The sequence below is a fragment of the Phalacrocorax aristotelis genome, chromosome 3 (genome assembly GCF_949628215.1).
Source record: "Phalacrocorax aristotelis chromosome 3, bGulAri2.1, whole genome shotgun sequence".
Classification (NCBI taxonomy): domain Eukaryota; kingdom Metazoa; phylum Chordata; class Aves; order Suliformes; family Phalacrocoracidae; genus Phalacrocorax; species Phalacrocorax aristotelis.
Window position 1 is genome coordinate 37637166 of NC_134278.1, and position 72089 is coordinate 37709254.

Consider the following 72089-nt stretch of genomic DNA (forward strand, 5'->3'; position numbering starts at 1 on the left):
CCCCACTTTCAGTAAGAATCAACTTTAATTTTAGCCTGAGAGAAAAAGGTAGTCCAGTGGTCCCCAAGAAAGCATGTCTCTGTTATGCTGTTTTCCAACAATTTACAATGAATCAACAGTATTTGGATACGTTTTATTTCTGTTCTAGTTATTTTTCCCAGATGCCTGCGTTTGATGATGGCAGAGCACTTTCAGAAGTAAAGGTGCGATGCACAGAATATTAAAGATCAACAGTTACATAGCTGTACATAGAAACTCAATGATTTTTAATTCACTGAAAATAGAAATGAGACCTCTTTCATCATTCCAAGCTGACAACCAAAATAAGTATTCTTGTAAGGATGTAAAAGAATTGAAAAACTCTGTTTGCTTCTCAAGTTCTTTATTGCTACAAAGCGAAGTTTCTTCCATGTAGGCCCCTTAAGTAAATGCCAGAATGGTTTTTTTTTGGTAGGATTTTTTCTCATTCATTTACTGTCTCAAATTACCTCTTACAAACAGGATTGACAAGAATGGAGATTGAATTTTGCTTTAATTCTCAAGGTCTTCATGCAATACTTGCATTAATTTGTGGCAGAACCTATAGAAAATAAATATTGCTAAGAGTTGGAACTAAGAAGTTGGACCCACTGCTTGCCACACAAAATACTGGCAAATAAATCATGGAGTCTGTCTTCAAATGACTGTGACGTCCTTCAGACAGAGTGGTTTCTTCTGACTGGCTCTGTAGAAAAGAACTACAAAAATGATGGCCAATACAGAAAGGTTAGAAAACCAGCTTTCATCACTGGGAGATGCAAGAGAATTTGAACTATGAGTCAAAACGCTGTCTTTTGGTTTAGTCTTTCAAAGTCTGGGGAAACAAGGATGAGTATATTAATGCTAGAGTATTGTCTGTAGGTTACTGCTTCCATTAGCACTTGCAGGGCCCTGTGAAGTCAGCTGTCCTTTAAGGCCAAGAAGAAATGGTAGGTAGCATCATTGCATAGAGTAAGTGACCACCAAGGAAACAAAGAGATACTTAGAGGCAAGGGATATGGGAGAAGAGACACTGAGCAGGACGAAGTTGATGCTGTGCCAGCCCAGGCAGCAGAGGTGTCGAGCCAAGGTCCTGGTGCACAAGGGGGAGCTGCAGCTGGACTCACCCAGCCTTGCTGGGGCTCTGCAATACCTCGGTGGTGGTCACATTTGCTTCAGGCTATTCTCGCCCTGCTCAGGCCCTGGGACTGCCAGTAACCAATGCAGAAGACTCAAAAGTGTCTCTGTTCCAGCACTCAACCAGTCTGGCTTTTGGATAAAGTCTGAAGTCTTTAAAGATATGGACAGCTTAGTAATCTACTTTACATAGGTTTTCAGTTGTATATGATTTAGCAAAAGATAAACATAATATAACGAACATAAGTTTATTTTCTTACCTTGTTACTGTGCGGGAAAGGAATAGGTATTTAGGATCATGTTTTGCGGTCTTGTAGTCTTATGGTCTTCTGGAAGTGTCAAATTGTGTACTACAATGCCTTTGTCTTTGCTGCTGGTTCAATGATCTCTGATGTGCTTCACTTTACAAATTAAAGTCTTTGTTGTGTCTATTTTTGTATGAAAATAATTTATTCCAGGGCGTTGTTTCTGAACTTTTAAGTTACAAAGTAATAACAACAATCCCAGCATAGTCTCTAGGAACAAATTGAGAAATCATTATTATTGATACTTCTTGGCTTCATGGTGAGGTTGTACAGCTTTTCAAAGGGAGCTGGTTCTGGCACTGACTGTTGTTTAAAGAAGTGAAAAGTTACTCTTCAGGGAGATTGTTGGTGTGACTTGCCTCGTTTTCTGCAGATACAAACCTGACTTGTTTTACAGATATTTTCTTTCTGAATACTGGCTTTGGAATGTCAATATATTACAAAATGACCTAATTTTTAAAAGAGACTTAATGAGTAGTAGTCCATTTGAAAATGTTTTTACTATTTATGTGTTAAGACCTGCCATATGTGAAACTACAGTTATAGATAAAGCGCAAGGCTGCATTACAAACCTGACATGAATCTTTCACTGGCCCTACACCCTTCTTACTTCTCAAAGCTAGCTTCACAAGATGCACATTAAGGTGCTTTAAAGAGGTGTGATGGGACACTATATAGGGAAGAGCAAAATCTCAAGCTATTAATTCTACATGGTGGTTGTCGCCGACATCCATCTGGAGGTGGATGGAGATATTACATCTCTAACTGTGGACTACCAATTATGTAACATGTTGTTGAACAACCATATTCACATGAAAAAGGGGATATATTCACAGTCAGGAACAAAACACAGTCACTACAGTACTTTCATGGGGAGTGTGCTGTAGTGTTTGGGTGTTGATGAACACTTACTAGTTAATAAATGGGTGACAAATGAATATGCATGCCCCATCCTGCAGTCATATGGCAGTCATTGTAACAAGCCTTCATGGAGCCTGCTCTGGGCATGGCTGCTAAATATGAAATCAGAATGGCCCTTTGATGGTTTTCTGGTTTCAGAATTACTCTGGTCACCTGAAGAGCACAAAAATGCGTGAAAAATGTCCCAGAAATTACTTTCTGAATTACCTTGTTTAGTGGGATTCCCCTTCTGTAGCTGAAGAAAGTGTTATGAAAAGGAAACACTCATGCAGCCTAAGACATTCAGTGTCAGTGAAAAACCCAAAGGCTAAATGGACAAGTCAAAAATTGTACTGCTTGCTGGGACACAGGATAGATATAGTGCTGATATAACTGCATCAAATAGCATTGGCTAGGGAAGTTCATTTTGGATAATGCTTATACTCCTGCTGGTACATACGTTGAAGTGCTTGTTTAAGGAACTATATGGTAAGTTTGGCTAAGGCCTTTCTCTTGGTGTTGTTAAGTGTGCAGTGAAACCTGCTGTGAAAATGGTCGATTAGAAGTTTTTCTTTTATGTGTATGTGCTTTACAACATTCATAAACATTTGCGTACTAGCTTTATGTCCCTTGAAAATGTACATGGAAAACTGTAGTGAGCTTTTCCTTATTAGCCATAGCCTTAGATCTGAAAGCCTGTTCAAACACCTATTCCCAGAAGACTGCAGGCCCCCCTTTTGTGTTAGGCAGATAGTGAAGGTAGGGTGTCAACCTCAAAAACAACATAGTCCTTGGTCTGTCTGTGGAGCACAAACTGCCCATTACCAAGCCTATGTTCCCAAAATCACATAGGAAGGAAGTGTCCAAGTCTAACCAGTTGCATCCTATCCCTTATTTCATAAACCATCAGAGCAATGCCAGACATGTACTGTGAACAGTGCTAATCCTCGCTCTGCAGGTGGGCTGTAGGAAATGAATCACTCTCAAATATGGAAAGACTAAATGTCAGTTACAGTCATAAGAAGCTGAAGAGGAAGCTGAGTGTGGGCTGCTGAATTTATTTGTATGATGTTGTGAAAATGAAAAGCAAGAACAAAGGTAAACCTTCCATGGTGCTGTGCATCGTATCTGTGAACACACTGTTGTGTTGGGTGGTGATGTGAGCGTTCAGCCTCTGTTTGGACAAAGATAAAGCATTTGCCATGCTTTACAGGTTGGGACCGGAGCAAAATCTCCACTTTCCTGACACTAACAGAGAAGCACTAAAGAAATTAAATTAACACAAGTCTGTGCCACTGCTCAGCACACAGTGGTGTGCCTAGGTGACAGTGGTGGGAAGGGTGATCAGGAGCAGTGAGAAGGCTGGGAGTCAAGAAGGATAGATGAAGAGCTGCAAATATGCCAGCTTCTCCTTTGCACCTGCTCAGCACCAGAGCACGGCCCTGTGGGGAGCTCACCCAACCCTCTGAAAAGGCAAACAAGCCTTTCCCCATACAAATATTTCTTACTCCAATCTATCCTGAGGCAGTGAGCACATTTTTTTTGTGACTGAAAACATTATCTTTCCTATGTAAACAAAAGAATAGCAAATCGTGGGAAAAAAATCTCTTTAAAATAACAAAACTGAGATTCCTGCTCTGAGCAGTCTGAATCATCTGCCTTAGGGGGCGACATAAAAAATGCTTCTGAGAGGGAAAAATGAGATCAAAACACAAAAATTATGCTAGCTAAATATTTATATTTTTGTTAAGCTTTCTTACATTTCATGTTTAATTATCTATAAGAAAAAGGCCCTACCTTGCCAGATCTTCCATGTTACAGTGATTAAACTGAGTTCAAATATATTTTTGTATTTGTAATTGCAATTTAAGTGAGGCACCGCTGGAAGACACTCATTCAGTTTAGAATCTGCTTAACTGTTTTGCCTGACACATTCTACTTCAGCCTAACAATTATCCTTTTTTATCTTATTGTACTCTTCCACCATAGAATTCTCTTTTTTTATATAGCTACCATGACTTTTAGCATAGTCATAAGCTGGATATTCCTGTGCAAAGCACTGTATAGATCTCATTTGAGCCATTGGAAGTGATTGCATCATTATAAATTGCCTTTTGTGAACCGAATGACTGCTTCATTTGAGCTTTTCCACCTCTGTCTGCTTCAAGCCTCAGTCCAGTGTCGGTCTTGCCTTGTTGTTTCTCTTTTCTGCCTCACCCATCAGGAACCCCAAGCACTGCTAATACTCAACCACAGTGCTATGCATAGACACCTAAGCAAGCTGCCATGCTAGAAGCATCCAGGTTGTGACAACACAAGCTCAGCATGGACTAATTCAGCTTTTAGAGTAACAGTAGTTAGTTCACACTCATCTCCATGCTGCTGCCTCTGCTCTTCTTTGACACTGAGACAGCTTTTTCAAAGCAATCTCAGTACCTCCATACTGCTTTACAATATGCAATCCAGACTTATCCTTATCGTAACTTGTTAGCTGAAATGTCTTAGAGAATGGTTTATAAAAAACAGGCAAGATTTTCTGTTCTTGCTGAACCTTTTTTTTTTACTATCTAGACTGACCGTTCAAAACAGGTAACCAGGTATGATTTCAGGTCTGAATGTATTTAGATTCACATCCTGGTCTTGTCTGTTCAAGCAGAAAAGGTCCAGGCTTTGAGTTCACATTTGGATCCAGAGTTCAGGTCCAGGATAAGTCTGTATGGGGTTGTAGACTTTGATGGGCCTGTGGACTTCATCCCCACTGTGCATGCAAAATAGATTTTCACTTATTTTTAAGTCTATTGGGTGTCTTAATGCTGTTTTGTGTTACAGAACATTAGAGCAAAATAAATTACAGGAACATAATAAAAGTGATGAGAAGTTTCTCAGGCTTCTGAGCCTGGGAACATGAGAGGTGGCAACAGTTAAATGTCTCTGCTCATTATGTATTTTTTCCTTGTCTGCTGGTGGGGAATTTAGTATGGAAAAACTTAATTCTTTGGAAACCAATTCTAATAAAATGTAAATGGTTTGTAACACAGCTTCAAAGTGAATAGAAGTTAAACGAATGATAACCGGCTATGTAAGACATATGTGTGGGGTCAGCATTGTCAAAATAATACCCAGACCGCTGCTGAAACTTTAACAGCACAATGCAAGGAAGGATGATAACAAAGACTGTGTGGCACAGACTGAGGGAGGCACATTTCCTTAGGGCAGAATTTATCTCCCCTAACTTAAGTGACTAAAAGATGGATGTCTGAGTCTAAGCAGGCCATGTGAGTCACTACTGAATTAATGGAGAGAAACAGGCACTTCCTGGTAGTGATTCAGCTAATCCTAAACTCAAGGTTTTAGATGTTATGATGACTTAGCCTCTGGAACTGCCTGTGTTTTTCCCTTGAGCACGGGGGACGATTTAGCTGTGTAATCTTTAGGCAGTAAAAGTGACGAAGGTGAGTTGAACGAGATAGATACTGTTATGAAGAAAGAACATTTAATAGTGTGTTATCTGGAGCTTCTCTGGTAATTGTTGCAGGGTTCTACTTAAACAGAGCTTAATGATTTTGAGAACATCCCTGCAGTACATGAGAAAGTGTGCTACAAAAGGCTACTTTATTACTGTTTCTAAAATGTGTATTACTGCAGTGAAAATTTGCAGCAGAAATATTCCTGCCCCATTGAAACCAAAGCTCTCACTGATTTCAGAGCACCTAGCATTTCAGTTGCTGTTCTAGTCTGAAGCTGTAGCTACTAGGCCACATTAAAAAACTTTCCCTGTAACATGGAAGTTGCATGCATGCAAATGGATCAAATTAACAACTAGCATAAATGGAAAAAAAAAAATCTGTGTGGTCAGTAAAGCTTGTGGAGCTTTATGAGGGCTTCAGGGTATTTACACATTTGATGTCCTTTGGTTTAAATGCATAAAGGCGTTGCATAAGGTCTCTGGCTTCACAAACCTAAGTCTTTTGACTTTCAGTGAAAGTCAAACATCTAGGTGCTTTTGGAAATAGCTCATGTATCCTTATTTTAGGTGGTCAATTACATCTAAAATGATAAATTTCAAATGCTCGGATCCAAGAAGAGATTACAGATATCCGCTTTGGATATGGCCACCAGCAAGAATGAGACAGAAAATGGGCACAGGATGTGACTCTCTGGGTTCTGTTGTTTGTAACCACCTGGTTCTCCCTTCCTCCAACCTGACATACAGCACAGCGCACCCCCTCATGTTATGATTAGCTGTAAAGATCCTGGTGGTATAAATCAGGGCTTCATCTGACTCGGTGCAAGGCTGATACTTCTATGGCATGCTTCAGGCACTTGGCAATAGCATTCTGGGGGAGGAGAAGAGACCAAAATCACAGCTGGGTTTTTTTTTTTTCCCATTCTCTTTATTTAAAGTTTTTCAAACCTTGAACAGAAATTAGCCTAGGAAAGGCCAGATCTGGAGTATAGTAATATTTCTGTAAACTCTTTAGATAAAAAAAATACTTCAATCTTTATTAAAAAAAATCATGGCAACAGAGAGCTGAACAAGGATGGAAGTTCCTCTGATAGCTCTTTGATTACTCCGCACAGCAATAGACCTCTTCTGTTCATTTCTATCTGGGAAACCTTGTGTCTAATATAGAAAAGAGATTCATCTTAGGCAATTTAAGAAAACATCTCAGTGATTTTTCATTATCACATGGAGAATTCATAACTTCTTCCTGAGTCATTTCAATGTAATTGCCTAGACATGATGAATCATCATCACCACATGTCAGCTGTATTCTGCATAGGCTAAAACTGTAGCCAGTTTTACTCTGTACAGGTATTTTTTCTTCCCCAGGAAATATGTAGTCTTACTACTCCAAAATAAAAAGTATCGAAGCTGTTATACACAGTTATCTTTTATCACCTCTTACGTTTTTGGAAAATGTTAACACTGGCACCTTTTCATTGAGGAAGTAATTTCATACTAACAAGCTTTGCTTGCTTCAACAGCTGTCTTTCATATATCAATTAGTCTCAGAGATGATGTAAGCAAGTGTGGTTACAAAGGTATTTCTTTTATCTTTTGTTCTTTGCAACAAATCAATCATCATTAAATTATGTCTTATTTCAGAAGTCAGTTTATTTTCCTGAATACTTACTGATAAAAGAAATATGATTTTAGGTAGCCTTTAATACAGTTGCTGGAAATAGGAATACGGTTGGTAGGAATATAGGAATGTTGTCAGGGTGTGCAGAGATGTGATGAGGAAGGCCAAGGCCCACTTGGAACTAAATCTGGCAAGGGATGTCAAGGATAATAAGAAGCGCTTCTTTAAATACATCAGCAGTAAAAGGAAGACTGGGGATACAGTGGGCCCACTGCTGAACAAGGAAGGGGCCCTGGCAATGCAGGATGCAGAGAAGGTAGAGTTACTGAATACCTTCTTTGCTTTGGTCTTTACTGCTAAGGCTGGCCCTCAGGCATCCCAGCCCCCAGGAGAGAGGAAAAAATTCTGGAGAAAGGAAGACTTGAGAAGGACTGGGTCAGAGATCACCTAGGCAAACAGGATCCTCGCAAATTGATGAGGCCTAATGGGATACACCCACAAGTGCTGAGGGAGCTGGCAGATGTTCTTGTTGAGCCACTCTCCATCATCTTTAGAAGGTCGTGGAGGACAGGAGAGGTCCTCAAGGACTGGAGGATAGCCAGTGCCACTCCAGTCTTCAAGAAGGGCAAGAAGGAGGACCCAGGAAACTATAGGCCAATCAGCCCCACCTCCACCCCCTGAAAGGTAATGGAGCCATTCATTCTGGAGGTCATCTTCAGGCATGCAGAGGACGAGGGTTATCAGAAATAGTCAACATGGATACACCGAGGGAAGATCTGCTTGACCAACCTGATAGCATTCTATGATGGCATGACTGGCTGGGTTGACGAAGGGAGAGCAGTGGATGTTGCCTATCTTGACTTCAGTAAGGCTTTTGACACTGACTCCCATAGCATCCTCACAGGCAAGCTAAGGAAGTGTGGGCTGTATGAGTGGACAGTGAGGTGGACAGAGAACTGGCTCAACAACAGAACTCAGAAGATTGTGATAAATGGAGCAGAGTCTGGATGGAAGCCTTGTCACTGGTGGTGTTCCCCAGGGGTCTGTGCTGAGTCCAGTCCTGTTCAACATATTCATCAGTGACATGGATAATGTGATAAATTGTCCTCTCAGCAAGTTCGCTGATGATACCAAGCTGGGAGGAGTGGCTGATACACCAGAAGGCCGTGCTGCCACCCAGCAAGACCTGGACAGGCTGGAGAACTGGGCTGAGGGGAACCTCATGAAATTCAACAAGAGCAAGTGCAAGGTCCTGCACCTGGGGAGAAACAACCCCATGCACCGGTACATGCTGGGGGTTGACCTGCTGGAAAGCAGCTCTGTTGAGAAGGACCTGGGAGTGCTGGTGGACAGCAAGTTGACCACGAGCCAGCAATGTGCCCTTGTGACCAAGAAGGCCAGTGGTATCCTGGGCTGCATTAAAAGGAGTGTGGCCAGCAGGTCGAGAGAGATTATCCTCTCCCTCTACTCTGCCTTAGTGAGACCACATTTGGAGTACTGTGTCCAGTTTTGGGCTCCCCAGTTTAAGAAGGACAGGGAACTGCTCAAGCAAGTCCAGCAGAGAGCTACTGGGATGATCAGGGGGCTGGAGCATCTCTTTTATGAGGAAAGGCTGAGACACCTGGGTTTGCTTAGCCTCGACAAGAGAAGACTGAGGGGGAATTTCATCAATACCTATAAATATCTAGAGGGAGGATGTTCAGTGGTGGCCAGTGACAGGACAAGGGGCAATGGGCACAAATTGGAACACAGGAAGTTCTACCGCCATATAAGAGAAAGCTTCCTTCCTGTGAGGGTGACAGAGCAGTGGAACAGGATGCCCAGAGAGGTTGTGGAGTCTCCTGTGGAACCCACCCAGACATGGTCCTGTGCCACTGCTGTAGGTGTACCTGCTCAAGCAGGGGTTTGACCTCTCCAGAGGTCCCTTCCAACCCCTACCAGTCTGTGATTCTGTGATTCTGTGAAATACTGATCTTGTGGTGTGATGTGGGGCACTTACAGAAGCTTTAAATACTGATCTCATAGGGTCCTTGTTGCAACACAGAAGGCCAGTGAGCTGTGCTAATTTACACCACCTGAAGATGTTGACAGTGTACACACTATTATTTAATCCTGAGTAATATTATAATAATCTTTAATTTAGGGTTTCTGTTTTCAAACCATGAAGGAGACTCTTCTACGATGGGTAATATTGCTCTGTGATTGACCAGGACCCACAGAGTAACACTGACGGGTCCAAGTACCCAGGGCCTTACTTTAGCCATCCTTTGAATGGTACAAAGAGTCTGGGTGAGTTTTGTAGCCTGGGCTGCTTGCTCTCCAGCTACACACAGGAGCCCAGGACCTAATCCCCCCTGCCAAACCTCATATCCCTTCATCTTTCTGGCAGAAACATCTGAAAGAGGAAGCAAGTGGAAAGGGTTATGTAGGAGACAATTAGACCATTTTCAAGTCTGAGATCCACCTTCAAGTCTCAGGTTAATTTTATTTAGAAAAATAAAACAAATACAGATTTAGAAAAACCTGGTAATTTGAAATTGCAGGTTTGTAAAATAAAGGAGATTTTTCCAGTCATCATTAACTGAGAAAGACTTCTTTTATAAAAGATGTCATTGCTTACTTAATGCATTTTTGATAACATTTCTGATTCATCTTTTCTTGCAACATATCCTGATAACGTATCACACTCGCAGAGAGATTAATCTAACTGGCAAACAAGTACAGCATTCAGTCTTCCTGTTGGCCATCATTTTTCCTGGGGAGAATAATCTTAATCAAACAATTCTGCCTTGGTAACACAGCAGTTTTTAGCTCTCATTCCCAGCTTACACTTTTCAAGACGAATATGTATTCTATAAAGTCAGAGATCACATATTTATATTTTATTGTTGGAAATATTTCAGCTGAACAGAGCTGACCAGTAGCAAAGGTCTTTCTCTCCTCACTACTGGAAAGTTTAGATGCCTCCATTTCTCAGAAGAATGCTACAGCTTTTTGGTGTTGCTTACAGTGTTAAAATAGGTTCCAATATTTTTTAATCTGTTGTATTTTTGAATCTTTTGGAGTTTCCAAAATAGTCGTATTTGTCAGATCTCTCTCCCTGAGTCTACCTGTTGGTGTAGTCTGCAACATATTTACAGTCTCTAAGACGTTTTGGTTTTGTTGCAATACATCATGAATGCTCAAAGTTGTCTTATTTGTTGGAGATGGATGGAGATTTGATAGATAAGAACTGAGAAGGTAGGAATCTCATAGAGTTTTTTTCCTTTCTTCATCTAGAGGTTGTAAAAGGCAATATGCTTTTACTCCTTTAACAAAGGAAAATAGCACAGTTGTACCTAACTCATCCTTTCAGTCCCTAGTGATGTCAGTGTGATGCATATCTGTTAATGTGGTCCCCATGGGTCTTTGGTTTCTCATGCATTCGCATCCTTATATTCAGCATTGCAATAGAGGAGGCTGCCTAGGAAAAGAAATGCAGTTCCAGCGGTTATGGGGGTAGAAGAACACACACTACCTCAGATTACTTTTCTATCTTCTGGTGGCCAGTATCCACATTTTCAAAGGAACATTGATCAAAAGGCTGTAATGGAATAATCAGCTTCTAATTTAGTTTCTGTCTTGTTTCAGTTATAGTTGACGGGGAAAATCTGTGGGAGGATTCAAGTATCAATGGCAACTGTAGGGAGCATATTTCTAAGACATAAGCTTTGAAAAGCCCTGATGAAATGCTACCTAGGTATTAATGCATGTGAGATAGAGATATATCAGAGTGACCAGTGTTCAAATTATTCAGGCATTTGAACAGCTTTGGATAAGCTTTTTAATGTGCCTAAGTGCAGATAAAGTTAAGCTGACCTCAGCCCTAAGCCATTTTGAATTTCAGAGAAATACCACCTCTTTTTGCCTGTTTTCTGTAGTGAAACATAAAAGCCTGAACCATTTCAAATGACTTCTGGATTTTTTGTGCTTTATTTCTTACCATTATGAAGTATTCTTTTTCATATAAGTGTACAGCCTTTCTAAATGACAGCTTTGAAGCCTGTGGCCCTGCAGCCGAAATCTAAAACTAGCCTGGAACTAACTGCAGGAAATACATGCTAGAAAACAATCCACTTCTGGCCAAAGAGCAGATCAGATAATTTAACAACTTTTCAACTCTGAGTTCTGTTATTCTCTAATGATTCACTGTCTCTGTTGTCAGATTCCTCTGCCGTGTTTTTGCTTTCTCCTGTCTTATGTTGGACAGAGAAATGAGTAAAGAAAATGGATGTTTGCTTTGTATCATCTTCTATGGTACTTACAGTTTTCACAAGATGACTGTCAGTCTTGAATAAGATATGACATTTCCAGCTGATAGACAAATACCTTTTCAAAACTCAGTGTTGTTTTTTTTATTCTAGTGACTTTCAGAGAATTTCAAGATCTACTCTTTTACTGTACAATAACTTCTTCCTGTAAATGGAAAGAGAATACAGGAAAATGGCTGGAAATTTTTGGGGAATACAGCTTTTAAGTCAATGTACAAGCCCAAGTGCATCCTCTGTCACCCCCAAAATATACTGTCCTTGAAATGTTCATTCAGCAATTTCCTCCACATCTGGAATTTGCAAAGCCACAGAGTTGATTGGTAATATTCTATTTCATATTTTATTCACAAACTTAGAAGCAGATGTGTCAGGTTATTTCTTCACCAGTGGAATAAACAGAGAAGATATACCAAAATATATTTTAATCATAAATTCAACCTTTGTATTCACCACTTCTGTATTTTGTTCTCTCTGCTTTACTACTCAAAAAAGTGAACAGAGGGGTAGCATAAAGGAACAGCTTTGGAAATCCTGTCTTCAAGAAATCAACATCGCAGAGTTCCTGTTCTCAAAGCATTAGGCATAAAATTCAAGGGAGGTCACAGTAGATTGTTATTAGACCTGTCATCCTCTTTCAGTGCTTTCACACTTTTCACGCACTGTCATAAAAGGCACAGTAGTATTCTGTATTCTAGGATTAAATTTTTAGGATGCCACAATTAGAAACTGATCCTTGAAAACATATTTTTCCAATTTGTTTTGTAGTATTTAGCTTTAATTCTCTTTGTTTGATCATGTATTTCTTAATTTCCATGACAGGTCCTTACAAAGGCCTTAGCCACTTATTCAGCAAATTGCAATAATCTACTATTTTAATACCAAGTATTTTAAGAACATGCTGGAAGAATTCTAGCAAATTAGAAAAGTAAATTTATTTCCAGTACAGCTAGTGCTCCTCAATCGCTGCCCTCTCTCCTTGAAAGAAATAGGACTCCCACCTAAGACTAGCAAGAACAAATGCTTGATCTTTATTCATGTATAGTAACCCTATTTCTATGCATGTGTAATATCCGTAGAAGACAAGATCCAAAGAAGAAGATACATGTTGCTGGTAATGACATTTTAGATGTCTGGTGTTAGGAGCAGAATCCAGAATCCTATACAAAATATCTGGCCACCATACGAAGCTCACGGTCAAACTTAGGTACTTATGAACAGGCAGTTATGTAAGCAGCTTCAACCCATTTCCAACTTTCTAAAACTGTCTTGTTGGAAACTACTGCCAGGAGTGTATCAGGTGTAGAGGCTCCTCCATCTACTCTGGACACATAGCCCAACAGTCCTGCATGAAAACACAGATCTGTGGTGGTTCTGGTATTGGATGATACCTGGTCCTTTTGTATAATAGGCTGCTGATGAGAATAAGCAGTGGCAGACAGATGCAAACTCATGTTTCTCATGAATGTATCCATATCACCAGTCTGGTCTATGAGATGAGCATGTCTGTTGTCACCTTTGTCCAAGTTGTTCAATGTAAACAACAGAAGATAAGATTTACCTGCTGAAAGGGCATGGTTGGCCAGCCTAATAGTGAAGTTACTTGGAAGGGAAGGAAAAGATTTTGATTCCTAATTTCTGGACCTTTTTTTATATGATGACATTAAAGACTGCTGGAAATCAGATGTCAGTTTTGTGCTCATCTCTGTAATACGTGAGCGTAAGGATACTGATTTGGGGAGTGGGATTCTGAATGGTTTGAAAGTTCTGGAAATCTGAAAATCTAGCCCAAATGCCATGGTAGCCTGTAGAGGGTGGAAGCACTTGTAAGGGGAGATACTAAAGGATTTAGTTTTATATTAGGTGCTTACTGCTTTTACTGAATCTACTCCAGTGCCCCTGTTGGCTCCAGCCCACAGATATTACCAAAGCAAAGACTGGAGTAGGTCCTGCTAAATTACTTTTCAATTTACACTTATTTGTGAGACAATATTGGACACAAATATTTACACAAAAAATAATAATATGGTTAATAGTTTATTTCGGCTACCTTACTGGTCTTTTCCTGTTCCTATTGCATTGTACATTCAGTGATGTAACTTCAGCTTTGTTATAGAAAACATGAACCAGAGATTTCTAAGTAAATATTATAGAAATTTAATAAGAGCAATGTGTCAAAAGTATCATTCTGCAAGATGGCAAACTTTGCAATGTTCATATTTTCATACAACTTTTTATTTTATTAGTGGTTTACAGATTTTTTAAAAGTACCAGCATATGTTCATTATTCTCTATAAGTTTATAAAACTCAAAAAGCCATATGTTTTTCTACAGAAAGTTGGCAGAACCCTATGCTGTGTATACTCAGGCCAAAAAAAAGGGGCTACTGTTACTCACTGTCCTATTTCTTTTTCTGTGTAATAATGCTGTTTCTGACAGAGAAAATGTGAAATAATGATCAACTAGAATAGCCTGTGCCCACTCTTGTTTTTTATACAAAGCTAATATACCTAGCAGAAACACAAAGTGCCTGCACCATGGACTTGGCAAAAAGATGAATATGCTCCCAAAACATGACATTGTAATCAACTGTAAATAAGTATAATAAATCTATCCTCTGAATTCATACAGACCTTTCTGGTGTGCTAAAAAGTAACAAGATATTGAAATAGGGGTGTGGATGGGAGATGAAAAGATTGCCTCGCAGAAAAATAAAGCATACAAATATGCTGAGAAGATTTTTTCAAAAATCATTCCCAGAAATTAAGAGGGATTGTGAAATGTGGCTGCATCTGAGCAAACATGACTCAATCCAGTACTTTGTTCATTTCTTACTTTTCCTTGGTTCTTTGAAAATATTCCAGGCTATTGATGTAAAAGAGATATTTGTCAAAGTCAAATCTCCCTCTAAAGCTCCAGCTCAGTAAAGTATCTGGTAATGCTCAGTCTGTCTCAATAACCAACCAGCTGGAACCCAGCAGGCTGGCTGTATTAGCAGTCTATGATGACATTATTGCTTATTTTAGTAATTTAGCATGATAAAGTAAGATGCCTCCACTGAATTTTCAAATACATAGAAAGTGGCTTATTAAATGGAAAGTTTCGCTGAACTATAACTATGGAAAGTAGAGTTCGTACCCCAGAATCGCAGAGGTTGTGTCAACTCTGGAGAAGCAGCGATGTATAGGCAGGTCTGGATGCAGCTACAGGGTTTCCTTGAAGCAAAACAGCAGTGTACAACTCACATTTTCAGGTATGGAAAACCTATATTAGATGTACACCCTCTTGCAGCTGGTATTCTGTAATCCCTGCTTCTCTGGGTGTTTGATCCCCTTATTTCTGTGAGTTCTTTCATCATTGCCAGTACCTCTGCTGGTGTAAACTTTGCTTCTATATTTTTCAGGGTAGGAAGTATTTCTTTGTCATGTATGGGCACTGCCTTGCTAAATAGAGCCAAGATATTTAAAGATTGTTACAGCACAAATAATAGATAATAATGACAACAGAAATGTTTACAAAACATGTTTTATTTACCTGGCCATTATTCTTCCATTTTAGGCAGGTAGAAGCTCCTCGAGGTGAGGATGCCCTGAGTTTTGTATCATGCTGAATACTGGAGCTGGCAGAACATCTCTTCTAAATTTCAGAGAAATAACCAGCAAATTTCAGAACTGAATTGTGTTTTGGATCAAAATAGAACTTCACAAATCATTTCACAGACTGGAAAACCTAGCCCTGACACTGTTTGCAGACTCATAGTAACAGGAGTTAGTTTCACCTCACCTAAGGCTAGATGTGTACAATGCAAATGTCTACATCTGAGCTATTCATGGAAGACTCTTTATGCTCAGCGGGGAGAAAGCAGGCATTCCAGTCTGTGACTCATCTGACCTACTTTAGCTGTTTACTTCCAGATAGGATGATTCATTCCCCAGAAGCATCCATCTCTTCCCCATGCCTATACATCAAACCTGGGTGACCATCCCAACACAGATGTCTCAGCAGTGATACTGTAGATGTCTAACATTAGATGAGGTTGCTGTCATTCATTTTATCTCAAATGAGAGATGAACTCTGCACGCAGATATCTTTTGAAAAACCTTCCTTAAAAATTCACATTTCCTTACCACAGGCAATGTTGGTTAAAGTTTCAGGTAGGTGGCAGCACTGTGCATGCTGTGCCAGGCAGAAAAGTCAAGAGAGCCCCTACACAGCCTCATCCACATCCCTGGGGGTAGTATCTATTACAGGGCAGCAGGGGAACTGCCAGGCAACCCCCACCCATGAATGCAAACTGGTAGTGCCACCACATCCCCTTCCAGGCTCCAGGGACTGTGTGCTTTCCCTAGAGCATCTGGTCTTCAAAAGAGAGTACATGGAGCCTGTTTCAGCAGTTTGAAGCCAAAATGATAGCATAGACTTAAAGGGTCTTCACTCACAGTATAGTGGGATATCTGAGCTATGCATGCAAAGTACTACCTGGTAAGAGTTTTGAAAACGAACTAGTTAGTTACAACTTTCTGAATACTATGTTTGTATCGCATGTATTCTTTGCTTTTGGCTTCATAACTGAGGCAAAGTTAAAACTACTTAAGCTGCCTTATCTCTGCATTTTCATACTTGCAAAAGCCTAGGGAAGTTTGAAAGGGTAACCTTAACCTTGAATTTCCTGGCTGCCTAACATTTGGGCTTCCTCAGAACTGCCACAACACTCTCTTAAAAGTTTTCCCTTAGGCTGCTTACAATCTTCACTTCCTCACTTATCCATGTGCTTGCCTGGAAATTTACAAACAGTTTTTTTACTGTCAATGTTTCTGTCTCTGGAGTAGAGGGCAGCTTTCAGGCAATCTGTAAACCCAAAATTCTGGGTTCTCCCTAGTGAGTTAAACATTGCAGTATTCAGGCTAGGGTGTTTTACCATGGTAGCCAAAAGCACCTTTAAAAGATTGAAAAACAGCCTTTATTGGTATGGCACCAAATCACTCTTCCTGTAACATAGCAACCCAGCCTCCAGTCACTTGTATAGTTAAGTGCAGTGTTTTATCTACGCTGGGCTGGGTTTGTTGGGTCCCTGGTGGAGAGATCGCCTGACTGATACTGGCAAGTACTTCACTTCATCTGTTAGATACTGTACCATGTCTACAAATAAAGAACCTGACGGTGAGGTGATGCTGAGATCACTTGTGATGGCCAGACCTGGATCAGGGCAGGACATGTTTTGAAAAGTCTCATACGGATCCAAAAAGCTGGAAATGAATGAGAAATTGGAGGACATATCTGACTATAAGGACCCAAATCCCAATTTTAAAAACCTTTGTTACTCACAAAAGGCAATGCAATGAATGCCTCTTGGAAACACTTGCTCCTTAAGCTCCTGGCCAGACTTGACCCAGCATGTTTACTGTCCATGTGCTATAAGTTCCCCCTGAACCTTCTCATATCAGCACCCCAATCTTTCCATTATCAACTGTAACATGGAGACATGGATTAACTTTTCTTTAGGTGAGGGGGAAATTGAATGACACAAGTTAAAGAACATTCATGGTTCTTCTGATATTGAGATTAGTCCTTTGTGGGGTTTCCTTAGTGATGAGGCTGTAGCTGCTGTGAATCCGAGATCATGATATCATGCTTCCCCTCTGTCTGTCAGCAGCTCAGATGCAACTGCCCGAGAGCATCAGCACGTGGGAACATGAGTCATCTTTGTCTTCAGCACAATATCAAGCACAGTGGCATCCAGGCCCTATGCAGTTACTAGAAAGTAAGGATTAAAAAATAAATTAATACATCAAATAGAGGTAAAAGACTTCAGAAAGCTGCTTGTTTCCAAAAAGTGACAAAAATTAGTGCATTGGTGTTCCATGGATAACAGCACAGACCTGAGTTCTAAGGGGGAAGAATTTACAAAACATATTTCAGCTAATTTTTCTAAGATTTAGTCTACATTCATGTCCTACCCAGCTATTGAAAAGAACTTGTCATCTGTGAGTGACAGTTGTAATAATGTTTTTTTTGGTGCGTATCTTTTCTTAGCTTTCCTCGTGTCTACTTTATAAACGCTTCATTACATGGACTTTATTCTAGGTCTTGTGCTGTTTCATGGATATTATTGGCTCATAAATAAGTTGGCTCAGGAAAAGCTATGCTAAAATAACTCATCATTTGAATCTCAGTACAGTAATATATTTAAGCACATACTCAACTTGAAATGAGGCAGCGCAGTATTTGGATGCTAGAGTATTTGAAAGGAGCTTGCTGCTCACAGTGCTGAAGGAAAGGAAAAGGTCATTGTTCTCTCACTGTAGTCAGGCAGTCATACTAAAATGTGGATTTAAAAAGGCCCTTGCAGAATGAAATGCTACTAACATTTCACCACATAGAAGGGGTGTTCGGGGAAAATAAATTTTTAAAACAGCAACCAAATCAATCAACGTAAACTTATTCCTTTTCAGAAGGGCTATGAGTGTGTGGGAACTCAGTAGGAGACATGGAATTTTACTGGCTTGAATTTGGACCTGACTTGCAATATTGGGTTATAAGGGCAACTTATGTCACATCATAGCATGACAAGTACAAAATTCAAACCAAAATAAAGCCATGATTAGAGAAAGGAAAACAGATTAAGTTTAGATTTGTAAGGTACTTAAGTACCCAGACTCTCAGAGCACCCATTCAGCAGTAGCTGCACTCTGGAAGATCCCAGAATCTGCTTTAGTATCCCAACCTTGGAGCTGTCTTGGTGTCTAAGCTTCTCCTACTGGGCACAGAAGGAGACAGCCAAAGCACAGTGCCTAAACCTCTGTTGATGTTACAGACATTACGCGTACAGCTACCTTGCTTTTGTATCCTCGAATCATATTCAGCAGGTCAAGTCTTGCACAAAGCTGCTCTATGAATAGCTATCAACCTCCTGCTTTTTAAGATCATTAAACTATGTTGCTACTAACAGCTTATTTCAAGGGTACACCAGTAGTCTCTAGACATATCTCCTTACTTGATTTTCTTGTGACTGCCATCACAACCCGAGAATATACTAGTAATCATGGAGTTATGTTAACTCATGACAGCAATAGCAGCATTTTTCCAGGAAAAAAATTATCTAAACATGACCACATTGAATGAAAGATTTTTTTTTTTCCCTGTAGAAACTTACCCTCTGGCCATTCCCAGCCAACATTTTCTCTTGGGTTTCTACTGTTGGCCCAGAGCCTGCTGAAAAGAGCCAAAAGATATTTTAGATGGAGAGAAAATAGAGTAAGTCTACATTTATATGTAAATCGGTTATTGATATTTACTTGTTACAGTAAACAAAAAGCATTTGTTTTAAATAGGAAAGAATGAAAAAGACAAAATAACCAACCCACAATGTTCTCTCATTACTGATGATGTTAAAGGAGAACTACCATTTCTGAGAGAAAGGAAGGAAAAATATGAGCAAGCATTGCAAAGAACTTTGGTTTACTTTCTATTTTCAAGGCTAGTTATTTTTCTCTTCCTGAAATTTTGAAGATAAATTTCTCATTTCATTCCAGATGGCAGATCTGGAGTCCAATATTCTTTTCTCTTCACCAGCATAGGAATCTTCATGGCCTTTCTTGTTTCCAAAGACATCATACTGAGATCAAAATAAATCAAGCATGTGCAAAAGGTGACATCTCTCCAAAGACAAAAACATGGTGCCTGTCCTTTTTAATGTTATCAGTTCAATGGCTAGAAACTTCAAATTAATCAGTACAAAGAAGTAAAAAAAGGTAGACCATTTTATATACTATGTTATAAGCACTATTTACAAGGACAAACAGGACTGCCCAGTAGTTGGTCTGTCTTTAACCTCTATGACTGAAGTTTCTGGGGCTGAACTTTGAAGGCCAGAGTTGTCATCTGTTTTTCCTCAGCACCCCTCTCTCCCTATTTACATTTCAGCTATAAAAGTTTATGGAAAAAACTAAATTTTGTTTGTGAAAGAATGACTTCTGTTCTGTTTCATGGCAGTCCTAGGATATGAACTCTGAATTGGCAGAGTTTAAGTCCTGACATCTGAGTAATGTGTTAGGTATCTGCAGACTTCATAAAGCTTGGAGTATTGCATTAAGCACATAGAAATTAGTACACTGAAGACAGAGATATTTTCTCTGTTATCAAAACTCATAATCTACTTAGGAAGAAAGAAATACCAGTACTCTGCTAACCAGGGACCCCAGAACTTCAAAGTCATAAATATTTACAATATCCATGTAAATGGCTGATTCCTCATAAGACATTGAAAAACCACAATTTCCAAAGATCTAGAATCAGGAAGGATTTTTTGTTTCCACAATACCCAATTCTACTTCAAGAAGCCAATAATAAGGCAGAAAGCAGTTGAAAAGCTTGGACAGTTTTATCTTGTCACCCATGAAGCAACCCCAAGCTCCTTCCAGAATACCTCCCATGGATACACAGTGGCTTTTTATGCTATGCACTCACTAGTTCCCAGCAAGGTCCATAAAGAACAATAGTATGAGGAAATTGTAACTGTGTGCTGATGGCTAACATTACCTTATAAAAACTTTCTGTCCCGTAGGAGGGATGACACCATAGACGTTTTGTTGCACCTGGTTATTTTGCACCTAAAAGTCTGATCAATGTAAAAGTAAAAAATCACAACACAGTGCAGAAGAAAATCCTGAAACTGAGATGGCAGAGACATGCACTATATAATTTAAAAACGAAAAGAAAAAGATCAAATGAAAAATAATACTTGAGTTTGACGGGAGCTATTAACTTCTGAACAAATATTGTAATAATTTCCTAATACAACAATTGCTTCTTGGTAGTTTTGATTGTACATTACAGATTGGAGTGTATATACTTTCTCTTTCCTTCTTTTCCTCTATTCTTTCCATCTGCTCTGTGGATGCTCAGTCTCTTAGGAGAATGAGATTTCAAAATGCACTAACTGGCATTCAGAACAAGCTGAATAACATGGAAGAAGCCAAGAACTGTAGTGAACCAGAAAGAGAACAGCAGGTGAAGTGATTTATATATTGCTTCCATTTGTGATTAATCTTTTTCTTTCTTACATAATTCTAAGCAGATATACTTATTTGCTGTAAGAACAGAAAACCATGAACAAATGCATTTTTTCTTTATTTGCTAATTATTCAAGAAAGCTTATTAGTTTGCTGTTCAAATTTTTCCCATAGTCATGATAATATTATGTAAAACAACCCTAGAATTAGCACTAACTGTAATTGTTGCTTGTTTATGTAAAATCACTGCAGAACTAATTCCACACAGATGTCTGAAATATGAACATATTTAAAGCAGGTTTTCAAAAAAAACCAATTTGTTGTGTCATGTATTTGTTTCGATTTATATATTGGCCTGTTTCACTATGACCTACTAAGATGATCCTTATGAGAAATAAATTATTAACTTCAAGTATTTTCCATACTTTTAGAACAGATTTACAACTCTTAAGATTTTCGAAAAGGCTCTGTATGAAACCATGTGATGCACAGTGCACACACACACACACACATATATACACATACACACACAGCCTAGGCACTGAAAAAACTAAGCTGTGTGTTTATCCCAGCAGAGAGGTCAGACCTGTGTCAAGGGCGTGAGTTTCACAAACTGTTAGTGAGAAGAGGTAAAAGAATGTGAAGCTGGTCCAGAAGCATGAGCTCTCTTCCTTCCCTGAGATATCAGTTCCTTTAACAGACCAAAAATCAAACCCACCCATTCATTTGGGGTCCGGAGTGTCTAACTGATTTCTGAGAACTCATGCCTCAGGAAATCTCTTTTTTGTCAACTATAACCATTCTGGTGCTCACTAGGCAAGGAGTAAATGCACCCTTGGCTAAGTGCAGCTTCAAATGTACCAATCCTGTGAGCCCCGGAGCAAGGTAGCGGGGCAGTCCCCAAAAGGCATTCTTCCTTCCTACTGAGAGGCAATGGTGTCCAAGGGGTACTTGAGTCATGATGCTACGAAAGTCATTCAAAGGCTCTAGGCCTCTGTCCTCATGATTTGGCCATGCAGGTGGGAGGATTTATGCCTGGAAAATTTATGTTTTTTAGATTAGTCATCAGGAATGGAGCCCCAATGACTTTGAGCCAAGTACTCTGAAATAAAATAGCTGTATCTTTTTTCGCTTCTTCTCCTTCTACCCTGATGATTTAAATAATCATGACAAAACAAAGCTTTCAACAGAAAGCTGAAAAATATGCCTATGCAGAATACCTGACTGCACAAGGGTTAAGGCACATTTGTGCCCTGGTCTTCCTGTGCTGGGGTGGGTAAAGCATGGAGACCCCAGGGTTAAAATGCCCCCGGCAGGACCTCTGACAAAAGATGCTTGTACCCTGCCATGGGGGCAGTTTGTAATTAACATCATTGCCACTGACCTCAAGATGTTATGACCGAACTCAGTCTTCTGGAGGGTGGAGGCAATCATCTCTCTACACTGGGGGCTTTTAGACTGCTCAGTATTGATCTTTAGACATTTGTGGAATTTTAACAGCAACCTGGGCACGTTTAAAATTATCAAATGTTTGGCCAGTGTTAAAGAGCAAGCAGTCTGGGTGATGAGCAAGGACTTTGGTATCTAAGAAGTGGCTGAACATTAGATAATAGGTTGTTTTCCCTAATTACCACAGGATTGTTTTAGCTTGTTTTTTTCATTATCATCATCACATTGTCTTTGTATCCTTTTGTAATCACCATAGATTTCAGGCAGCTTGCTTTACATTTATCACAGGCCAGAGTAATATGTTTTCTAAAGACTTGTACTGATATTTTCCTTCTGACTTGTCATTTTAATGAACTGCAGCATCCACAGTCTCCCATTGAATTTTTTGCCAGCATCTTGAAAATGCAAAATGATCTCTTTTGACATTCACAGATATTGTTTTCTCAGTGCTGACTAACTCTTGGAGCAATGTTTTGCTGATATTATCAACAACATTAAGGAAATATAACCTCTGAGGATGCTTCGGAGGCTTGTTCATAGTACTTGTAAAGAAAGGGGATCTGAACTGATTTGTAAAGCAGTAGGAAGAGCTGGGGATACAAAATCCTTGAGAACAAACTGGCCACTTTGGCATCTCCTTCAGAGTCTAAATAAGGTACTAGTAAATTATTTCAAATGTATGCTTTAGCTCCTGAGTGGATTTTATAAAGGGAAAGCCGGGGTGAGATCACTAGACGACATTCCAACATGGTTTTGGAAAGTATTGGCTATGGTTAGTACTGAAGATTAATATAAAAAATAACTTATCTCGCCAAAAAATATCTCACAGACTGCTTTAGTCACTAGGGGCTTGGATTTCTTTCCCCCTCATTGTTGGAGTCATCAATGTCCGCAGCAAGAGGCTAATCTCTAAACTTCCCCTGACTTTTTAAGTTTGCAAGTCTGAATGTCCTTGGGGTTCACACATGTTTAGTGAGGTGGAATAAGCCCTCTTAGTGCTTGAACTTCCTTTCAGTTCCCTGCTTCTTGGTGAAGAAACAGTCTAGCGTTAGCAAGGACATCTTTGAGAGGTGACTAAAAAGAACTCTCTGAAGAACTTGAGAAGTTTCTCAATAGTTTTCAGATTAAAACTATGGTTAAAATGTAATTTTTAATTGCCCTGTTATTATTGAATTACCAAATGTTTGACTCGGGTTGGGTTGTTTTGTTACATTATGTAATAAGCATCATGTAGTCCAAAGTACTTTCTGAGAACTGATGTTAGGAAATAAACAATGAAAGAAAAATGATCACCAAGATACAGAAAATTGGTATAGATAGCGAGTTATTGTCTAGGCAGTCATACAAACCAGTAAGATCTGACTTAAAGGGGACTGATAGAAACATATCAAAATATGAGAGGGGGAAAGGAAGAAGATGACATTGTAACTGTCTTTTTTTTTCTGTGCAGCTAACCTCATTCAGTGAAGAGCAAGGTATTAACTTACTTTATTTCTTACATTTTTAAGAAATTAATAACAACATTGAAGAATTAATTTAATATGACACATGAAAACTAAAAGAAATATAAAATTAAGTTTAACCTAATTCTGAGGTAATCAATTCAATTGTCGTGAAAAACAGAAAAACATATTTTAATGGATATGTATCATAAAGAGAGAAAATATGCTGAAGAGAACCTTTTCTATCACTGATCACAGTTTTTTGTTATTCAAGTCACAGAATCACAGAATGGTAGGGGTTGGAAGGGACTTCTGGAGATCACCTTGTCCAACCCCGCTGCTTGAGCAGGCACACCTAGAGCAGGGGGCACAGAAACGTGTCCAGGTGGGTTTTGAACGTCTCCAGAGAAGGAGACTCCACCACCTCTCTGGACAGCCTGTTCCACTGCTCTGTCACCCTCACAGGAAAGAAGTTTTTTCTCATGTTTAGCTGGAACTTCCTGTGTTCCAACTTGTGCCCATTGCCCCTTGTCCTGTCATTGGGCACCACTGAAAAGCATCTGGCCCCATCTTCTTGACACCCAACCTTCAGATATTTATAAGCATTGATAAGATCCCTCCTCAATCTTCTATTGTTGAGGCTGAACAAACTCAAGTCTCTCAGCCTTTCCTCATAAAAGAGATGCTCCAGCCCCCTGATCATCCCAGTAGCTCTCTGTTGGACTTGCTTGAGCAGTTCTCTGTCCTTCTTAAACTGGGGAGCCCAAAACTGGACACAGTACTCCAAATGTGGTCTCACTAAGGCAGAGTAGAGGGAGAGGATAATCTCTCTCGACCTGCTGGCCACACTCCTTTTAATGCAGCCCAGGATACCACTGGCCTTCTTGGTCACAAGGGCACATTGCTGGCTCGTGGTCAACTTGCTGTCCACCAGCACTCCCAGGTCCTTCTCAACAGAGCTGCTTTCCAGCAGGTCAACCCCCAGCATGTACCGGTGCATGGGGTTGTTTCTCCCCAGGTGCAGGACCTTGCACTTGCTCTTGTTGAATTTCATGAGGTTTCCCTCAGCCCAGTTCTCCAGCCTGTCCAGGTCTTGCTGGGTGGCAGCACGGCCTTCTGGTGTATCAGCCACTCCTCCCAGCTGGGTATCATCAGCGAACTTGCTGAGGGGACAATTTATCACATTATCCGTGTCACTGATGAATATGTTGAACAGGACTGGACCCAGCACAGACCCCTGGGGAACAAGTCAGAAAATGGTGTATTATATCTCTACTTAACAAATGATAAGGAATAAATTTTACAAAATACAGTTTTATTAAAAGCAGATAAGGTGTAATCTCAAACACATTTTCTTAGTCCCATCTCATTCTACCATTCCCATCAAATGATTCTTTTGGTTGCTCTGAATAATCATTGCTGCTGTGGCCCCTTTTCACTATACCAACCTGTGTTCAAATAGTTTCCTGCACCAGAATCTGCCAAATTCAATCAGGTTTTAATATATTTCTAAAACATAAATTAAAATAAATGGAAACATGGTGAAATTGCTTGTCCTCTGTATTAAACCAAGAGGCAACTTGATGCTTTTTGGACTTATCCCAGGATTTTTTTTCAGCATTCCCTATTATTTCCAGTGGTGATTGCTTGGATGCTATTTAGTCCCAGATCCTAGGAAGTCTTTGATATTATTCCGTGTTGCAACACTTAATCTTCAGTGGCCTCATGCCCGGTAGTCTTTTTAACCCTGAGTCAAATGTTCAGTTCTTCACTGGTGGGAAGAATGTTTTAGCAACAGACCACCAGGGCAGGAATCACCTAAATCATCCTGCAATGAAATCACCAGGACAGAAATGAAAGAAAGCGGTGCAGCTTAGGCAGCTCTGCCCGAGATCTGATGTCTGCAGATAATAAGGGAGCATGCAGAACCTTTCCCTCCTTGCTTCCAAATTCTCAGTTTGGAAATCTAGTTACTCAGTGACTTCAGATCAGCTGCTTGTTGGAGGGATAGATACCTCTCTTACCACATCATTAAGTTCAGACAAACTAAAAGTGGATCTGGACTTTTTTTCTTTTCCATGAAGCTAGGTTCAAACTTGAGTTGCTGCAAGAAAGATTGTGATCAAGGGTGAGTCATCTCACATTTAACAACCAAAGTAAAGGATAAATTCATTATTATTTCTATGACAACTTTCAATGCATTAGCAGGATGATTCTGTTGCTGTGTACTTGGAGGACTAGCACCCTGTAGCTGAAGTATATGTTTTAGTAGAGTATGGTAAAGAGTTCATGTGCTATGCTTGCAGGTTGACACATCTTCTTTCTTTGCTTCCTCATCTCCACCTCTACTGAGATATTCATACTGAGAAATCTTTCTTTTCCAACTGACTGTGCTAATACAACTCTTGAAAGAATTTTTAAGGAACATTGTACACATCTAGAAATATTCTGAGAAATCAGAAGACTTCGTGTTTATTGCTTTGGCGTTGCAACCACACCTACCAGGAGGTCATCTGTGACAAATTTTCCATCTGCTTTTGAGATACAGGCAACTTAAAAATCAGTAGTTTGTTTTATCAGGTGTCTGTCACTGATTCCTAGGAAGAAATGAGAGTTCAGTGTGAAAGGTGGTTCAAACATTTTGATTATCCCTAGAAGTGCTAAATGCTGTCCCATCTGGCATCTTCCAGTCCAGTGAAGGAATAATATATATTGAGGAACCAAGGGCAGTGCACAATACCAGATTTTCTGACTTTGTAAACAGATTTTAAATTCTCTCTTTGTGAAATTAATATTTTTAAATATGAAACTTCTCTCCAAATAATTGGCTGCTGTAAAACAGACAAAGGTAGTTCACTGAAGAATGTAAATAGCCTGAATCTCAGCATATTAACTGTTTGCATCAGTTAAGTGTCATGATTCTGCCTCTTAAAAAGGAATAATCCTCAGAGTCAACTGATCATGTCTATGTGTCTGGCATCCTCTTTCTGTATGTATGGTAGAATATTTCTTTGAGCTTCTTGTCTCAATGAACTTTCCCATCTATAAAATCATTCGCTACAGTAGTTACAGGATTTCAAAAGGGAATTTCCACAACAGGTGAACACACGTTATATTTCTCCTAGTAACTAAAACAGGACAGAGACTGTTCCCTGATATGTGCACCCAGTTGAGATCTCTTACTCTTCAACACCACATGCTGAATCCAAGCTGCTTATTTATTAACAGTCTGTAGCGCACACTTGGTCCCAGCCCATGCCCAGGCACTCTCTCTGATCCTGCTAGCTCTCCTGGACCAAAATCATGCCAAAGAACATGGGAACAGTTAAACCATATACAGGTGCCAGAGCTCAGCCTGGTTGCCTCATGCTGGTCAATTTGCTAGCATAGGCACAGTCTGTACATTTATTTGATTTTTATTAATTGCACATTTTAGCCAATATTCATAGGGAATGCAGTTATTTTTTCTTTTAAGTTTCATTTGCATCAGGTTTTTGACTTAGGTTTCCTCAGAAGCCTTGCATTTTATATGTAATGTAATGTAATGTTTTTCCCATCCCAGTAATGTTAAAAACTGTTTCTTTTTCTGTCTTCCTCAGCTATGTGTATACTGATTTTAGTAATGATAATGTCAGGAACAGTAGTAATGAAGCAATTACTGTTGTTCTTGAAAAAAAAAAATTGTCTTTAATAAAACTGACTAGTTTTCACATAAACATGTTAGAAATAAAAATTAATTCAGATAAATCCAACCTATTCTTGACACTTTATCATCAACTCTGACAGAGATTTATACAGAAATAGAACTATAGTTCACATATAAGAGCATTTGGCAAGAACCTGAAAATGGAAGGAGATATGCAGCAGAAAATGAAAGAATAAAAGTAGTTCAAGAGGAACATGGTGAAATGAAAAGAGAAGGTCAATCCAAAAGCTTAAAGCATTGAGTTTCAGATAGCTTTGTTGAAGTTTATATAAGGGTAGAGGACAATAAAGGAATCATGGCTGTACTTCCATTTTTAGGAAAAAAAATAAAGGAGCATTGCGCTTACTTTCCTCAGTACAATTAATGAAGAGTACAGTGTATGATATTCTGGCCTTCTAAAAAGAGAAATTTGCAAAGGCTTTTCAATGTGGGGTGTTTTGTTTTTGGTTTGGGTGTTTTTTTTCACAATGAACATTGCAAAAAGCAACTTCATATATTGAAGGCTCCAGTCACCATGGCAACATCTGTACTGTGGGACTCAGGAATGCTCCCAGATTCTGATTCTATGTGTCTCAGTCATATTTTATCTCTTTGTCAAGGTGAGAAAGGGGCATATATATCTGCCCAAGGCTAGAGTTTGGTTGGCTTCAGAACAGCAAAAACTCAGACGTATGGGCCAACAGGCAGACAGGACTGAAAGGCACACTGCTTGAGGTCAGCTTTACTGATGTATAAGGAAAGCTCATGGTAGAAGGAAAGCGATGCCAGAGAAAGTTAATTATGCTGTTATCAATCTGGTAAAGCTGAATTAAAGTCAGTGGTATTATTCTCATTTTATCTTATTGCAAACAAGAATGTAGTTAACAGTCCCAGTATCTCATAGCTCACAAAAATCTTTTGTGCATTTAATACTGTAATTTACACAAATAATAAAAAGAATCCCCTGATTTGCATCTCAAAAGACTACAAGTAGTGGGATTTCTAGACAGAAACAGAAAATTTAGATAATTTTCTTTGCTGAAGACAAAAGAACACCTGCATTCTTGCCATATTTACAGCATATATATTTTTTTAAAAGACATTCAGCAGAGGATGGTACATATTATGGTTAGGTTTAACTATTACTCTGTTGCTCTCACAATATAATTTCCAAATGCATACTTCAGAATAGGTCAGAGTGGCACTTAAGCAGTCATGTCAGGAGAGGAGATGGGCGGGCATGAGAGCAGCAAGTTTTCCACTCATTCTGAACTCTTATTTCATGCAGCTGACTTTGCTTTCACTCTGTTTTTCTTGCACAAGGACAAGACCTCAGTACCTACACAAACTGCACTGATATCTGTGGAGCACCAAGTGATGTTACTGAATGCACTGTTGAAGGCGCAAGGTCAGAGGCCCTGTATATAATTTTCAGGAACGTTCTATCTTGGAATCTGTATGTCATCCATTCATACAATACTTCTATCAAAAAGTTTTCTCTTTCATGAAGGTACGTCAACAGTTTTGTAGGTAAACTTGTCCCTTTTTTATTCATTTTGCTTTTATTTGTTCTGTTACATCTCCCCAGCTAGCGGTTATTTTTTCTGATGTTTCTTTCTAAGAAATTTATGTTATTTCTGGTTTCCTTTTTCTCAGTCATTTGGCTTTTTAGAAGGTTATTGCAATAATTCTAGGACAATTGGAAAGTATTTGTAATTCATGCCATGGTCAACCAACACATCATCACAAATGACAAGTGCAAATTTCATCCAAAATTAGCAAATGCTATCCCAATGTCTAAACTGTCGTTGGTCAAGAAGTGAAGCTTTTCCTCTAAATCTTGGTCTTCTTTCAAGCTGCTAAATATATGGCTGTCTGATGCATTGTAAATGGATAAGTAGACAGACGATATTTACTGCAATATGTTTCCCATTTTTTCTCTCTTGTGAAGTCTACTAATATCACAGAAGATGACCATAAATCTGGGGAAAAGATCAAGTCTGTTATTTGAAATGAGGAAATGAAGCAGCACTGTGTAGAGTGACAGATGCTCTTGTTTGCAGGTCATTCTAATTGTCTGTCCTCTGTGTGCAACTCTGGCTGCAGGTAGGTTCTGCTGGCAGTATGTAATATTTTGGTTTAAGAAGCTAGATCTAAAACCAGAGAGGGATTAGCTGCAGATGTACAGACAGGTGTTCTGGAGAGCTTGAGTCATGATTTACTACTATAATTGAAAGGGCTTGTGGGCACAGACATTTTCCATTACATCAATGAAAACTGACTGCGAAAATAATATAACTCAAGAGACTCTGCAGTCCACGGACATGTGGAACAATCAGCAACAGATGGAGGTAACACACTTGAAACAAATGAAGCAACTAATTGTAGGGCAGAAAACAGTGTGGCTCTTGGGTACGATATAGAGGGATGTATAGCATGGTTACAATGAAATAGAAGGAAAAGCAGTCAGAACATAGATTCTGTAAACTTGAATAAATATTTACTGTCCCTTTTGTCAAAGTGATACACTTCTAGAACTTAGACAAAATTTAAATTACAGGAGTTGGTTCTGTATAAACATATATGCCTAGTGGTAGGGGCCATGTGACAATCTGCAAAGGTCTCTTTAGCCTTTTTAACCAAGCCATAGCCTAATGATTTTGCAGAGGCTTCAAGGGCCAGTAAATCATCCAAATGATGCAAATCTTATGCACTATGGATTTTTTTCCTGATAAACTCATAACTTGCAGAACAATTTCTCTTTGTTTTCATTCACATAGGCCTGAAATTGCAGTTCTTAGGCAAGGAATTATCTCAAATGTGAAGTCAATAGGAGTTTTGCCTGCACAGTCTCTGTCTCACTACAGAAAGAGATGGGCTGGGACACCAGGTTGTTTGCATGCCTTAGAGTTAGCAGATCTGTCTGGCCAAGGCAGACGTGTCTTCAGCTCAGATAGTCTAAGCATGGGCTTAGAAAGGATAGGAGGATCCACCCTACCTACCGTCATAATCAGAGTTTAAGGACTTCAGCTTTTGGCCCTAAATATCTTCTTTTATCACTGCATTAAAAAGAAGTTCTAGAATTTTAAAATGTCTTACCATTTTTATGTATGCCTTAACAAAATCATGAGCATGTACTTTTCCACATATTATTCTTTATTGCTATTTATAACATAGCTACGCTGAGTGATCTCAATCATGGAAAAGGCTGAAATGTCTTCTCTTTCATGTTAAATATATTTAAGTCTCTGACAGACTATCATAACAGCCTACAGGCAACTCTATCCTCCTTATTTCTATTCCTTAGATTCTGGCTTGCTTGTGAGTTATGACACCATTTAGTTAAGTTCTTTACACACCTGCAGTGGAAACACAATCCTCTATGTAGCTTATATAGTTTATACAGAACATGAAACAATGGGTGGAGGAGCATTTATATTTGAAAGGTTTCTTCTTGGTCTAATAACCAGGTAGTTTTGAGCTGTTAACCTGTGAACCATGTGGTCAGTAAAGAATGCAATGTTAGCCCCACCTGGGTATTCTTCAGGCATGATGATTCTGCACAACTTCAGGGAAATCACAAAGCAAAAACATGATGTAATTATTTTATTTTTATTATTTTGCTGCGATGTCATGTGGGGCAGAACATCTGTGCATGAACTTCTTTTTTTCTGTCTTTTGGCCTTATGCTTAGGTAGCCATGAGATAACTGGAAGTGCAGTTGAAAAAGACAGGGAAAAGGATGTCCAGGCACAGAAGCACAGGGCGGGGAGAAGGGCAGAAGAACTGAGATCACCGTGAAGTGTCTGTGAGGGGAGAAGTAGGAAGAATGGAGGAAATAGCTTGTTAGCACAAGGGAACTTAAACTGCAGCCAGCATTGTAATGACACATCAGTACTTTTTAGTCCTCACTGCTGAACCTGCTGAGATCACTTTCAGCTCCTGCTGTTTGAAAATGTATCATTAAAACCCTTAAAAAAAAAAAAAAATTGGATTTTGACCACAATGGTTATTTTTTTCCAGAGACCTTTTTTTCTTTGAAGAAAATATTGGAGTGTCACTGAGAATCTCCCTGCTGTTAGTTCCCATGTCTTTGGGCCACCCTGCTGGCGTCTTATACTGTTGTTCTTCCACAGACCACACAGTTAGTTAATGGGACAGAGAGGCTGAAAACCTCCATGTGGAGGGACTGGCCCCTCTGCAGTGCACTTGTCCTGGTCTGAGGAGGGGCTCTTGGTGGTGGCAGCACCTGGTCCCCTCCTCCCACATCATAGCAATGAGAAGTAACACCTCTGCCTGTTCTTGAAGGCTTGTGGATGAGAAAAAGATGGACCTGATTGTCCAGATTTTTACATGAACTGCAATAAGATCAATGCAAAGATGGCCACAGAGAGGATATTAAGTACACAATCATTCTGTCTTTTGGTCAAAACCAGGTAAGTTCCAAAGTGGGAGATTAGTAATGGGACTGCTGAGGTACAGTCCACAAATAACTCTGCTAAAGTTCATGATCACAGGTGAGCAAAAGCCAAAAGCCAAGAACAACAAATCTCGTCAGCATATATCTAGGATTGTTTTTTGGTTTAACTTTTAGTTTCATAAGGTTATAATGAATATTAGAACAAAGCTGTGCTTTGAAACTGCTCTATTTCAAGCACACATGTTTGCAGAAGGCATTTTTCTGCCCGTGAATAGTTAATTCTCCATATGAACCATGGATTGATTTCTCAAAACTCTAACATAAGGGTATACTCTTTTCCCGTGGAGAGTCTGGTGCTCCAGATGTAACACACATAATAACCTGAGAATACTGTGACCCTTTGGCATACCACTGTACACAGGAACATCCTCAAGTACATTATTATGCTGCAGGTGCTGAGTTTAACTTGATTGATACAGCTCTGTGGCAGAAGAAAATGTCAAAAGTTAGACCCAAAAACATGATCCTGCATCTTTTGAGACAGTGTGTATGGCACAACTGGCAAACATAGCCATTGACCTAGGCAGGGCAGGTACTGCTCCCATAACAGCTATTTTTTGTGCATTTCTAAAGCCATATTACCCTACCATGTCAGAACACAAGTCTCCAGCATCCACCTTGCACTGTGGTAAATGGTGTCCCAAGGTTAAAAACACTTCGAAGTCTGAACAGGACTATTTCTCTTGCCTGAGTGTAAATCCAAAACTTTTTTCCTGTGTGACTATTCTAAGTGAGATCAGAAAAGAGATCTTTCAGCTCATTTACTTCAGTGAAATTACTCTAAGCTTATAGTTAGAACCACAGAATCCTAGAATGGTTTGTGTTGGAAGGGACCTTTAGAGGTCATCTTGTCCAACCCCCTGCAGTGAGCAGGGACATCTTCAACTATATCAGGTTGCTCAGAGCCCCATCCAACCTTAAGGTTTCTGGGGATGGGGCTTCCACAACCTCTCTGGGAAACCTGTGCCAGTGTTTCAGCACCCTCATTGTGAAAAGTTTTTTCCTTATTCCAGTCTAAATCTTTTGTCCTTTAGTTTAAAACCATTACTCCTTGTCGCGTCACAATAGGCCTTACTAAAAAGAGCGTGCCCATCCTTCCTGTAGTCCCCCTTTAACTACTGAAAAGCCAAAATAAAGTGTCCCTGGAGCCTTCTCTTCTCCAGGCTGAGCAACCCCAACTCTCTCATCCTGTCCTCATAAGAGAGGTATTCCAGTCCTCGGATCATTGTTGTGGTCGTCCTCTGGACCCGCTCCAACAGGTCCATGTCTTTTCTGTGCTGAGGGCTCCAGAGCTGGACAAAGTACTCCATGTGGGGTCTCACCAGAGCAGAGTAGAGGGGCAGAATCACATCCCTGGACCTGCTGGCCACGCTTCTTTTGATGCAGCCCAGGATATGGTTGGCCTTCTGGGCTGTGAGTGCACATTGTTAGCTCATGTCCAGCTTTTTGTCCACCAGTATCCCCAAGTCCTTCTCTGCAGGGCTGTTCTCAATCCCTTCATCCCCCAGCCTGTATTGATACCAGGGGTTGCCCCAACCCAGGTGCAGGACCTTGCACTTGGCCTTGTTGAACATCATGATGTTCTCACAGGCCCACCTGTCCAGCTTGTCCAGGTCTCTCTGGATGACAGCCTGTCCTTCTGCTATGTCAACTGTACCGCTCAGCTTGGTGTCATCTGCAAACTTGCTGAGGGTGCACTCCATCCCACTGTCTATGTCATTGATGAAAATGTTAAACAGCTCTGGTCTCAGTATGGACCCTTGAAGGACACCAGTCGTCACTGGTCTCCATCTGGACATCGAACCATTGACCACTACCCTCTGGATGTGACCATCCAATAAATTCCTTATCCACCAAACAGTTCACCCATCAAATCCATATCTCCCCAGTTTAGAGAGAAGGATGCTGTGGGGGACCATGTCAAAGGCCTTACAGAAGTCCAGATAGATGACATCCATAGCTCTTCCCTCATCCACTGATGTAATCACTCCATCACAGAAGGCCACTAGGTTGGTCAGGCAGGACTTGCCCTTGGTGAAGCTATGCTGGCTACCTCAGATCAGCTCCCTGTCCTCCATGTGCCTTAGCATAGCTTCTAGGAGGATCTGTTCCATAATCTTCCCAGGCACAGACATGAGGCTGACAGGTCGATAGTTCCCTGGGTCCTCCTTTCTACCCTTTTTAAAGACGGGCACAATGTTTCCCTTTTTCCAGTCCCCAGGGACTTCACTTAACTGCCATGACTTCCCAAATATCATAGAGAATGGCTTGGAAACTACATCAGCCAATTTTGTCAGGACTCTGGGATGTATCTCATGAGGTCCTATAGACTCATGTATGTTCAGGTTCTTCAGGTGGTCACAAACTTGATCTTCCCTTACAATGGGAAGGACTTTATCCCCCTGGTCTCCATCGACTTGAGAGGGGTGAGGAGAGACATTACCAGTGAAGAGACTGAGGCAAAAATGTTGTTGAGTACCTCAGCCTTATCCTCATCTGTTGATAGTAGGTCACCATCCTTGTTCATCAGGGGTGTATGCTTTCTTTAACTTTCCTTTTCTGGTTGACATACCTGTAGAAGCCCTTCTTGTTATTCTCTGCATCCCTTGCCAAATTCAGCTGCAGCTGCGCCTTGGTCCTCCCGAGCCCATCCCTGCACAGCTAGGCAGCATCCCTGTACTCTTCTCAGGATACCTGTCCTTGCTTCCACCGCCTGTGCAGTTCCCACTTGCTCTTTAGTTTGATGGAGCCATGCTACTCTCTTCCCTTCCCTGCCTGATTTCTTACACCTGGGAACTGATAGCTCTTCCACTGTATGGAACATGTCCTTAAAGATCTGCCAGCTCTCTTCCGTTCGCTTGTCCCTGAGGACTTTTTCCCAGGGGGTCCTGCTGACTAACTCCCTGAAGAGCTGAAATTCTGCTTTCCTAAAATTTAGGGTCCTGACTATACTCCTCAGTTTTCCTATATGATTGCAGTCAGAATCAGGTCCTACATAAGCAGCTATTCAGTCCATAATACTTGGAAATATATTGTTAAAAGATGAACTTGCCAGGATGCTGCAGGACTTTGTAATTAAATGCATCCCCTTCATAACTGTGACAGCTGTGGCCAATGGACCTGCTGTCATTGTGTTTAAAACCCTATAAATACTTCCAGGAGTCTGATAAGCAAAAAAAAAGAGATCAAATATAAGAACTAAAGCTCATGTAAAATTTTATTCACAGAGACAGATGGGCTTGTGAAAAATTAAAGTGTTGTATTGGGTTTGTGTGGCCAGGTGTTGGTAGTGGGGAGTGCTACAGGGGTGGCTTCTGTGAGAAGCTGCTAGATGCTTCCCCTATGTTCGCTATAGCCAGTGCCAGCAAGCTTCAAGACAGACCAGCTGCTGGCAAAGGCCAAACCCATCAGCAACAGTGATAGCACTTCTGGGATAACATATTTAAGAAGGGGGAATAGTTGCTGCACAACAACAACTGCAACCAGAGAGAGGAGTGAGAATACGTGAGAGGAACAACCCTGCAGACACCAAGGTCAGAGAAGGAACGGGGAGGAGGGGCTCCAGGTGCCAGAGCAGAGACTCCCCTGCAGCCTGTGGTGAAGGCCATGGTGAGGCAGGCTGTCCCTCTGCAGCCCATGGAGGTCCACAGTGGAGCAGATATCCACCTGCAGCCTGTGGAAGACCCCATGCCAGAGGCAGGTGGATGTGCCCAAAGGAGGCTGTGACCCTGTGGGAAGCCAGCACTGGAGCAGGCTCCTGGAAGGACCTGTGGATCCATGGAGAGAGGAGCCCATGCTGGAGCAGGTTTGCTGGCAGGACTTGTGACCCTGCGGGGGACCCGCGCTGGAGCAGTCTGTTCCTGAAGGAGAGACCCACGCTGGAGCAGTTGGTGAAGAACTGCAGCCTGTGGGAAGGACCCACATTGGAGAAGTTCACAGAGGACTTCCTCCTGTGGGAGAGACCCCACGCTGGAGCTGGGGAAGAGGGTGAGGAGCCCTCCCCATGAAGAGGAAGGAGCAGCAGAGACAACATGTGATGAACTGACTGCAACCCCTATTCCCCATCCCCCTGTGCTGCTATGAGGGGAGGAGGTAGAGAAAATCATTAGTGAAGTTGAACCCAGGAAGAAGGGAGGTGTAGGGGGAAGGTGTTTTATGATTAGGGTTTATTTCTCATTACCATAGTCTGATTTTGATTAGTAATAAAATAAATTAATTTTCCCCAAGTTGAGTCTGTTTTGCCTATGACGGTAATTGCTGAGTGATCTCTCCCTGTCCTTATGTGGACCCATGAGCCTTTCATTGCATTTTCTCTCCCCTTTCAAGATGGGGAGGGGGAGTGATAGAGCAGCTTTGGTGGGCACTTGGTGTCCAGCCAGGGTCAAAGCACCACAAGTGTGCAAAGTTTTCTACCTTAACATTTAACAGTTATGCATTTACATTTTTATAAATTCATTATATATACATCTACAAATTCTACTTTCAGATTTAGATTTAACCACAATTATCAGATAAGTTACCAGCCATCAGGTAAAGGGTCTACTCCAACCTTGTATGCGTCCACCTCAGAGTATTCGTACGTACTTACTTATTTTCTCCTAATCATAGTATGAAGACAACCAGAAGAAACATGATCTTTTGGGAGCTGAGACTTGGGTGAAAATTGGCCAGTAATAACAAACGTGCTTTTCACCTGTAATGGTGACACCATTCCTTAGGACTGGGACACAGTGACATAAAGGTAGGAGGGAAAATTGTCCTATGAAGATCATATTTCAAATTACATATGGATTAACTGCAGATTTCAGTTACCATTGCTGCCACTGGAGAATTTAGGATGAAAATACTGCTGGTTTAAAACTAGAAAGAAACAAGGAATATGTTGTAGCTAGAAGGACCAGTTTTCACCTAATAAAAGAAAGGTGTAGCTACTCACTTGACTGGACTCACATTTTATTCACACTTCAGAGGCTTTAAACTCCCTGTTTCTAGCAGGAGCAACACATCTGGAAAGCTTCTGGTGTAGAAGGTTAGACAAATGAGGAGGCTTTAATATTTTATGGCAGTCACATTAAGAAAAATACTTTCATTAACTCTACAGACAGTTTATACATTTCAGGGCTGTTTTGTTTTATATTTTGGTCTATCGGAGTTCAGGGCTTCCCCTGAGAAAAACACTGGAAATGCAGATTAGATGCCTCAGATGAAACAGTACAAATGAAAATGGTTTGTATCAGTGGAGAACATTATGAGTTCGGCCTCAGGTAAAATGCCTCATGAAGTTATATTTCCCATGGAATTCCTTTCACTGTTCCAGGATAATATTGCACCATTTGTGTTACAGTCTGTGCTGTATGTGGAAAGTATGAAGTAGGAGTTTTTCCACCTGTACCATAAACCAGAAATTTTAATGCTTGTGTTCCTTAGAGCATGAAACATTTTGTTTATTAGTTTAATTAGCTGTGACACAAAAATGTTGTTAAGTATATTAGCCTTTAATGCAATTGATCTCTCAAGTAATCCCTTTTGCAGCAATGTATTTGCAACCATTTTATTTTTCTATTTATTTAGAAAACTAGACATTTTGAACAGCCACTGCACATCCTGGAGTCTCTCTGCTGAGCTAAATATGCAGACACAAAGTTAACAAGTATGGCTGTGATGAAAAGCTAAAATTGTTAAGGAATCTGTTCAAAAGATGGCAAGTGTGTCATGTTGAAATACACAGAAATTTGGACTCCTCTCAGCATAATAACAACAGGCAGCACTGAAGGCAAAGATTAGCAAGAGTTGGAGGAAAATCACCCTAAATATGCCACCAGGTTGTAGCAGACAGGAAGACAGGATTCAGATGCTGATCGGCATATCTAAATGTAGGTATGTATATGTAGATCTTCATGCTCCCATTGTAGACAGTGAAGATCTAGTCAATACAGGCAGGTGCTAACTAGTTAGTCAACCAGTCACCAGATGCCAGTTTCAGAGTCAGCACTCACAAAAAATCACCTGATTTCTCCAGAATTTTTTTCTAAAGGTATTAATAGTCTGAGGGGGAGCCCTGAATAAGTACAGGTTACAAGCTGCCATGAGAAAGCTCAATCTGTATTAGTAAATGGAATTCACCTTTGATTTCTCTCTGATACTGAGGTACAGAATGACCTTGTTTGTCGTGTATTAGACAGTCCCACCCTGCCAAATATGATGGATATCATCTAGACTGATATTAGGGTGATTTCTGGTGCTTGCTAGCTGACAAACTACACCCAAGAATTACTTGCAAGACTGTTAATTGGCATAAGCCAAAACTGTACCAGGACAACTGAATAAGTACAGGGTCCAGATCCAGTGATGGGGAACAGTCATTGGTGCTTTTAAATTTCCTGATGTAGACGGAGATACTATGTGTGGTCATTCAGAAAAGCACTAATTTTCAATCTGAGTCTTCTGCCTGTCTCTGTTAGGAAGCAATGACCACAGCACTGTGCAAAAAGGCTATCACAGCTTTCATCCCTTACGTACTGCCTGTGATCTTCTCTTGTCCATGTTTCCCAATGAGGAGAAAATGTCAGCCTTTGAGTATCATCAAATATTTTGTGCGAACAAAGTTTTTGGTAGCACTCTCCAGGTGATTGGGAACAGTTGAACCCAATAAAGCTGAAGGCTAACATTTATATGGCTGTTCATTAGTCATGGTCTATGAAGGAGGTAAGGCATTTGGCCATGAATCGATTACTGGGCTCTGGCCGAAGGCCTCCTAGAGTAACCCACATGTTTTTGTCTTCAGTGGTCAAATCAGACTAGAGACAACACTAACCAGATCACCTCTTACAGGTCAATGGCAGAGGGAAAGATTGTGGTAGCCAAGTTTTAGACCTTTACTTTCCCCCACAAAGCTTTTGAAACTCTGGAGATGGGAAGCCAACAAGGGTCTGTGAATCAGTTTGGCCATAAACACATTCCAAAGCATAAAAAATAATTTTTAAAAGTGGGAATTCTTCTTTAAATAAAAGTTTATCTAAAGCATATTTTATTGCTTTCTCAGCTTAAGTGAGTTCTCATCAGGCCAAAGCTGCAGTAGCTGAAAACCTGCCTTGAACTATGTATTGTCAAGCTGATTTTCCTCAAGCTCATTATAATCTCTCAAGAAGCAAATAGAAGGCATTTAGTTTACGTTACAAGGATCTGACCTTTCTAGCACTAATGCAGGTTACATTTGCTTTACCTGCATTCAGCTGTTCCCAAGCTTTGTTGCACCTCAAGCAACAAACACGTATATGCACCCTATAGACACATTAAATCCTCGTTATGTGCACACTAAGAGAATGAAATTGTTTTTAAATTGTGGAGCTTACTTCCAAAAGGTTCTGTGATGTCAAAACTACCAATTCAAAAAAGATTAGATATAATCTTGAAAGATATCCATTGATGGATATTAAACATGATGTTCCAGTTAAAGTTTTTTCTCATAAAGGTCCTGAGCCAGACTGCTGGAATTTAGCACAATGTGCCAGTGAAAAGGCCACTCTGTACTTGCCAGGGTTTTGGTTTTCTCAGAAACATCCACCACTGGTCTCTGTCGAAGTCAGACTTTAGATTGAAGATGTACAGTCATTCTTAACCTTATTTTCTAAGCAAAACTGCATTGACTTTATGCACAGACCCTTTTTCCTCACATTTCTAATGATTCAGTAGCCCCACTAGCACTATAACAAAGTTCTGTTAAATCAATAGGTTTGATTGTATATTGTAATATATCAGAATATGTTTACTCATTGCATAAATAAATGAAGATAGATAAGAGGAAAATGATATTTAGAAGAATTCTGAGCCAAAACTGAGCAAGTTGCTTAACTTGAAACAAACGAAGTAGCAGGATTTTTAAAATAGTTTTGATGACTTGAAAGTTCAGGAATTTAAACTGTTCAACTCACCACACTCAGGAGCAAAGCTTCCATGGTGCAAGGTCATGGACACATCATTTGGCGCTTTTGTCTTTGCCCAGATGAATGTTTTTTGAGTACAGTGTACATAGGAGTAACAGCAACTGCTTTTGAGTAGCTCCTTTAAGGTGTCTATGTGATCTGTACATGATCTCTCTGCCAGAATCCTGAGGGAGAGCTGGTAACTTCTATATCTCTATAACCTTCCAACAACGCTAACTGAATGCCCACTTTTTAAGAAATGTATCCATACTTTCTTCTTGAAAACATCACTCACAGTCTTTGTTGTCATCTCACATAATATGATCAGCTGGAGATTTCAAGAGCTCTTCTGGCACCAGACTTAATGCCAGGGTTACGTTATTCCACTGCTGATTAAAAAAAGCCAAAACACAAATGTGTAAGCTGAATAGCTTTTGTCATTGATTCCATTATTGTAATCCCTACTCCAGTTGCTCTTGTAAAATAATGAATCATCACCAACTTATTGTAGAAGAACATGTACTTTCAGCACCAGCATGATTTTCATGGCAAGAGCCTATTCATTCTGAATTGTTAGTATAATCTTCTGTGCATTTTTATGATTACTCTATTTTTCAGGAGGTTTTATGTTGCATCCTGCTGGCAGACTAATGATGAAATGCTAGAGATATTTTCAAACTCCAGATTTTTCTAGTATATTTGTCACTGATGCCACTCTCTTCTTGTGGAATAAATATATGGATTTATCCACTGCTGCTTTTATCAGCAATGGGTAAGTGGGAGATTGCATACACTGGTGTGTGTTCTCACAGGTGGAAGTGTTACACATAAAAATCACACATGCATGTTTGTATAACTTGCATAATTTAACTCAATATAAACCAATGTATAAGAAAACCCCACAGGTTTTTGAGTAATGTCCTGGTCTTTTTTACATTACCTCCCTTTTTTCCTGCTGTGTGATCATCTTACATATATCGATAGAAGACACCAGTCTCATTCTAAAATATACTTGAGAGACTTAGGCATTTATGGCACACTAACTCTCAAAGATCTGTAAGAACCTGATAGGTGTAAGTTACTGCTGAGAGAGGCAAATTAAGTTAATAGGTCCCTTAGAGAATGTTGAAAATGTGACTTTTGCCTCTGATGTTTACTATTATTTTTACCATTTTTTACAGACCTTCTCCACTAACATCCATTCACTGCTTTAGAGTTCTCTCTCTCAACTTCATGGAGAGAGGATTCCCAACTGTCTTCATGCAACCACCTGAGCACTACTTCAGGCAGCACGAGGCAGTTGCAATTACTGTCTGTAACTGTACATATCTCCTCTGTGCCTTGGAAGAACTGAATTGCTGGAGGCAATTAAAGGTAATGTGCAATTCCTTATTTCACCTCAAGCATTCTGATATTTGAGGTGGAATATGTCTTGCATAACTCCACACTGCAGGCATCTACCTCAGGTTTGTCAGCCGAAGGTCCCTCTCTTTTCTAGAGAGAAATAGATGTTTTTCACCTATTTTTTATCATTTTTGGATATCTACTATAAAATGACATGAATTAAACCTTACAAATCCCACCAGCCTGTTTTTAATTATAAGGAGAAATAACAGTGACTAGGTCAGATATAATTGACTAAAACTTGAGTCTACAGGTCAAGAACTATAGACACAGCTAGTTATTGTGACTTACTATTCTGCTGTGAAGAAATTAAATTCTGCTGGATGCACTACATAACTCTCCTTGAAAGCAGTGTGCAGAAGTGTTACTTTTGAGAATTAATAGGAGAACCTGAATACATGGTGCAGTGCTTTGTGTTTCAGTGAGATTTACACCAAAATAAAGCAATGTAAGTGAGAAGAGAATGGCATTCTCTGCAAAAATTGTTCAAAATATTCTTATCCTAATTTTTTAAAAATCTTATTTCCCATAATGGATTTGAGAGATCTAATGTAAAGCTTAACAAAAATATAATAAAGCTATATATATCCCTTATCACCTTTATCCACTATTTTATTAAGATACTGAAGAAAACAAAACAAGAGAAAAAAACTTCCAACAAAAACTGTAATGGTAGACAGAGTTATGAGCCATTCTAGGTGTACTTCACTGGAAAAGGAAGAGAAGTATTACAGCATTGTAGGGACTTAGTGAGAAGTGAGAGAAGTCTTACTGAAAACACTTTGATGTATTTATCTTGGAGGAAATATAGTTCATGTAAAGACATAAATCATTTAGTGGAAGGTAGCTTGAAACAGTTTTTTTGAAAATAAGTATTTTTGAAAATAAGGGTTTTGTCAGAATAGAAAAGAAACTTGGGGAATAGTTCATTTTCTGATACTTCAGGAATTTAGGACCCTTCCCAGTGAAAATCATCCAAGAAAAAACATAATCCTCACATCCACACAGCCTTTCACACCTGTATTCCACAACACTTTTGAACTGTGCAGTCATACTCAATAGCCCTGGAAAGGTGTCATCAGACAGAAACAACCAAAAAAGAATCCAGAGACGGGGAAGGACCTGCCCAAGGGTAGAAGGAAAGTCACTAACATTAACAGAAAGGGAAGATCAAGCCAAGTATCTTGAACACAGGAATCCCTCTTTGCTAGCAATCACAGCACCATGAAATGGGTTTCTGAGATGGTCTGTTGCAATCAAGGTAGCCGGACCTATTGAGGGCTAGACACTGTGGTAGGTGCAAATAAGTAAGGAGATAGAGAAGGAAATCTTGCCTTCACTTCTGCTTACCCATGCAGGGAAGGAGACACAAGTTTTTTCTTGTCTTGTGCTGCGGGGGCAAAAGGAGTGTAAAGAGTAGGCCAATACTAATAATTCAAAGCAGAGCGTAAGCAAAGATAAGGCCACATATGTGAGGAGCTTTAGGAGAAGGTCTATCACATCATTGAAAAGTAAGAGCATAGCATCACATTTCCCCAGTTCAAGAAGCACTAAAGTCTGTCGATGTTTTTCATCAAGGCAATTTTTCCTACCTTCATGATCTTCAGCCTTACCCAAGCCCAAAGGAGGCCTAACAGAACCAAACCCATCCACTGAAGCATGTTATATGGATGAATAGAGGGTATTTTATGTACGCTACCATGTCAGAGCAATACTATATCATAGTGCTGCAGCTGAGGGTGAAGATGGCATCAGAAATGTTTTACGGTTTCATCACAAGTAACGTGTATGTTACAAAGTCAAAAGTTAAATGCTAATCTAAACTGTATGGAAATACAAAGAGAATAGTACTGGACAACGAGTGAAGTAAACTATCAAGTCTAACATTGTTAAAGCAAAGCAAGACATTAAATGAAAGAGCAGAAAATAAACACCACTTGCATTTGGGTAAAATTATGATTGGGTAAAAGCATTTTAAATGCTTTTTAGTAAAAAGAATTTATTGTGTAAATAGAGAAGAGATGAGAAAATTGGAGGAAGTTATAGCGTTGTCTATATATTTTATTTGTTAATTTCAGTTTTCTGCTTGGTCGTCTGGGAAATTACTTTCCTTTGGGAAGAGTGCCCATTTTTCCTGGTTTTGTTAGGAGAAACGTGCTCACACACCCATGTGTGGGTATGCACCTTTCCTTACAAGCACCCCCCTTACAAGCACTATATTTGTAGTTTACTGTGAGAAGTTGATTTTGTTTAACATCCAACTCCAAAACCAGGAGGTTCATTTTGGGTTAATTGAGCACTTGCATTTTCATTATATAGCTATGCAGTGGCATGAAAATTTCTCAGTGTTGTTAAGAACACAATCCAAGCGAAACAACTTTTTTTTTCCTGGCAGGTGGGAGAAGGGGAAGGAGGTATGTACAATAATTAGGAACATGCTCCAGTCATATTTAGAGCTGTCAGAGCAGAAATTCATACAAAGCTTTTCAGTAGTCTTCTATCACTGACACAGGAAAATAATTCAAAAAAATATAGTGCTCATGCTTAAGATTTATGATCTTCAACCTTCAGAACAATTGTAATACAAAACCTGGGCAAGAGAGCTTAAAGTCTTCAAATGTCACTACCTACAAAAGCAACTGAGGAGAGGGGAAGAGAATCTGCAGTTTGGGTACTGCTAGTTCAGTTCTTTTACAAACCTCAGGTCAGGTTTGAACATGGAAATATTGACAGTACACAGAAAACATTACAAATACACTAACCAAGGCAAAGGACAAAATACACAAGCATGCCATCCTATGAATGCACTGATTATGGGAGAAGTCCAAGTCTATTGGAATTTACTGTAACTCTTTCATGAACTCCATTTCCTCCCACAGAGGAAAGCCATATTATTGTAGCACCTACTTGCAATGTGCATGATTGCATACATCCTCTAGTCATTAGCAAGCAATACATTTTTCTCTCATTTCAAACATCTTAATTACAACACAGGAAAAGGCCTGTCTGCAAATCTGACCTGATTTGTCAAGTCTGTGTGTGGTTATGTGGGAAAATCCCAGTTCTGTGGAAAGCTATGTCTGCAGAATCCTATGCTAGTTAGGAAAAAAATGTCCTGGATTGTCACCGAAAGGTTAAGATAAAGTGCAAAACAGAAGTAAAATGACCCAGATTTTGTAGAGGCATCTAGGCACCTGACTAAATGGTTTTACCAGAATATGAGATCGAACCTTGGAGGCATATAAGAGTATATCTGCTTTGATGCTGAAATCCAAGTGCCCCTCCCAAATCTGCAGTATACTGCCTCCCTATCCTCCTATGTGCATACACTCTTACTGCATTTAAGCAGGTACTAGGAACCATACAAAGTCTTGTGGAAATCCCTGACATAGCTGCAAAGAAGCCAGAAACAATAAAGTAGGGTGAGTGTAGTCATATGCTCCATGCTAGGTAGCACTACTAGCACATCCATGCTCACCCTGGAGTCTTATCTGAAGGTCCTGTAAAGCATTATATCCCACTGTGCATCTAGGGACAATGTGCTTAGAGCTAGTGCAGGTACTGCTCTCCCCTATGTTTGTGTCATATCCTGATGCTCACCCACGGCTACTAAACTGTGTACAATAGCCCAACTGTGTACTGTAGCCCAGGTCCTACAGTACTTGTATGGGGATGAGAAGGAATGTTTTTCATCAATACTAGGACAAATTTTGCCCAGACACCCTGAGTACCCTAAGGTGCCTATCTGTTGCCTCAGGAGTGCTGAAAGTAAGTTACCTGCCCAAAGATGTCAGGGACACAAATGACTATGACAGATGCATGAAGTCTGAGACAATCCTAGGGGCAGCTTTGCATGCTAGGACATGAAATACTTAGACACGTAAGTCAAATCAGCTGCTGAGCTACAGGAGGATGATATATGTGCCTGAGATACAGGTAGGGGAGAAAGAAATTGTTTATCTCAAGCTCTCCGCCAAATGCTCTCAGATGACACAGGTCTACTTCTCTCCCCCAAGACTGCTCAGGAGGCTCCTTTTCATCTTATTGTTTTCTAAATACCCTATGAAGACAGGGGATGCATGATTTGGGGTGAAAAGTCCCTAGGCGAGCTACAAGGATTAGGGACTTTGACTTAGGGCAGGTTGATCCCCAAGAACTTTTCATATCCTTAATTACATCTAGGCTATTATTTGTAGGACCAGCAGGGAATGCTGAAGTCTTGGGACATACTAACAAATCATCAAATGTGTTTCCTGTTTGCTTGGTTTTTGCCTGCTCTTCATCAAATTTTAAAAAAGATATTAAAATCTGATTAAATTTGGCAGGCTCTGGCTCAGAAAACCACTTGCATGCAGAATGGCATAGTGAAAATCTGAAGTAGCTGCACTAATTTCTCACTGTTCCCATCCAGCTGACTTTTTTGTTGCCTGGAGAAAAGACACAGAAAAAGTCCTTAATTTATCCCTTATTTTAATCCAGATAAAAAAAACCCAACAACATGTATTGTATCACTTGTTCCATGTCATTAAGATAATTAGATAAACAAAGCCCACCAGAGGATAAAGAATCAACATTTCTGTACTGAAGAATAAGAAACTGTAACAATTACTTGCATACTTCTTTACAGATGTAGCTGCTGTTTTCCAAATTTTCTCTGCCACACAAGCTATATCCACAGAAGCAACTGACTGGAAACTTGTGAAAGGCTGGGACAAGTCCAGGGATCATGTACATCTGAACCTAGGAGCTTAGAAGCCTTCCTGATATTCACAATACAGATAGGTCAAAGACTGCACCCAGTGTACTCAGAAGCCCAAGTGGTTGAACTCCACAATGGACGCAAAACCAAGATTTTCCATTTGGAGGCTTCCTAAAGCTCTCATGAGAGGGTGGGGATGGACAGGGCTAGAAAGGACGTTTATAGGTAGTGGAATGAGGTGAGGAGGGGAATGATGTGAAGGCAATGAGTCATGCATGGAAGAAATGAGGAGTAGCAGAGGGTCCTCAGACACCTGTGAAAAGACAGGTAACCCACGATGCTGCTCCCTGTTTCCTTCTTTTAAGAGGGAATGGATTTTTTTTCTAGAATTTGACTCTAGGATATATATCCCAACTAGACGGCAGTGCCTATTAAAATCACAGTAACACAATAATTTAGGTTAGAAGGGACCTCTGGAGATCATCTGATCCAAACCCCATTCAAAGCAGGGCCAACTTCCAAGGTAGGCCCAGATGCAATAGTAAACCAGACTGCTCAGGGCCAGATACAGATCAACTTTCTGGAGAGTCACCAGCCTATCTTTGCAACCAGTTCTGCAGACAACACTAGAAGCTCAGCTGCCTCCTTGACCCTGGCCCTTCCAGCTGTGAACAACTTTCTCATACACGCACCTCCTTCCACCTCATCCTTCAGAGCCGCCTAACTTTATGTTAACTGTTGATGCTGCTACAAAGCTGCATGCTCTCTGTAGTCACTGCCCACTTCTTCACTAAACACATTTCGGCTTTACCTCTGTAGGTTTCCATTCACCTCCTAATCTCTCATCCTTTAGCACACAACCCACCCCCTCTTTTTTTGTGCGTGTGTCAGCCCTGGAAATAACATTGCCTCTTAACTGGCACTAAGCCCTTTCTTTCTAGTGCCAGAACAAGTAGGAAGAAGTTGCTTACAAAGAAGAACATGAAAGAGGAAAGCCTCACAGAAGGAGACTACACAGTAGGGACAGCTCCTCTAGTGATCTGTCTGCAGCCACAGAAGAAAACAGAAGTAGATGATAGTGACTCTTTTCCGATGGTCACCAGCAAACTCCTTCCCATCCCTTTGAAGATGTTGAGGATGGTAGCAGAGCCAGACACTAATTAACCCAAATCAACTACACAGAGAAGAAGGGGGGTGAGCTGCTTTTAGTATGGAGTAGACATTGAAAGCAGAAATTTACCTGTTCTTCATTTCCTCTCGATGGAAATTAACAGGGACTGTGGGCCTGTAATGGATGCAGTGCTCATGAGCTTGTTAATCTCAACATGATTGATTACTTCTAAAGGCAAATGAATGTTTTTCACAGACGTATATGTATCTTTTTGACTTGCACTGATGAAGGCAGGGCTAGAGACATGGACATGAGAAGCTAAGGTTGCATGTAAATTAGAGACGTGATTTTGCCAAATTCAGATATTTATGCTACTGGTCTCCTAAACCAGCTAAGCAGGCTGTTTTAGGGTTTTCATTTGGTGAAAAATACTGTCATTGTGTAGAGATCATCTAGGTAAAAACCAGAATAGTTAATACATATGCACTGCTTATATCAACATTGAAAAATGCAGAAAAACAGGAGCTGTAACTTTTTTTAAAAAAACATATTTGAAGAAGCACAAACTCCTGAATCTCCTCCTGATGATTCCTGCAATGCTTGGTCAATATGACCTTGTGAACCATTTTCTTTAAAATGCAGACAGAAAATATTCTATGTGATAAGAGAAACCTGCCTGATTTCTACAAATACTTTACTAGTAGCTCTGTATTTTGTGCCAGTTAACAACTGCATTTGGAGCAAAAAGCATATTCTGAGGAATAGTGGTTGTTTAATTGACTTTGGAATACCTAGCTGACAGCTAAGGGTAGGTAGATATTGTGCCATGGGCAATACAAGTTTTATTAATACATTAGGACCAGGACTAGGCTGAAAATCGTTATGATTTAATTTATTTATTTATTGAGTGAAAACATTGAAAAATTAGGTAATCACAGCATATGATAGGCAGGTAGACAGGGACGGTGTGCCTGAATACATATCTAATGCTAAAGGAGGGTTCTGGTTAAGACTATTGTCTACTTTCCAAAAATAAGTGAAGTCTTTAAAGCTAATAAAAACCATTTTGCTGTAACAGGTCTTGTTAAAATATGATTTTTTTCATTTATTATATTTTTAAAACTAAGTATTTGAAGCTAAAGACCTACTAATCTCCCTAGCCTGAATGTATTCACTGGATCAGTAGCCAGAGCACTTCCAGGCCAAAGTGCACTCATCACTTACTCAATGCAGAATTCAACTCCTTTGTCCCAGATGTCAGAAAGAGAAATCAATACAGCTTGCACTACTCGGAACAGACAAAACATGAACAGAAGAACCATTCTCTGTGTGTTTAAGAGCAAGTCCTTAAATATCTGAGGAGAAGAAAATACTGCATGAGTAACAGAAGTTTAAAAGAATTTCCTGGCTACTGTTTATTCAATAAATATAAAAATAACAGGTTATATTTTAACAAGCAAAATGTGAGACAGCCTGACATATGGTGATGATGTTAAAGCCTGGACCTCTAATCCCAGAATTATGGTAGGGAAACCCTGAAATTGGAGTGTCTTTTTTATTCTTCCAACTCCAATAATTTACTTCTAAAGTTCATGTAGTCCAGTGATTGTTTGCATGAGTAGAAGTCTCCAAAGGCCTTACTTTCCATGCTGCAGTCTCACAATGTCTTTTGCAGGCTTGGTCTGGAAATTTGTAAAACCCTGTTCTTCCATGGTTTCATTGCTAAAAATTTGGTTTGCTGATGAACAGCTGTAAGTGTCTAACAATTTGGAGAAGCATTGTGTGTGCCTCTTGCCTGAATAAAGGCTATCTCTGTGTTACCTGATTCCTCGCTAACTGTATATCTTTGTAAAATACACTGTTGACAACTTTAGAGAGTGGTGCTTCTGGAAAGTCTGTAGCAGTTGACAGGCTTGATAGGCAGTGCTGCATTTCTGTTTCAGGACGTGTAATTTGCAGGCAATGGCCTAAAATTTCCAAAGTGACTAGAAAGATTTTGCATGGCTCTTTTTTTTTTTTTCTTTTTTTTTTTTTTTTTTTTTTCCTGTCCAGCCTGGGAGGTCTTAAACTGACTTTGTTCTCAGAAAAGAACAGCTCAGCCAGTGCTGGGACAAAAATACTTTCATCCTTCAAACCAGGTATTTACAAATTCATGCTGCCCAAATCACATTTTACTTTTATCATATAAGGTCAAAATCTCATAAGTGTTGAAGATGATGTATTGAAGTGCTCATGACATCAGTTCATTGGAGCTGAATATAGAAGATATGATGTGTCACTTGGCTCGTTAGGAAAATCAAAAGAAAATCTTTGCTGTCATTTGGCTGAGTAAGAAACACCACTCATGGAGCTAGGTTTTGGGTTGTTTTCAGGTGATTTCACCCCCCAAAATAACTTGTATGTGAGTGGAGCAGACTTGGCAGCTCTCTGTATATGAGACTTCTGAACAGCTCAACTACTCCAGCCCTTCAGTACTTGTGAAACTCACCTACACTGGGGAGATGCAGGAGGAGGAGGAAAAAAGGGAAAGAGCAGAAAAAACAAGGCAAGGCAGCAAAAGGGAGTGCAAGGAAAGGCAAGGAAAGATGAAATCTATGGATAAAAATCTATGGATAAAAAATAAGTGAGGCTTACACAATAAAACTAGTGGATAAGAGATAGCAGAATGCATTATTTTATAAAGACAATGATTTTCCCTCCAATTTTATTCCTTAAGCTTTTAAAATGTACAACTTCTACATGATTTTGAATGTTTGTATTTACCAATATTTAAAAATCTAAAACCGACAGAACAAATATAACCCATCAACTTAACTCCAGTAACAGTTCCAATATGTAGATTTTTGCCTCTGAATAAATGGTAAATATGGTAAGGATGCCAAATGAGTTGGCAGGATTCATACTTAAGCAATTATACATTATTTATTTGCTCAAATTAGCAACAGATAAATGATAATGAAAACTGAAGTCAATGAACAGGTCTTAAAAAATCTGAATTTAACAAAGGCTGGTGCTTATAAGACAAAGAAATAGGTTTCTCCAAAACTTTTAGAAAAGAAGTGTTATTAATACTCAAGCAGTTAGATTGATGACAGCTAATTACAAACATTTTACTTCTGCAGCTGAGTAGACTAGCATATGCTTGTTACAGCTTGCATTCTTTCACAGGCAAATGCTTTTATAACTTAACCTTCATTCTGTGAAAAAGTGAAATTTTTTTAAAAAAAAGGTCCACTTTTTAGTTTTTATTATACTTTTCCTTACTGACAGGATTTTCTGTGCTTAAAGTTCAAAGTATATATGATTTAACTTTAACAGAGCAGCAGTCCTCTTCTAGGGCCTAATTGTTATGGCCATGTTTTTCCCCAGGATGAAAAACTTCTCTGTTTGAAAGACTTGAAAATGTGTCTGCGGGAATGTGATTGCAGGTCAGAGAGATTGTAATGGGAGTCAGAGGTGTGCCAGAAATACCATTTCATATGTGTGAATGCTGTCTGATTAGGAAGGAACTTAAGAGATTCCGGAAGAACCACAAGAATCTCAGATGAGATTATAAAAGACCACTGCAGCCATTTCAAACTGAAGTGTACTCATAAATTATTATGAGTAATTCTTGTTTCAGAGTATCTAGTTTCAGCATTCAGTCACTGGTTATTCTTCTAATGGTGGACCTTTTTTGATAGGTTAAAACGTCCTCCACTATTCAGGTCTGTTTCCTTGCATGTATTTGTGGTTTATATGCTTTTTAGATGGGTTTTATTAATTAGTTATAGTTCCAGATTTTGTCTTGTTTGTTTTATAAAAATAGAATGTATAAGTAAGATGATTTATGTCAACACAAGTACTTCAATTTTACATTCCTATCAAAAGATAAGGATGTGTTTACATGATAGTTCCTGTTTCCATCTCATGATAATGACTGACAGTCACTATGATTCCATCTTTTAATTCTTTATAAACTCATCCAGCATGACGATATTTCCTTGAAATCAGTGCTGAGCTACTTTTTCCTGACTCCCTAAACAAACATTCATGAAAAAAAATCAGTTCCTTATTCTTTCAAAACACTAAGATGCCAGTTATCGAGATTAACTTTAAAAAGTGCATACTCTATGCATACTGTAGACACGCACAATATCAAAAGCATTTTGTTGCCACTGAATGATATGGGTATACCTCATACAGAAGAAAGTGTTTATTAAATTTCTCCTCCTTTCATACAATAGAAGTGATAAATTTACTTTCCTTAACTATCCTTGCTGTTCCTAAGGATGTTTCCTTCTACCGAATCTAGAGAATACTGTCATCTAGTATTTAACCTTCATAACCATGGAATTTTTCATCAAAACCTTTAGGTTTTTTATGAAGTGCAAAGTTTTTATCTCCCTGTTTGTATAAATTGCTCTCAATTTCACTGTTTATTTTATCACTGATGTTATTATCTTCCTACTCAGCTGAGGTTCTTTTATAATGAAATAAGTCTTCAAATATGAATGAAGAATTATGGAAGAGTTAATTATCTTGTCAAGTATTTCTAACACTTCCAGATTCCCAGTTACTATTTTACATTTTATATACATAAAAGTTCCTTTCCATTTTATTATGCTTACATTTCTTTTTGCTTCAGGGAATAGAACATTTTAAGATTCTAAGAAATTAGGATTTGAGGAAATAAGCCATTCACTCACCCCCTTTCTGTCTCCCTGACTCTGTCCAAGCCTATTAATTTTAGTGTTTTACTTGGCAATGCTTAGATATTCAAAAGGCATAATTTCATATTTTCTTACATTAAACTACACTAGCTCGTCCATAAGCTATTAACAGATTTACCTGAATATTTGTTATGTGCTACATACTGTATTTTTAAAGATATTTTTAATCCTAACACTGCTGGGAATTTTTCTACTTAAGAATTTCTCTTCTCTAGAGATTAATAAATAACTTGAAAGAATTATTTGTCACGTGAATTTATAATCTGGGCAAAATAATAAAGAACAACACTCTAGAAAAGGAATTTCCCGTCAAACATAAATTCAGAATAAAAGTATTCTGAGTATAAACAATGAAAATGGTCAATATTCTTGTCAATAACAGTACATGGAAACATTGGGGCTGTTGATGCCTTTAAAGTCTAGGGCATCTCACTCTTGGTAAAAAAAAGCAGAAGTCACATACAGCCCTTTCAGAAATAAAGTCCAGTTGTCCTGGTTTCGGCTGAGATAGAGTTAATTTACTTCCTACTAGCTCGTAAAGTGGTGTATTTTAGATTTAGTATGAGAATAATGTTGATAACACAGTCATGTTTTAGTTGTTGATTGGTTTATACTAAGTTGAGGACTTTTCAGCTTCCCATGCTCTGCCAGGTGCCCAAGCTGGGAGGGAACACAGCCGACCCAAACTGGCCAAAGGGGTATTCCATACCATATGATGGCATGCCCAGTATATAAACTGGGTGAAGCTGGCCAGGGGGAAGGACGCTGCTTGGGGACTGGTTGGGCATTGGTCAGCAGGTGGTTAGCAATTGCACTGTGCATCACTTATTTTGTGAGTCTTTTATTATTATTATTATATTTTCCCTTCCTTGTCTGTCCTATTAAACTGTCTTTGTCTCAATCCATGAATTTTACTTGCCCCCCCAACCCAACTCTATCTCCCATCCCACTGTGTGTGGAGGGGTGAGCGAATGGTTGTGTGGTGTTTAGCTGCCTGATGGGTTAAAATACGCTACGAGTATACACCAGCTGCTAAGTCTACACTAGCTAATTAAAAGAAGTAAAATAAATTTTTAACTTTTCCAGGCAATCAGGCAAACTGACTCAGAGTGGCCAACACCTATACTGTTGGCTTTTCTTACCATCCAAAACAGAGCGCTGTACTTAAGCCACCTGTTAAAAATGGTCTCTTGTTTTAATGAATGATTTAATGCCTGAAATGGGTGTGGGAAAGGTTTGGGAAACTTCTTGTGGGCCTGGGCCAGAAATATGCCTGGGACTGCCCCAGCAGGTTTACAGTGCAGGCAATCCTCCTCCATCACCCAGGAGCATTCCCAGGCACTGCTTCATTTATGGGTTTATCCATTCCTGGAGACAAGATTACTCCTGCACACCCTATTCTCCATTTCATTTCAGGCTCACAAGCATCTTGTTCACAAGCAGGCTCTTTGATATTAGCAAAGTAGAGTTTTAAATTAAAATAAGACTATGGAATAGAGTTTGTGAGTGAGCGGGAATAGGCACTTAAAAGTCAGTCAGTTCCTAAGGGGTCTGTTTTTTTATTTCCCTTCAGCTATTTGGGAAAGAAGAGATGATGACACAGACATATTTTTAAATGCCCTATAAAGTGTTGCAAGTCGGTAGACATACTGCTTGTTCCTATAGAAATAAGCTCAGTCACATAAGAATGTAGTAAGTGTCTTAAGTGTGGCACTTCATTCTGATGACCGACTCTCAATAGCAACCTGGTGGCTGTGTGGCAGCTGGGGCATAAGAGACGTACTTATCTGCTTATAACTTCCCTAACTCTCCTTCTATTAGCTGAAAAAGGAAATGTTAACTCACATCTGTAAGTACCTTAAGATCTGATGAGAAAATTCACGAAGTTCTGTCATTTTCAACATGCTTAGCATTATAATTCTCTTCATTACTGTTCATCTCTCTCAGTCCCTGTGGCAGGCTTAATTTAGATTAAAAGATAGTGAAATTATTACATTATCATACTCCTTAGAGAATTCAGCACTGTTGCATCATGAATCATACAACAGATATTAATGTTATCTTTGTCATGACCTAATTTTTCTTCAGTTCGTTTTGCAACTAATCATTTTCCATCATCATTTTTGCTTTACTGGATTTTATCTCTTTATTTTATTTTTGTTACAATTTTCCTAAAAGTTATAATTTCATGACAAGTCAGTTTGGGGCACAATAATAACAATATTTTTGTAGTGATTGAGTGAATATATTTGCAACATTTCCTTTGCAGGCTATCAGGATTTCTGAAGATGAATGTGGTTTTGTCTGTTTGCTATCATGCAACTCTCCAGTAATCAAGAGAGAAACTCATCCTGACAGATCAAGGGGCAGATTTCACTTTCACATTCAGCAATCCTGTAAGCAAATCAAGATTTCATGAGTGAGATGGCAAGATCCTGTGATCAATCCCAAGGGTAAAATAAAGGTAAAATTTTAAAGGTAAAATGAAAGTAAAACTCAGGTGAGTGTGACCTCCTGCTGAGTTTTATTATGTACATGTTCCATGGACTGTTAGCTATATAATAATGGCTTTTTGAAAAAATATTAACCAGTGCTGATATGAACTGAAAAATGAACTGTGTGGCATATTATAACAGTAAAAACATACATGAAGAAGTTCAACTTCCTTTCAGGCTCTGATGTTGTCCAGGCTTGCAGAAAGTGCAACAAGACTGAACCTTAAGAACGGGAAGACACTGTTTTTCTTGGCTTTGTCCTGCCTCCCTTTCCAAGTTTAGACTATTGGAAGCCACTCTTGCTTACTCTTCCCTTGTACAGAAAAAAGAAGATAAATATTCTATGTCATAAAAGTATGAAGAGTAAAATATGATTGTTGACTGAATACTGAATATTGTCAGAGAGCAATATGGACGTAACTAAGGGACCTAACCATTATTAGATGGTTGTAATTATCACAAGCAGATCTGCTTTGGCAAGGGTGAGAAAGCTCACAGCATTTATGAAAGAAGATAGGCAAAGAGTAAGTGGACCTAGACAAGAAGGCAGCATGTATTCCAATGATTCAACAAAATATGCTGATTTGTAAAATGACTAGCTTCAGTTTGAAGTTGTCATTTTATGTTCTAGTACTCTTTTGGGATATCTGTATTTATGCAAACACTATGCTGATAAATATGCTCATAACAATACGCCACAGCTGTTAGTCTCTTCTCACCTGAAAGTGACTCTCCTTCATGCTTTTCAGTTGTCATTTAAATCATTTGGCATTTTCTGCTCCAGCAGTTTTCTCAGTTTTAGCCTCACTCACATTCATGTCCCACTGCCCAAGTTTAATGAGAGTAGTAAAAGTTACCTAAAGTCTTTTCTCAAAGTCAGATCCTCTCATAATCCAGTGGAGTTCGATCACTCTTAAAAATGGAGCACCCCGTTTGGAAAAGGGAAGTGCCCTACAAGTATAGCATCATCAGAAATGGGGCTGGGAAGGACCTCAAGTTATCTAGTCAACTTCATAGCTGCAGGGCAAGGTAAGTGATATCTGAATATTTTGCAGATGTTTGGCTGACCTGTTCTGAAAAACTTCTGCTATTGGAGATACTGTAGACTCCCCAGATAGTGTGGCTCTATGTTAAATTATCCTCACCACTAATCAGTCTTCTCCCTCCTAATATCCCTAATATCTTACCTAAATGTCCTTTATTGCAACTTAAAAACTATTAGTCTTTGTGCTATTCATCATATATATGGATGCACATTATTCCCCTCTGCAGAATTCTTTCAGATACTTGACCACCATTTTCACTTCTCTCAAACTCTAGACTAAACAGCCTCAGTTCTTTCATTTTTCCTTATTGATCATGCTTTCCAGACTTTTACTAACCCCCATCGCTCCCTGCAGAATTTCTTCTTGTTTGTCTGTCTACCTAGAATATCTGGGAGATGCTTGGACACAACAGTTCAGCTGCAGCCTTAACAGCACTGACTAAAGAGTAAGAATCAATCATGCATCTGATTAGTTGAATGTCTGCTAACGTATCTATTTTTTAACAGAAGAAGGATTTCATATTCAGATTATAATTCCCTATAGTCCCCAGATTCCTTTCTGGAGATCTTCCACCTGGCCTAAAGATAGAATATTGCTCAATGTGCTTTCTGCAGACCATTTCCTTTTTGAATATCACACCAGTGTGAGTGTGTTCCTTCTTCTGTCACGGTGTCATCCACAACTTCAATACCAATACTGAGGAAACAGCTCCTCAGTGCTCAGGGCCCAGCGCAGCAGCAGTCAGCTGCAACAGTGTGGACTTAAGAGATAGCCACCTATAAGTGATATGCATTTCCATATCCTCGCTGAATCAGAAGCGAGGGCCTTGACTTCCCAGAAAAAGTAATCATCTGACTGAATAGAAGCTGACTAAATATTAGTCCATCAAAGATAGACCTTATATGCACAGCTGATCTTCTACACTAAACTGTAACATTAACCATATCACTTTATGCTCATATGATTATAATGTAACAAATATAACATAATAATATTTTATAATAGTTTTACAATATTTTAATGATATATCTTAGACTATTGCATTTAATAATTTAATAGAATAACAAAATAAGTTAATATAAAATATAATTATATAAAGTATAATTGTATAGAGTATAATAAAATAATAATGCAATAGTATTTATAATATACTGTTAATAAAATGTAATATAATACATACATACATATGGATATATAGTTCTAACACCTTTAGACTCCTTAGCATCACTGGACACACAGGCTATAATGGTAAGTTAAACATTTAAAAGATACTGAGGCCAGCAGCACAGACTGATGTCATTTGTACTATTAAGTTCTCCTACCTTCCAGAATAGGGTGGTCATGTTCAGACTGCCTATTAGAAATGGTCCTTGGCACATGCTTGCTCCTGAGTCATGCCTAGACGTAGTTTGGGAGATGCTTGATTGCCAGGCATAACCATGCCAGGGACCATTCTTATTAGTTACAGATGTGCTAATAAAGTTGCAAAATCAGAAAACTTCTCCTCTCCCCCTGTTCCCCCCCCCCCGCCTCATATTTTAGACAGGATTGTTCAGAGGTTTAACCCATTCTCCTGGAATTGGATTTACAGAGTCAAAACATCCTCTTGCACCTCATATAATCTCCATGTTAGAGTAGCCCAGTACTCCTACTCAGGATTTAATTACACGCTGAATGAACAAATCATAAAACAGTACAGTCTAGCTGATTTTAATGTTTGTCTGTAATTTACCTTTTAAAGATACTGCTCTTACTTAAAAATTGATGTTAAGAGAAAGAAGCTTCTCCTGGAATACCATGTTTTATATCACCATCCTCCTTACAGTCTAGACTATAGTTTTGTAAGATAGATTTTAATTTTATCTCACCATCCTCATCACAGTCTAGATTATGGTGACTGTAATACTCATTATTTACATTTTGTGTTGTCATGTTGTTTCAAGACCCACACCAGCAAGCACATTATAGTTGTGTTTAGGTAACATACATTAAGGTGTCAAAGAGATCCCATCTAAAGATGTGGCAAGAAATAACAGCCAGAGATAAAGAAAATAGCAGTAGAAAGAACAAAATCGTGATGAACAGGGTTTTAATGAATGCCTGTCACAGCACACTAGCTGCTAGTGTATTGAGTGTTTAGCCAAAGGGCTGATACTTCAACTACTTATTCTCTTGAATAAACCTAATGAACTGAGCATTCGCAGGGTCAGGACCCCTGCTTGCATTTTGTTACAGCTGTCTTGGGAGCTATGAGTTCCATGGTGTTCATGTTTTTAGCAAATTTCCGTGACTTTCAACATGTTGAGATATTTGTGGATGGCTGGACGTGAAAGTAATCAGCTGTGCTAACTTCACTGAGAACCCCTGAGTGCTGCCAAATTAAACTTTGGGCTGAACAGACAGTTGATAGAAGTAATTCAGCCAAAAAAGTTCTGTGGTAAAATTGTTCAGATTTTAGTTCTCTTCATTTGTTGTGTATTCTACTCCTTTGTTTCTGGTGCCATTGAGAACCACAAAACCTAACTTTCCTACAAAGCAAAGGAAGAAGAAAGGTACTTAAGAACTGTGAAATTCATTTGGATTTCTTAAGCTTTTATTTCATATGACAACTATCATGCTTAAGGGGGGCTACTCTTCTTGCTGGCATGTCTGTTGTAAAATAGGATTTATTTTTCCTTTAAGATAATGACACCCAGCTTTTTCAGTATGTTCCCATTACTTTGATGAATCACCCTGAAGATTAGCAGAAAACAGTACTTCTGCTATTTTCTGTTTGTTAGTCTTTATGCCTGGAAGGATGACTTGTACGTGATCCTACATCACAGCCTACTGCAGAATAATATTGCTCAAGCTCAGGTTAGATTCAGTTTGGTAACTGGAAGTGGAAGGGTCTGTATTTGGCACTGCAGAAAACTGGATTTTTTTTTTAATACTCTGATAACTCTAAAGACAAAATAACAAAGGGAAGCATTTAGGGTGGAATTTATATCACCTAATTCTAGGCGTCTTAAAGTTTAACCCTAAATTCTAAGGTAGTCACTCGCTTCATAGTGATCAACAGGAACCTTCAAAGGACATATATTCTGGCACATATTAGGTATCTATTTTAAGATAAATTGATCTGATTTGATATCTAGAGACACCTATTGCATTAAGAGACTATAAAGAGACCCAAAACACATTTAGCTTGGACTTGGAGTTAACTTTTTGTTTATGCTTGGGCAGATGAATGCTTAGGCACTTAGCACCAATCAGTATTCGTTTGTACCTCATGGATCGATATCTGAGGAATAAGCCAATGGGAACCTGAAGAAAGGCTTGTTATCACAAATGTTTTATGTTTATTCTTGCAACAAAAAGAGTAATGGTTCTCAAAAATATGCTTGCCATCTTACAGATGTACTTTCACTTTTCTGAGATTCACTTCTTATACACAGTCAGCTGAAGTCATAACTGTTAAAAGACTGTTTTGATGACCAAACCTTATTCAATATGATTTCTTTTTTCCTTCCCCAAATATCTCCTTCTCAACACCAAATGGGAGATGCAATTTGGTAGCTCATCACAGACAGCTGAAGCTTAAGTGAGCGTCTGAATTAAGGAACATCAGGACACAAAACACCAAATCACTAAGTGCAGTTATGGCTCTCTTCCCAGATCTCACTTGGTTCCCATCAATTTTGTCCATTTAACTTCCAAATCAGCCTGGAGAATAGCAGTCTAAAATATTTGTTAATGCTGTGCTCTGATTTGTTCTGTGCCTGGAGAAATGGCATGGGTATGGAGTTATTCCTAGCCTCCTGCAAAGCAGGGTCCCTCTCTCTTTGGCACACTGCACCTCTTTTGGTTTGACAGGCAGGGCAAGTCTTTCTGAAATCTTACCTGATGCGGCAGTCAATGGTGTGCATTGTTTAGTGATTTCTGTACTCAGTATGTTCTTTCTTCTGTGATACAAAAGTTGTGCTGCTGTGTCACTGGGCCAACAAACCAGAAATTCTGTAACCAGAATTATTTTTGGTTTTGCTCATTAATTTCACCTAGCTAGTGGGGTTAATAATGTGCTGCTATAATGAAAACAAATTCTTCTAAGATGTGTATAACATCAGAGACATGTAACAGTAATCAAATTAAGGACGCTGGGTGATCAAAACTGCCTTGATATAGCTTTCGGTTTCTGCAGATTTCTGAACACCAGAAAAAAAGAATAAGTAGAAACAGAATTAACCTTTCTCAGTAAGATTTCTCCCATTGTCTTTTAAATTATTTATCTTCCTTTTTGGTCCACTATCCCTCCTATCTCTTTTTAAAAGAACTTACCTAATGTATTTTATGCAGATTAGTTTTCCAACTTCCTGCAGCCCTTATTGGCAAGGATTGATGATGGTAAGTAGATAACTTGGAGGGTGTTCAGAGGTGCTGCAGGGAACCCTGTTCCTTGTGTTTATGTCCTAATAACTGTGTTTTGATGAAGTGGTAAGAAGCATATGGGCCTTTAGAACTGGGATTAGGAGGGAAGACCAGATTGCCAGGGAAGCCGTGGCCCTTTTACCCTCTTCTGCGAGCACAGAACATATTTCACAGGCTGGGATTACTTCAGCCTGTTCCCTGAGAAAGATGTGAGCCTAGACTGAGTCTAGTGTCTCCCGGTTTGGGATTGTGGTTCACAGTTTAGTCCCATAAGAATTCAAATTCCTTGTTTAACATCACAGAACGTGGTTTCAGGTGAATTAGCGAAGCCTGTGGTAATGCAGAAGGTCCAAATACATGGAGTCATAGGCTATTTTGGTCTTCTTAATTTTGTTAATTTTTTTAAAAGAATAAGTATTTTTCTCTCCACTTTATAGAATTATAGAACCATTAAGGTTGGAAAAGACCTCTAGGATCATCAAGTGCAACTATCAACCCAACACCACCATGTCTCCTAAACCAAGCCCTGAAGTGACACATCTACATGTTTTTTGAATACCTCCAGGGGCGGCGACTCCACCACCTCTCTGGGCAGCCTGTTCCAATGCCTGACCACTCTTTCAGTAAAGAAATTCTTCCTAATATCCAATATAAACCTCCCCTGATGCAGCTTGAAACCGTTTCCTCTTGTTCTATTGCTACTAACTTGGTAGAACAGACCAACACCCAACTCACTACAACCTCCTTTCAGGTAGTGGTAGAGAGTGATAAGGTCTCTCCTCAGCATCCTCTTCTCCACACTAAACAACCCCAGCTCCCTCAGCCAGGCCTTATAAGACCTGCTCTCCAGGCCCTTCACCAGCTTTGTTGCCCTTCTCAGGACACGCTCCAGCAACTCGATGTCCTTCCTGTAGTGAGGGGCCCAAAACTGAACACAGTATTCAAGGTGCAGCCTCACCTGTGCCGAGTACAGGAGATGATCACTTCCCTACTCCTGCTGGCCACGCTATTCCTGATACAAGCCAGGATGCTCCTGGCCTTGATGGCCACCTGGGCACACTGCTGGCTCATCTTCAGCCAGCTGCCAACCAACATCCCCAGGTCCTTCTCAGCTGGGCAGCTTTCCACACACTCTTACCAAAGCCTGTAGTGTTTAATATTCTACATCTTTTATGGCTAAGTCCTAACTGCTTTAAAGGTTTATTATAGCTGGCAGTCCCCTTGTGCTGTAAACATTGTACCATTAACCACAAGGAATCTTTTCCACCATCACAGTTACATGGCAAAAATTAGATTTAGCCTCTGGGTCATCTGTGCTTTATGAATGAAGTCCTGACGTCACCCCATAGGGCTTCTTATGGAGCCTCTTCCTTCATGTCTGTCGGGTCAGCATCACATAACCCTCAGTATCAAGAATAACTTACTGTGGAGCCTTCTTACTCAACTCTTACTGTGGAGCTTTCCCTGAATTTTAGATTGTGCTGTTGTAACTTTCTGGAAGTCTCTCCTTGACAGCGTGAAAGCAAACGCATGATAACACCTCCCTGGAGTACTGTGAGTACTACATCGGAAAGGGTGAAAGTTTATGTCTCTCTGTATTGCCAATGTGAACACCAAAAGACACTGTTCTGGACTAAGCCAAGCTGTAGCTACTGATGGGACAGTGCTGTAGCTGTCACACAAAATGTCTGCGGTTCTATTGACGTTTCATATGTGGAACTGGCAGAAGCTTTACAGCTAGAAAAAACTATAGAATTGGACACAAAATTTGTCAACAATGTAATTAATTTGCTTGCAATGAAATGTGAACAAGGTGCTCTGTGAAATTTTTAACTAGTTTTACCCTTACCTTGTAAATGGAGAGTAAAGAGTCGCAGTGTAAATAGGGCTTGAGATAGGTTTCCTTCCATTCTATACACTGCCAGCAGTAACATTTGTGCTTTCATATCATAACAAATGGATAACCGGTTTTAGAGACTGGACTTTCATAAAGGAGCAGAGGTCACTGTACTGTGAAACACTGGGCTGGCAGATGCGTTAATGCAGGCACAACTCAGCACGGAGAACTGTTAACAGCAGCAGTGATGTACAAGAAAACATGTAGCCTGAGTACTGCAAGTCACTGCAGGTCTGGGAAGAGGCAGAAGGAGACTTTTGAGATGAGTGCATTTGGCATATAAATTATTGAAAAATATAAAATATTGTTAAGGAGAGAGGTAGGGAAGGTGACTGAGTGGAAAACACTCCGAAGTTTTTAAAAGTGAAGCAATAATATATGTAAGAAGGTGAAAACTTGTTTGAAACTGCAACTTTCTGTCACAGGGCTTCTAAGAACTGTAGTCCTCCTACTTTAATGTTCCTTACAATTAATCAAGTACATTAATAACAGGTAGATGAATCTAGAACTTATATGTAGTCCAGGTTTGCAGCACGTCATCTACTCACTTTTTTTTTTGAGAATGAATAGCATTTGTCATTAAAGATTAAATACTGAAATAACAATACCTGATATCAGAAAACACATCAAGGAAACATGTAGGACACTTCTGGAGCGGAAGGCTGAGCGCATCCACTATATGTGTACTAAGCCCTACCATTTTGTGGTTCACTGCTGCAGAGCAGCCCTTCCATACATAGTGTAATGTTGGTTGTTTGGAAGCATGGTTTACATCTCTCTGATCTGTTACAAATAGAGCAGGATCAGCAAAAGGAAGGCTTGCCCAAGGATACCTTGTTGCTCGGACAATCTCTTGGAAAATAGGTATCATTGGTGGTTGATTATGTCTCAGGATTTGGCTGGATAGCAATGCATCTAAGAGTTGGGCTTGCATTAAGATTTTACATTCAGTCCTAAACAATTGACCCTTCAACCAATTCCTCTTGGCAACCTTATGTTGTCAGTTCATCAACATAGTAACACCAAGAGGGAAGATGCACTGACCTTGTTATCGTCTGTGTGAGCGAGCTTACTGACTGCTCAGGAGCTGACCCTTCTTCTGAGGTGGAGGAAAGCAAGCAATTGGAGAAGTAGTGAAAAAGAGTAAAGGAAGGACTAAAAATACATAATGGTAGAAGGAGGGATGAAATTATGGTAGGAAGATGACCCTGAACAAGAGGTTGTTCTTGTAAATGCTGTTTTTTTCCCATATTTTTCATGACAGTGTGAGATCCCCTATATGGACTTCTTTGATAAGAACCCTTATAGGACTGATGCTTAAGTCAAAAGTGTCCTTACTTTGGAAAAGAGCTCGTTACTGTCTGTTCATTGTAGATACATGAAGAATGCATCTTCTGTTGCTGAGCTAGAGCCAAACATCGATATCTGAGGGTGGAATACAGATCTAATCTCCCTGGTAGGTCTGGCTCACATACTGAGCTACTGCCCCAGGTAATTTAACATTCTGAAAGGGAAGCACGTATGACAAAAGCATAGCAGATTTTGTTCTGATTTTAACCTTGGATTAGCATGCTATTGTTACATAAATCTGTAAAGATATCATGCTTGGAAAACTCTGGATATATTCATGAGGGTTCCGGTTTTTTTTTTAAACTGTCATCAACCTTCTTTTCCTAAGTACTCTCTGATTTCCTACATTGCATGAACTCCCACTGCAGGGTTTTATTCACATATCAGATTTTATTTTTGGCCTTAGCCATGCAATGTTAGAAAAACATGATAAAGCCTTTCTGATGATCATGATTACTTCACAGCAGCTGTTTTTCTTAGGCTTTTTTGCTTAGTTACTTCTTTAACTGCTTTGGCCTTCCTTGGTACAGGTAACTCCTGCCTTCTAAGAGTGCAATGGTGAGGAAAATTAAAATGACTAGTGATTTCATATATTTTCTTGGGTTATTAATTTTCCTTGCCAAGATTGTACTACTTTGATGAAAATGTTTTTGCATATCTTTTTCAGTTGCACCAGTTTGGCTGCATTATTACATTTTTTTACTATATTTTGAACACAAGGTTCAAAATATGGTTCTGTTTTAATGTGCTTTCTTGGTTGTGTTTTCATGTGCTATGTAAATGCAAAGGTTTTATTTTCTTTTCAGAACCCAAGGACTGAAGATAAACCTCAAATTCAGTGAGAGTGTACTTCACCACCTAAGCAAATCCCCTGAAGTTTTAATATACATTTCAAGTCTAGTCTTTCACCAAGGTTGTTGGGTAAATGAGACTATAAAATTGCTTCTCAGGTATGTTAAAACCCAGTGGATGCAATATCTCAGAAGTACAGAAGTATAGTAAGCAACTCATGTTGCGTTGCAAGGAGGTTAGTTGGTCTTTGGAGTCCTTTCTATACTCATAAAAAGGGAAAGGCTACAGGACAATGTTGGCTTTAAAACAGCTGGACAGTCAAAGCATTTCCCTGTGTGTGTTTTAGGCAGTTTCGGGCTATTGAAACCTATGAAAAAAAGCCATTAGGCTCGTATGGAGCCTATCAATAGGTTATACTAAATTTACTATGGATTATATGTCAGGAGAAGGAATTAAAGTTGATGAGGACTAGTAGATATTTATGGAATTTATGTGAGTTTTATTCAAGTTTGCCATGAAATGTTGTGGCAGGAGCTCTTAACTAACTTTATGTGAATTCGAAGCTATTAGATTAAGTAAAACATCTAGCAGCCATACTTGTAAAAGACACTTTCTGACTGACAGTTGCAATGCTGGTACAAGATTTATATGCACAGTAAGCAAAACTGGTAGCATTAACATGTGGCTATAAAATCTTCTTGGCAACCATAATTGTAAAAAACCATAGGCAACCCAGCTGAAGTGACTGAAAGTATGCATTGAAGAATTGTAGCAGCTAAAAACCAGACACTGCTTTTTAAAAAGAAGAGCTTTCAGTAAAAAGTTGCTATTGCAAAATACTTAAAGCTGTTTATAATTCCCTGACCTATAAAGTGACAATAATAAATGACACACAAAGGATTTTTCTCTTATTCCTATAGTTTCTGGCAAACAAATAGCTATAATGACTTTTCCAGGACTATGTCTTTTAAAAAATCTTGTTAAATAGTATTTACACTACAGCTGGAGTTCCTCTGTGTAAATGCTTTACTGTTTAAACAGCCTAATGCTCAGTTCAGTTGTGATTCATACTGAGAATTAGAAGGGAAAAAAGACCTTTAGTGAAACCCTGATATTTAAAGGATTAAAAACCAGCCCTTGCTGGGATTGCAAGAGACTACAGAGCTTCAGAATATAAATTTTCAAACCTCGTTGCATATGTCTCCTGCTGACAGAAAGCAACTGCATACTGTAATCGACCAACAGGAGAAAAAAAGAGAGAGGAAAAAAAAAGACAACAAAACCAAAATGGAATGAAAAAGAAATTAATAAGAATTTCTAAACCACTTTTACAAAATCTTATGCTTATGAATTCTCTTAAATGTCTTTATCCTGTTTGTAGGCTCTGGCAGTGGTGCATCTGAAGGGCAGGGGATGAGGGCAGGACAGCAGAAGAATAATTTTGCACAGCTGCAGGGACATTTTCAAAGACATAGCTGACAGCGAGGTGCCTAGCCCCCACCTATGTTGTGGAAAACCTCTCCTACTATCTGAGAATCTACACAATTATTTCAGTTATCCAGAAGGCTAACTGAGCAGGGCAGCTACACCGCAAGCTGGAGAAAGCTACAAAATGCTCTCTCCTGAGACAGTGAGAAGATTCAAATTGGCCAGAGGCTGAGACTCTGCAGGCAAAAGTCTCTCAAGAAAACTAACTGGATTGTCAACTTAAACAGCAGCCAAGCTGCTTGCCTTCATTTGATGTGTGCAAAAGCCCCAAAATACTTTATTTCAGTCATGTCCAGCTTTTCATCCTCATCTCCCCTTTCCTGAAGGAACAAACCCCAGCTTTTCAAGACAGATTCACTGCTCTGCTCTACTCTTTATAAATGAAAGCTATTATGTCTTGCCTATCCTCTATGGGGATTTTCCCTGGAGGTATGGTGTGCGACTAGGATCAGCATAACTGGCTCTTATTCCTGCAGAGTCTCTGATGCAGGAGTAGATCTGGGAGGTAGTAGAGTGGCTGGAAAATGATGTTCTCTGCCTATACCCAGCTGGCATCTGGTTCCAATGCACATGTTGCCAGCTGTCACAAAGTTAATTTTCAGTATATTTCATTTTAATTTTAATAAATAAATATGTGTTTATTTTGGAAAAGTATATTTTATTTAGGAGAGCTCAGCGAACTCACATATAAAAATAATTACGATTGTGAATAATTTTTGAATTACAGATACTATTACAGAATGACATCAGCCTGTGAGCATTCTGGATTCAAATGGGGAAAAAGAAGAGAAGATGAAGAACATTTTTTTAGAACATGGGTTCATAATCTATTCTTTTAAAGCTACAACACTTTATCTTTCTGTAGATTCTCCAGTTTGTTATTCGTGTCCTATACTGTCCTTGCTGCTAATGCTCCAGAAGGAGCACTTCTTTGCCAATATAAAGTAGAAAAGATTCCAAAGTTCCTTGAAGAAATTCAGATTTCCAAACTGAAATTTTCCCCTTTTATGTGCTGGGAGGAGGGCTGCCATGCTGGCTAGTGTTTATCCCCATCATGTCTTGCATAGGTATGTAACCAGCAGACATTTCTGGATAGGCATTCTAGGATTTCCTAAAAAATGCTGAGATATTTCAGTGCCTCACAAGCCTTCTAATTCCCCTTCAGCTCCAGGAAATTCCTGTAGTTTGTCTGGAATGACCAATTTGTTAATTTCCTACTGCACAGGTGATTCCCTCAAAGATAACTGCAATGCTCTTGCAGTGCTTTCTACCAAGACCTAAATGTAATGTCAGTGTGGCACCGCCAGGCATACAAGGTTCTGTCTCTTAATATCTGTATGAGGATTAGGTTTACAGCCTCATACTGCTGTGGTATTTAGAAACACAGGGCATAGACAGACATGGTTTGGGGAGCCTCACATGGGTGGTTTTCAAATACAGTACATACTCAGGTGGACTAATTTAAATCACCACTTCAAACACTTGTTCTATCCACATGGCATTTATCCAACAGGTTGATATAGCTAAGGGTGTCACATGGTCCATGAATTCCCATTCCAACCTCTTCAATAATTTAAGATTAAAATTCACGGTTAGCTATAAGCTGATTTTTGGCATCAACTATAACTGGGTAATCTATCAGTATAGTGCTGTAAATTACTTAGACCTAAGTTTTGTACTGGTCATCTCAAAGTGAATTTCTAGTCGTCTTAACCCTTGCTTCAGATATTTTGCATTAAATTTCATTAGTGACAATGCAAGTTATTCCAAAACACATAATTCACAAAATCCATGTCATGCTATTCATACTTTAGAGAGCACCAAGTGATGGAAGCTTATGCCAGTGGAGATGCTTTGTTCCTTCCTTTTAGATATTGTCCTGTGGCCTTTTAATACTACTTGAACATGCATAAAATAGGACTTTTTAAATAACTCTATTTTTCTTTGATATTTCTGAGGAAATTCTTCTTAAGAGAAAAAACATCAAAACCTAAACTTCCTATAGATTTTAATATGAAAGCTTCCACCTAAGCCAGGAAAAAAGAGAGAAAGGACCCCTATTCCCCAAGCTGAATTTCAAGTCACTAGCATGAAAGAGTATGGCACAGCAGGAATTTAAAAACAGATCCTGCACTGTGCAGGAAAGTGTATACTCTGGTGCACTGGTTGCTTTTTGATGGCTCTTACGTGTAGGGTGTGTTCATTTTTGTTTCAGAAAAACCTTGGCTTTGTCTCAAGGTAAAATGTGTATATATGCATATATATTTTATAAACGGGACTTTTGTCCAGCTCCACTCAGAAGACTATAATGTGACTTTGGAGGAAGATGGATAAGTTGTATCCAGAATCCCTCAATTTTGATCATAACAGACATATTTTTATTTAGTCCATTCAAAGCAACATAGCAGGCCAGGGATGAACAACAGAAAAAAGCTTTCAGTCACCAAGACATTGCTTTTCTTTTTTTTTTTTTATTTAAGAATCTCTCAGAAGCGGTCTTATCAAAACATTTCACATTAACTTTATACAGTATTTTTTAAACTAGTGTCTTTTATTAAAAAATAAACGAGTGGAAACTTTTCATGTTCCCAGATGTGTGGGAAAGGTTTTGGGACAGGGTCAGAGTTAAGTTTGTTAATTTCCTTCATTATTGTTTCTGGGTGTTCAAGTTTTAAAAGTAAAATATGATACTTTTTTAAAGACGCAGGCTGTTTTGCCTGGGAAATTCTCTTACACTACAGTCTCTGGGTGTTTACTTTATGAATTATTACATAATTGAAAGTTAAGTTTCTAAATTACTTGCTTGGCCTGATGCAGACTTATTAATATTCCCCAGTGCCAGAAGAAAAGTGGAGCATGCACCTCACATGCAGTCCCAGAGAGCCCACCACACGGCTGCTTCTACTGCTGGGAATCTGGCATACGGTCCTCCTGCACCTGCTGCTTTGCTGCTGCTCAGGGACATATTGTTGCTCTCACGTCATCCACTCCTGATCTGTTTTCAACATCTGCCAAAAACCCAAGGACGCATGCAAGCTTTTCTGTAGTGGAATGCGATTATATTTTCTTTCACATGAAAAATGTGCCTGTGCACAAGAATTATCGAGTACTGTACTCTATGTTAGCCTCAGCAGATCCTTCTTGGGAGAACTTTGAAATCAGATCTGGACTGGCTTCAAGACCTTATTAACTGGAGTTGTTCCATTGATCCTGATGGCTTCTGAATGAGGCCCCATCAAAGAAACTGGCATACATTCAAATCGTCTCTGATGAATAACAAAGGCGTTTCCAAGGCGGCTGCTACCATTCACGTGCAGTCTTCTCTGAATCAGGAGAGTAGCTTCTCTAGAGACAAGTCTATGGAAAAGAAGAAAGATAAGAAATGAGTCATGAAAACACAGTGTGATAATAGCACAATCAATACAACCAAAATTTAAGAAATAGCACCAAATCTTCACCAAAAGTAAATTCAGTTGCCATTTAGTGTTTTTACTTTCTCTTTTTTTTTTAGTTTTTGCTGTTGTCTATAAGGATGTAGGCAGAAACCCAGACTTAGTACTGTCCCTCAGCCCTGCCACTTCCCAAAATATATGTACCATTCTGATGCTGATGGTAGAAAGTGAAATAACTCTCATGGTAGCAATGTGTGTTTTCTCTGTGTGGTACAGTCATGAGTATCTTTGAATGAATTTATTATAGAGGTAGTGAAAAAGCACCTTTGGAGGGACCTATTAGTAGGATGAACAGCATAAATTATTCCGAAAGTCAGAAGTTAAGCACTCTGCACAGTGGTTTTAGGCAGCGGTCAAAGGCTGTCACAGGCTTATGTCAAAGCAAAGTGCTCAGTCCTCTTAGGTCCACCCTCACTCTATTTGATGACAAGCCAGAGAAGAGTGTGCTAAAACATTAATGAACGTTTTCATACCCATGTAAATCACCTTTCATAGAATATTTTTCTCAGGGCTTTTTTCATTATGATTAAAACCCCTCCCAAAATGCAGTATGGAGTACCTTCCACAAAAAAGGTTAGTTAGAGAACTTAAACCATTCTTTGTAATGCACACCACAGAAATTGTCATGCTCTGAGTAACTGTACATCCAATTGCATGCAATGAGAGTATCATGGGATTAGGAAACATTCAGGAAAAGCCATTTTCCCCTCAAAAGTGTTGAAAGCAAGATTACAACTGATTCTTTCTGGGCACCTGAAAGGAAGAGAGAATAGCTGTCTACTCAACATATCCATAATGGGTATGCTCTGTTTAAATAGAAAACCTCTGCTTTCCTTACTGCTTGCTTAATGTGAAATCAGTTTGGGCTTTTAAAGCACAGAAGATGTCTAGGAACAGTATGGGTTGAACTTATTTTAACTATAGAACAACTGCTTATAGCACTCAGTTTTAAACTGAGCAGAAAACAAATGAAGTCTATTACATATCTTTGCTCTGAATATAATCAAACAGCCTTCAATAAAATAAATAACCATGGAATTTTGTACATTCGTATGTGTGCATGTGTATGTATGTGCATACACATTCCACATATCTTATATACACCAAAAATCATTATGTGAAGTGCAAGTTAGTGCCTAAAAGTCTGAGTGCTCCAATCTCTTCTATGAAAAATCCAATGTGTTTCACAGAAATTAAATGTGTGAAGATGGATATTTAACCAATATGACCAATATAATGGTACATGACAACAGTGAGAAAATAAATATTTTACTTGAGAAAGTAATGATATGCTTTAGTCCAGGGAATCCCAGACTTTTCTCCCTCCATATGTTACTAGCATCAGCAGTGACACAGATCACTTGTAGCAAAATCCAAGGCAGCAACTAGGAAATGTGCTTGCCAGAACATAAACTGCAGGGGAACTTTGGAAGAGGTGCTAATGCGTCCTCTTGGTGCACATGGGAGGAATCCAGATTACATTTGCAGCAATGCCCTAAAAAGCTACCTTAAACAGTATCTCATATATTTTATCCGCACAAGGATGAAATCTAGTTCTTATCTAGCCTGCAGTACATGAAACTGTCTCAGCAGGCTGATACATTGCTGGGATGACACCTAATCGAAAGCATTGTACAAACAAAATATCTGGCATTAAATATGAAAGAAATGAGCATGGATCTCTAGTGCTGTGGAAATTTAGCAGTGTTTTCTTCCTATGCAAAAGCCTTTCTCTCTTGCATTTATGAATTTTCAAGCTATTTGAAACTATTCAAGCTATTTGCACTTATGAATTTTCAAGCTATTAATTCCAGAAAACCAGCATCTCATGGATGGGAACAGTTTTGCTTACTGTCACAGAATATTCTCACTTGGTCCCTCTTTTATGTATACGCACACAAGCACACAGAGGCACAGGGGTCAGTTTTACAAGAGCTAAGATGTTACGGTACCCCTTTATGAAGAGCCAAGTCTGAGTATATTTGAACAGATAATACTGTCTAACCTTTATTTCTTCTCACTTCCCTCCTTTGTGGGGAAGAGGTGTCATGCATAATGTCACCAGACACTGTCTTTAAATGTCCTTTGGTATTTTAAAATATGCTAAAATCCCTCTGTGGATATGTTACAGCCTTTAAAGTAGTTATTGGGGAGGATACACAAGGCTTTTTTTGTACTCAGCAATATCCTTATTTCTGGCTGCCTTAAAGACAAGCACTGTGGAAAGGAACGTCATGCAAGAAAGTTTAAAAACAGCTAGGAGGAACACAGTGTTCCAAGTCTGAATATCTCCAAAAATATCTCTAAAGTAGTTTGCATGAGTGAGAGTTAAAAGAATGACCGAAGAGAAGAGTAACTGGCTGAAGGAGTGAGTTTTTCCAGACAATTAAGAGAAATATAACTAGTGTTTGTTTGTTTTTTCAAAGAAAAATCCCACACAGTATCTGAAAGCCAGACACCCTCATAAAGGGACCCACATAAATCACTCTTCTCCCCTCTCCCTGTCTCTGCATGGTGATCCCTGCCCACAGTGACAGACAGCTCCTCTTCTCCTGTTGAAGCCTCTGAGCCGCGTCTCTGCTGGAGCTGTTTGTCTGCGGTGATTCATCCCAGGATGTGAACCAGGAAAAGCAGGCTAAACTGTCTCTCCTGCTAGGAGGGAGGGGAAAAAAGCAACCCACGTGTTCCCAAAGCATCTATGTGTCTCCTTCTCTCTAAAAGAGAGAAATAACTGCAGGGCTGGATTTCTGGGTTTCAGAAGACCACAGAATTCTAAACGTCAGGGATGTTTTCAATAAACACTGTAGATGTTTGGCTCATAACCATGTTCAGATTATGCATTTCAGTCTGCATACTGCGGAAATCTGTCTCCACAACATATGTCAGCAACCTGAGCAACTTTCTCAGTGCTGGAACAACATGAAATCTGCTGCTCTCCTTTCATCTTGCTGCTGGCAACCATGAAGCTCACTTGCCTTAAGTCACCAGACTGGGAGGGAGTCTGAGGGGAGGGGGAAGAGGCAGCTGAAGGCTTGGCCTGGTGCATGCGTCCTGGGGCTTCAATGATGCATAAACTTCTTGGAGCAGACTCTCCCATCTCTTTCCTTGTCTCTGCTCCACTGTCTTCCTTTACCCATGCTGGAGCATGACAGGACTCTTGATTTTTAAGAGCTCAAACAAACCAGGAAACTTCTATTTTTTTGCTTATTCCCCCAAATCCTGCTCTTACCTCAGAAAATCTTTACTTCTTCTAAGCTAAAACTGAGGTCTTGTCATGATAACCACAGCAGGCTTTAGATAAAACAGAAGTAAAATAGAATAAAACCTCCATACATTACTTTCACTAGGTTCTTTCACCTGTCTGTCCCATACCTACTTCTAAGTTTAGGACTCCCCCTGCTTGGTGAGGAAAATCTTCTTGCGAAGGATGTGCCAAGGAATCATTGTCTTGCAATGTCAAAGTATGGAGGCTTAAACCTGTTGAATCTGTATG